Here is a 59,322-nt window from a genome sequence, read left to right as displayed (position 1 = left end):
GGGGGTGAGAGTTCAGTCCCTCGTCCAGGAACTTAGATTCCTACATGCCACAGGGTGCAGCCAAAAAAAGAATAAGTGAAAGAAACCAGCTACAAAAGAAGGCTGGGTTTCCCTGCTGGCTCAGCTGGTAAAGAATCCGCCTGCAATGCAGGAGACCTGGCTTCAATCCCTGGGTTGGGAAGATCCCCTAAAGGAGGGCGTGGCAACTTGCTGCAGTATTCTTGCCTGGAAAATCCCCATGGACAGAGCAGCCTGGTGGGCTACAGTCCTTGGGGTCTGAAAGAGTCAGAGACACGACTGGGCGACTAAGCACAGCACAAAAGAGGTCTATATGGTTCCATACATGTAAAGTCCAAAAACAGAGAAGATTACTTAACACAAACTTATCTTATACTTCTGCAGTCAGAAGCTGAAGATGGGACTTAGTGGCCTAAAATCAAGTTGCCACAAGGCTGCATTTCTTTATGGAGGCTCTCAGAATCCATTACCTCATTCATTTCAAGTTGCTGGCTGAATTCAGTCCTATAGTTGTGATTGAGGTCACTGTTTCTTTGCTGCTATTCCCAGATTCTAGAGACCACCTATATTTTTTGACCACCCCCTTCCTCCATCCTCAAAGCCAACAAGAGTAGGTCATGTGCTTCTTACACTTCAGATCTCTCCTGCCTCTTTTTTCACTGTAGCATCTTTCTCTGACCCACTCTTCTGTCTTCCTCTTCTATTTTTAAGGACTCTTGTGGTTACATTGGGCCCACCCAGGTAATCCAAAATAATCCCCTATCTCAAAGTCCCTTTTGCTATGTAACATGGTCACAGGTATGTTCATATTCACAGGTTCTGGGCATGAGGACAAGGACATCTTTCAGGGAGTTGTTATTTTGCCTGCCACACGGTTGCCTTGGGAAGACAGGGAATTGTTCCAAAAGGGCAGGGAGATCTTTTTGGAGTGGTAGAAGTGTTCTATACCTAGAGCACAGTGGTGGTTACACAGGTATATACAGGAGTCAGAATCTTAGTTATAATTTAACTTCTGTTACTGCATTTTTTTCAAGTGCTTTTATATTACTAATTTGCTAGTAATTACTCAAAGCAACTATATGATAGGCACACAATTATCCAGTTTTTTTTTTAGTACTCTAGTGTTACCATATAATAAGTTAGCTTTAACTGATCTAGTTCAATAACACAGTATAATGGACTAGATTTTTTTCCAGATACACTGTTCCTCTTTGTGGCTATATTCCTCTTGAATATAAAGGCTAAGGAGGTTTCCCCCGAAGCAAAGTACAGTACATAGATCTGTCAGTATTCACACAGTTATGGAAAGCCCATTTAAGAAATAATACAATTTAGTAGTTTATGTTTTTTTTAACATTGAATAAATCCATTCATTCTTAACAAAACTCACTGAAGTTCTTTATAGCAAGACACTGCTCTAGAAGCTAGGGGTAAAATCACCAATAAAACAGTCCTGCCCTAGAGGAACTTACTTCTAAATGTAGAAGACAGACCAACATGTAAAAATACCAGTTTGTGATAAGCAGTATGAGGAAGAGCAATAACTTACTGAACCCTTGTTATGTACTATGTGGGCACTGTTCGAAGCAATCAATATGTCTTAATTGTTATTCGCATTTTACTGATGAGGAAACTGAGGAAGCAAAAGGTTAATTGCCCCAAATCATACACCTAATAAGTTGTAAAGCCAACTTTCCAAACCAGGCAGTCTGGTTTCACTCAAGAGAGGTGCTAGAGCTAGCCAAAGAGGATCTCCATGGCAGGGAACAGAACCAGATTTGAATAAGGAACCAAACAATATTAGGATCCTAAACTGTATTCTATTAATAGCCCCTATTCTACCCTGAAAGAACATCAAATGCACGGCATTTGAGGCAGGCGGTGGTTAGCATGTGGCATCCCACTCCAGTACTCTTGCCTGGGAAATCCCATGGACAGAGGAGCCTGGTAGGCTGCAGTCTATGGGGTCGCTCAGAGTTGGACACGACTGAGCGACTTCACTTTCACTTTTCACTTGCATGCATTGGAGAAGGAAATGGCAACCCACTCCAGTGTTCTTGCCTGGAGAATCCCAGGGACAGGGGAGCCTAGTGGGCTGCCGTCTCAGGGGTCGCACAGAGTTGGACACAACTGAAGCGACTTAGCAGTAGCAGCAGTATAGTGAGGACATGGAAAATCTGTGGAGGGCTTTGAGTAAGGGGCAACTTGAGCTTATTAGTTTCAAAAGGATCAGGACAGGAAAACCAGAGTGGAATCCAGGGAACAGTGAGAAGGCCTTTGCCAAAGCCCAAATGAGAGATTTGGGCGGACTAAACAGCATGTTCATTGCCCCTTATTCATAAGCTCGCTGTTTAAGGTAAAAAATAAATCAGACACAAACCCTGCCTTCACTGTTTGTTACACAAGGAAAATAAGGTGTACATAAGGGTAATTCAAGATTTAGAGAAATTTGGTGCCATGAGGGAGTGGCAAAGTTCAGAAAATGGAAGTTACTTTTAGCTGAAGGGACAAGGGTGAGTCTTCACAAAGGAGGTGGCATTTGATAGATCAAAAGGACCAATAGGATTGGAGACAGAAGGCAAGGGGATTAATTTCCTCTGGAGTAAAGTGTATAATCCCATTAGGGGTTCCCTTTTGTGCAGTCACGGCTTGTGGGTGTGGGTGTGGGGTTAGCAGTCCTACGATTAGGAAGGTTAGGAGCATAGCATTGAGGATATCTGAAAACCAGGTTACAGCTAACCACAGACCTGTTAGGTAATCACGCATGCATGCATGATAAGTCGCTTCAATCGTGTCTGACTCTTCAACCACATGGATTGTAGCCCACCAGGCTCCTCTGTCCATGGGATTCTGCAGGCAAGAGTACTGGAGTGGGTTGTCATGCCCTCCTCCAGGATAAGGTAATCATATAGGTGTTCATCTCTAGCCCTGTAAAAAGGGCTAAGTTACAGTGACTTATGCCTTATTTCAAGTAGGGTTTTCCATTGTTGGTTGCCTTGGTTTCTCACAGGAGCAGGACAGGAATGCCTAATATGAAAGACTGCAGACTGATAGTGGGCTGGACACTGGCGGGCCTAGGAATCAGACTTTGCCCATAGCTGTGATCCAAGTGTCTGTCACTTAATCTCTGACCTAAAATGATAGGGTTTGGATCCAGTGAATATAAGGTGATCAAGCCCTTGCAGTCCTGTGCAATCAGGGTAATAGTCCTAAATTCATCTACAGGAACCATTTTTGTTAAAGGCAACAAATGCATTAAAAGCCTATAGTGTACAAAGCAGGGTGCATGATACAAAGAAGTAATACAGTCTCTGCCCTCATAGGAACAAAACAGTTTATAAAAATATAAAAATATGTAAAAGCATGAAAGAGATACATGCTGAGAGAAAGGTAAGTTTAACACTGCTCCGAGTTCAGAGGAGGAAGAGAACCCTTCCTCTTGGAAGATTGCAAAAACCGTTATGGAGGAGAGGGCATACATTTTCAATAATCAGGGAAGATCAGTGCACTTCGTTATGATTTTGAAGTTTGACTTGTCCATATCTTGGCTATGTAAAAATTTGAATCTGCGTAAACTCTGAGCCTTAGGTTCATCAGCTAGGATCACCAGTGAGTTCTGGGGTGATCAGCGGCAACTTTCACCTACTCCCACTTCTGACCTCATGAAACAGCCACTGTAAAGTATAGCTGGGCACCAACAAAAGACTATTAAAGTGTGCTTTAATTTCGCTCTGTACCGTACCCCATGTTACTCAGCCCCAGTCTTAAGAGTCTCAGGCTACTCAGCCTTCTAGAAAGACTACTCACTGTGCAAAGACTCATTACTGTGCAAACAGAGTAAGAACAGATATAGCAGGAGTGGTTTGCAGAAGAGAATCCTTTCTTCAATTTCCAGGACCAGTAGACTGTCCTCTCATTCTCCATCCGTTTTTTCTTGGGCTTCTTTTATTACTTGCCTTTCTTCTTCATTCCCTTTTATTTTCCTCCATCTCCTTGAAAGTGAAAGTTGCTCAGTCATGTCGGACTTTTTGTGACCCCATGGACTATACAGTCCATGGAATTCTCCAGGCCAGAATACTGGAGTAGGTAGCCTTTCCATTCTCCAGGGGATCTTCCCAACCCAGGGATCAAACCCAGGCCCCCCACATTGCAGATGGATTGTTTACCAGCTGAGCCACAAGGGAAGCCCAAGAATACTGGAGTGAGTAGCCTATCCCTTGTCCAGGGCATCTTGCTGACCCAGGAATCCAACCAAGGTCTCCTGCATTGCAGGTAGATTCTTTACCAACTGAGGTATGAGGGAAGTCCATCTCCTTACCACAACTTAACCTAACAAACTGAAGGTCGTACGAGGTGTGAAGTTTGACTTTACAACAGATTTCTCAAATGTGTGAGACATTTAGCTGTAAAATACTTTACCTCACTTTGCTAGCTCTTCCCTTGTAGCTCAGTTGGTAAAGAATCTGCCTGCAATGCAGGAGACTTGAGTTTGATTCCTGGGTCAGGAAGATGCCCTGAAGAAGGAAATGGCAACCCACTCCAGTATTCTTGCCTGGAGAATCCCATGGACAGAGGAGCCTGGCAGGCTACAGTTCACAGGGTCACAAGAGATGGACACAACTTAGCAACTAAACCACCACACAGGGCGTAACTTATTCCCAGAGTAATGTCTATAGGAAAAAACAAGTGTATTAATATTTCCCTTACTGGACACTGCTATAATTAATCACAAGTTTCAACAAAAATTCAATTAATAATCAAGTTGAGAAGAAAAAAGGGAATGTTATTCAAGTCAAACTAAGGATCATAACCTGGGAGATAAGATTCTCAGCTCCTAGAACTGTTTCAAAGTTAGAAGTTGAAGGCACAGTCATATACATTTTTAGGACAACAGATTATACATCAAAATGACATACAGATATTTTGCACAAAGTTCACCAAAGATACATAGACTAGATAAGCCTGTACAAGGGCTTCCCTGGAGGCTCAGTTGGTAAAGAATCTGCCCACAATACGGGAGACCTGGGTTCAATCCCTGGGTTGGGAAGACCCCCTGGAGGAGGGCATGGCAACCCACTCCAGTATTCTTGCCTGGAGAATCCCCTGACATAGGGGCCTCGTGGGCTACAGTCCATGGGGTCACAAAGAGTCAGACACGACTGAGTGACTAAGTACACACACATACAAACTTGTACAAAGTGAACAGCAAGTCACCGTGACCTCCTACAGAGTTGGGAAAGAATGCTGTTCCTTTTTGACAGTACATTGCTAGCATCAGAAGAAAGAACAAATTGATCTTCACAGTTAAGCAAACACTTCTGTATTTAAGAAGGTCTAGTTAATGTGTAATGCAGATGAACACTGGATATTAGGGAAGGGGGAAACCCAGACAGACGGGGAGGGAGACTTTTATGTTTAAGTTTTCTTTCCCTGCCTTAAAATGTAAACACTATTTCATCACAATAAATAGAGCTTCAACTGTAACATGTTTTTGCATGAGACCAATTCAAGAAATATATACAGACCATATTCTAAATATAACAAATTGTATTCTAAATAAAACGTTTAAAAACAAGTTTCTCACTTCCTTCTCAAGTACCAGTTCATTAACACCCTTACTTCTGTAAACCAATTTTTGTGTTCCCTATGGCCACACACCCACATATCCACTGTGGGATAGAAATAGGAGCAGACGTACCTTGCAGCTTTAAAATCTATGTACTTTTACATGGGGCTTATCTGATGGTCTGGGTGGTTAGGACTCTGTGTTCCCCCTGCAGAGGGCACAGGTTCAATCTCTGGTCGGAGAGCTAAGATTTCCAAAAAAAAAAACCTGTGTACTCTTATATGTGCACAGAATATTCCTGAAGGATACCCAAGAACCTTTTAATGTATTTTCCTTTGTGGAGGTGGACCAACTCTTTATTGTATAACCTCCATGACTATTAAACACAGTATCCAAAACCTAAAATAACAAATTTAAGGGACAATGGCAAGGGGTTAAAGTATACATCAGCTTTACAAATCTATGGTCAATATACAACTGAAGAAAATTATTTTATGGTGTTTTTCTGTATACTTTTTTTTTTTTTTTTGGCCACATAGCTCGTGGGATCTTAGTTCCCTGATCAGGGATTGAACCCCAGCCCTCAGCAGTGACAATGCAGAGTCCTCACCATTGGACTTCCAGGGGATTCCCTATACTGTCATCTTTTTCAACTCCTGTTTCTATCAACATTTTAGTGTGAATGTCCCCAATTTTCAGTCAATACATCAACCACCCTAACCTTAATTTTTTTTTAAGTTACACAGTGTATTGTTTTAAAAAGTCAAATAGTTCTTTAAAACTGATAACAAAATCATTACACCCCTGTCTACCATTCCTGCTCTCTAAAAACATTTTCTATTTTTGTAACTCTGTGATTTGCTATTTACAGTCATAATTCTCAATAATGTCCTTATACTGTTATTTTTTTGTAGGTTTTTTTTTTTTTACCAGTTTTAAAAATCATCCACTTCTAACAATGGAAGACAAGGGTTCGGCGCTTTTATACTATCAGCACACATACATACTCACATCTAACACTCCCCTCCCCAACCTCCCAATAGAGTTGAACCATAATTTGGGGTTAAATCAATCTTCAGTGTTTTAATTATTTTATGATTTACCAATCTGCACTAAGTCCCATATTATGATTACATTTCCAATTTTTCTTTTAACTAGCTTGTTATAGATTTAATAGTGCCTTATTTATTTTCATTTGCCTAGTTTTTCTGTACCTATTACTCATTCATCTCCAATTCCACCAGAAGTGTAAGTCTCTTCTCAGTATATTCAAATACTTCAAGTAAGGTATTGATTTAATTTTTTGCCTGGAGATGTCCCACTTAGAACCCACCATCATCCTTGTCATTCTATTCAATCATACTGCTCTCCAGGCCTACTAAGAAGAGTCAGCTGAGGGTTACCTAAAGTCTTGGGAATTCTCTTTGCCTTTGTCCTATGGTGGAACTACTGTTTTGTTTTGTTTGATCCCACACCTTCCGCTCTTATTTTGGCCTTGCCACACCACGCAGGCTCTTAGTTCCCCAAATCAGGGACCCAGGGAACTAACCCACGCCTGTGCAGTAGAAGTGCAGAGTCCTGACCACTGGCCCACCAGGGAAGTCTCCTTCACCTTTTAAAATTTTCATCCTTGTTAGAAGACTACACACTCCAATAACTTTCTACAAATGCACATGTGGAAAATAATTTTTAGACTTTGCCCATCTAAAAATGTCTTTATTCTACTTCATGACTGTTTAATGGTCTGACTGGGTACAGAATTATGGATTGAAAATAATTTTCCTACAAAATCTTGTAGCTTTCAACATTGTTATTGAAAACCTCATTCCATTCTGATTCTAGATCCTTTGTATCTGATTTTGTTTCCTTAAGGGTCTCCCCTTTGTTTTAAATGTCATATGCCAGCAGAATATGCCATGAGATGAGCCTTTGGTTCACTTATTGTGCAACTCTAAGACATGGACCCATGAAACTCATGTCCTTTAGTCCTGAGAGGTTTTCTTGTTTTCTCTCTTTAATAATTTCTTCCTTTCATTTTCTTTTGTCTTTTTTTTTTCTAGAACTCCTCCATCTGTTGTATGTCAGATCTTATGGAATGAATTTCTTATATAAATAAAATTCTTATATTTGCTATAGTTTATCTCTTTGTCTTTTTGCCCTTTCTGGGGGAAATTTTCTTGACTTTCTCTTACAAACCTGCTATTGCATTTTTAGTGTTTGTTATCATATTTTTAATTCCTTAGAGTCTTTCTAAAACTTGTTTATGGGTGCATTATTATCTTTTCTTTCTCTGATTATATAACTTTTATACTTATTTTTTTAGCTTTCTTCTCCTTGAATTTTCTGTCCACTTGGGAGTTCTTTTTTTTTTTTAATATTTATATATTTGCTGTGCCAGGTCTTAGTTGAGGCATGCAGGGTCTAGTTCCCTGACCAAGAGTGGAACCCAGGCTCCCTGCACTGGGAGTGTGAAGTCTTAGCTACTAGACCACCAGGAAAGTTCTAGGAGTTTCTTTTTATGTATTCTTGTTAGGTCTCTTTCAAGTTGGAGGACTTCCTTCAATTGTCCAGTGCTCCTTGACTGGCTGTGAATAGTTAGGAGTAAGAAATTAATATATTGATTAGAAACCCTTTGTCAGCATACAAGTAGGTCAAACGGTATCACTTTAAACATGTCCCATCCATTTCACTGATCACCCTTCCTAACCTTCTGTATTTTTAAGACTTCTGTTTCAGGCTCTTCACTTCTCAGAGAAGCACACTTTGATCTCACTTAGGAGGGCGTAAGTCCAGCTGCCTGCATTTAGGGGACTAAGTGGAAGAGGGAGCAGGAGGTCTCACTAATTGGGATGAAGAATTTCACTTCGTCCCCTTTCAGCTTGCCTGGAGTCTGAAATCCCAAGTTCCATTAGTTCAGCCTCTAATCATCTGCCAGGACCAAGAAGATGTTTCACTCTAACCATGCTCCCAAGTGCAGGAGGTGATCAAGCAATCCTGCTCTCAACTCTACCTACGTCACCAGTTTCATAGACTCCCGGTGCCTCCAATTCCCAGGACTAGCTGGAATCCACAGTATGAATCAATTTGCTTCTTTAATCTCCATTGCCAGCCTAGATTCTAATTTCCTTGGTCTGGTACTTCCATTATCACTCTTCAATGTGTTTCCTGCTTCCAAAATGATGTCATTATTGTTTCCTCACTCATCTTTGACAGTTTGTGCATTAAAAAAAAAAAATCCCTCTATTGCCTTCAGGAAGAAATATGTATATTAAATCTGCCATGTTAAACCACTACTCCTTCTGTGAAACATCACCTTCTCTTTTGTGAGAAACCACTGTTTGGTGCCCTACCTGTATGGTGTTCTTCCCCAATCTTCCTCACTTCCTGACAGAGAAGGGCTCCCCCTCTCTGTTCAGCCTTTAATATGGAGGGCCCTGGGGCTTGCTCCTGGGCATCTACTCTGCTTTACATTCTCTAGATGATCTCACCTGCATCACAGTTACAATACTATCTACAGGAAAAGAGGCTTTAGCTCCCACCCTGACCTTTGCCTAATAGACTTCTCTTGTATATCTCTAGGCATTCCAAATGTAGCAGAATTCTTGATCTCCTACCCAAAACCTGCTATTCCCTAAAAAATGTTCATCTCTTAGTCTTCTGTTTCATTTACTCAAGTCAAAACCTAAGCGTCATCCTTGACTCCTTTTCCTTCACTCCAAGCATGTAAACCATCAAGACTCAGCAAGTCTACTTCCAAAATATATCCAGAATCTCTCTCTTTCTGTCTAACACTATTAGGACCATCAAAGTCATCATCTTTTATCTGGCCTCCTACAGTAGCCTCTTAATGGCTCCCCTGCTTCTCTTCCCCTCCTCCTGCTTCCCCCTCTGTCTCCTCCCCACCTACACTGTGTAATCTCTCCACAGTCACTATCTTTCAAAAGGACAGATTATGCCACGCCTTGGCTTAAAACCCTCAAAGCCTCCCACTGTACCTATCATAGCTTGGCTTAATAAGGCCTTATATAATTTTACCCTTTCCAATTTCTTTAATCTCATCTCTACTCCTACCTCCCCCCATGCTCTAGCCATATGGGCTTTTCTTAACATGACAAGCTCATGCCTATTTAAAAAATTAATAAACAGAAACCTCAATTAAAATAGAATAGGAGGTCAGAAAGGAGACATTTCATGCCCTGTGACTTGTTATTTAGCTGCTAAGTCGTGTCCGACTCTTTTGTGACCGTTTGGACTCCTCTGTCCATGGCCAGGCTCCTCCGTCCATGGTATTTTCCAGGCAAAATACTGGAGTGGGTTGCCATTTCTTCCTCCAGGGGATCATCTGACCCAGGGACCGAACCTGAGTCTCCTACACTGGCAGGCAGATTCTTTACCGCTGAGCCACCTGGGAAGCCCAGCTATAGCAGGGCCCAACAGGAAGAAGAGGGGGAGCCCTTCTCTCCCCTCCTCCAGAGGATCTTCCCAACCCAGGGATCAAAGCCAGGTCTCCCGCATTGCAGGCAGATTCTTTACTGATTTGAGCCACCAGGAAAACCCAACTGACATTTGGGGCTGGATAATTATTTATGTGTGTGTGTGTGTGTTTAGGGGGTAAGGCTGTTTTATACATTGTAGGATGTTTAGAAACCTCTCTGATCTTCACCTACTAGATGGCAGTAGCACCTCGCCAGTTGTGACAATGAGAAATGCAAATCTCCCCCTCCCTGCAGCCTCTCCCACCCCGAGACAAAATGTTCACCAGTTAAGAACTACTGTGTTAAAAGAAGTTCCACTGTGCAATGTTCACAAAAGGGTTGTCACTTAGGTCTGCTAAAGGCCTGGCATCCTAGGATCATTCAAAGTGTATGCTTTTTTTTTTTTTTTAAATCAGCTTCAGCTAGTGGGAGAGGGCCCATGGCACTGGAACAACAGTGTCAACATTTCCTAAGCAAGTGCTGCTGCTTGGGGAGGTGAAACCTAGGGGGAAATCTGATGAAAAGCATGGTTCTAATGTGTCTTCCCATAGACACTTTATTAGTTGTAAGAAACAAACAACTAAATACAGTGGAGAAAGGAGGTAAAAGCGTAACCATGTGATCAAAATTAATCTCATTTATGGAGAACACGTGAACACCATGTGTCTGCAGAGTTGATTCCCTGAGAAGAACACGATGTCACCTACGTGGCTTAACAGCCAAGAATGCAAATCACAGGGAACCATTATACAAACACAAAAATAAGAAAGTTCTCTTTTCTAAAAAGTGGCAGGGAGTACTGTATTCTTCAAAACAATCAGTATTATAAAAGAAAAAGAAAAGCTGCAAGAATTGTTCCGGACTAAAGGAGACTACATGCAACATTGCCCCTAGCTGGGTCCTGTACTGGAGAAAAGAAAATGCTGGAAAGGACATTATTAGGCCAACTGATAAAACTAGAATACAAACTAGGTTGAATACAATGTTGTGATAAAGTAAATGTATGAAGTTGATAACTGTTAGGAAATACACACTTAAGAACTGAGGGATAAAGGGCCATGATAACTGTAACTTACCCTCAAGTATTTCAGGAAAAAAAATTTATATACAATTATATAAGGAAGAAATATCAATAACCTCAGATATGCAGATGACACCACCCTTATGGCAGAAAGTGAAGAACTAAAGAGCCTCTGGATGAAAGTGAAACAGGAGAATGAAAAAGTTGGCTTAAAACTCAACATTCAGAAAACTAAGATCATGGCATCTGGTCCCATCACATCATGGCAAATAGATGGGGAAACAGTGGAAACAGTGACAGACTTTATTTTTTCGGGCTCCAAAATCACTGCAGATGGTGATTGCAGCCATGAAATTAAAAGACGCTTACTCCTTGGAAGAAAAGTTATGACCAATTTAGACAGCATATTAAAAAACAGAGACATTACTTTGCCAACAAAGGTCCGTTTAGTCAAGGCTATGGTTTATCCAGTAGTCATGTATGGATGTGGGAGTTGGACTATAAAGAAAGCTGAGCGCCGAAGAATTGATGCTTTTGAACTGTGGTGTTGGAGAAGACTCTTGAGAGTCCCTTGGACTGCAAGGAGATCTCATTAGTCCTAAAGATCAGTCCTGGGTGTTCATTGGAAGGACAAATTTTGAAGCTGAAACTCCAATACTTTGGCCACCTGATGCCAAGAGCTGACTCATTTGAAAAGATCCTGATGCTGGGAAAGATTGAGGGCGGGAGGAGAACGGGACGACAGAGGATGAGATGATTGGATGGCATCACCGACTCAATGGACATGAGTTTGGGTAAACTCCGGGAGTTGGTGATGGACAGGGAGAGGCCTGGTGTGCTGCGGTTCATGGGGTGGTAGAGTCGGACACGACTGAGCGACAGAACTGAACTGACACATAGATGGGTAGTTACATACATAAGAAAGAGATTAAGTAAATGAGAAAGCAAATGGGATAAAAGGTTAAAGATGTTTGAATCTGGGTAAAGGGTATACGTGTGCATTCCTTGCGATATTTTTGCTTGCAACTTTTTTGTTTGAAATTATTTTCAAATCAAAAAATTGGCTTTGGGAAACAATCTGATTGAAATAATCTGGCAGGTTAAGAGGCTGGCAATATTCTTAAGAGACTATTAGTGTTGTGGAAACATCACGGATCTAAAGAAATCCATGTTTAGTCCCGTGTTACTAACTTATGATCCAGAGAAAGTCACCCAAAGCCTCTCTAAGCTGAGAAAGTCACCCAAAGCCTCTCTAAGCTTCAGTTCCTCCACCTTAGAGAGCTGTTGGGATGATCAAACGAAAGAACGCGTATATAAAATTCTTTCCTGCTACATGCCACTGCAGAAGAGGAAAGTTTGTTTAACAACAGGCAGGACTAAAGCCATAACTGTCTTTTACAGCCAGCGGCTCCACCATGTCTTTTCCAAGGCCCTGAGGCCAACAGTGTTGAACAGTCTCACCTCTTCAAGGGGGCGGTGAAGGCACCACTTCCCTCTCCAGGTGGATACAGCCGCTGCCCGAGGGCGCAGGCGCCGACTCAGACCACGTGACGGCCTGGCCCTAGCCCCGCCCCCGCCCGGACGTCTTCGCGGGATCGCCCTGGAAATGCATTCTCAGAGGAACCAGCCGCCGCCAATGGGAAGCGAGCGAGTGCCACGAACAGGCCAATAAGGAGGGAGCGGTGCGGGGTTTAAACCTCAGGCGGGGCCCGATTCCTCCCGGCGTGCTGCGGAGGAACGGCTGTTGGCCTGTGGTTGATTCAAGCTCCCGGCTGGTCGGGGGCTCCAGTGCTCTCCTCCTCACTGAGCTGCTGCCTGGTGCAGAAGAAGCCATGGCGCTCCGGATCACCAGGGTGAGCTGCGGATGGTGAACAAACGCGGCTCTCGTAACTGGCTGCGCCTCCTCTCCCTGTCTCTCCTACCGGAGTTTCCCTGGCAGGAGCGGACCGGGACCGAGATTGGGGGGAAGGATGTGGAGGATGGGCGCCGGCGAGCCCCTAAAGTGGTGGGAGAGCTTGGGGGGCGGACGGTCGGAGAGAAGATGAAAAAGGGTAGTGGATAAGCGGGGGAGGGGCAGATGGAGGGTAGACGCGAAACCTTTTGTAAAAAGGTAATGGAGCACCCCTGAGCGAGCTCCCACCAACTGCGCAACCACCCACGGGAAGGTGCCTGCAACTGAAGGCTTTTTAGATTTCCTTTCAAATGTAAATTCATGGTATTTTAGGTCCGGCAGGGACTAAGCAGGCGATCCCTCAATAGGTGAAATAAAAGGTTCCGGAAGAAAATTGGCTTGTCACAGCCTTAGCGTAGCCCCTGGAACCCTGGTTTTCCCTGGGAACCCATTTACAGTTCGCTTTCCTCCTGAAAGCTTCTGTTTTGCCCCCATTTTAACCCTTGATTACTCTAACCTGGCTGAGCCAGCTCTCAAAGTGGTCTTGATTCTTACAGAACACGAAGATTAGTGCTGAAAATAAGGCGAAGATCAGTATGGCAGGGGCCAAGCGCGTGCCTGTGGCCGCTGTTGCAACATCTAAGCCCGGGCTGAGGCCCCGAACAGCTCTTGGAGACATCGGTAACAAAGTCAGTGAACAACCGCAGGCCAAACTGCCTCTGAAAAAGGTATAACTGTCTCCCTGATTCAACTACTCTGTGAGAATGCCTTCCAGCTGTGACCCGTGATGGAGAAACATTCCATTCTCTCCTTTTCATCCACAGGAAGCAAAAACTTTAGCTTCTGGAAAAGTTACTGCTAAAAAAGTACCAAAACCTCTGGAAAAGGCTCCTGTACCTGTGCCGGAGCCCCAGCCGGAGCCAGAGCCGGAACCCGAGCATGTTAAGGAAGACAAACTTTCCCCCGAGCCTATTTTGGTAAACTTGACTCTACTATTTGAGAACCTGTTGTTTCTTTTCCTTCATTTTACTAATGGATGGCACAGTATTTGAATAAATATAAATAATAGTAATAGTTACAGAGTGCTTAGGAGGTAGGCTCTGCTAAACACTTTGCATGAATTAGCTCACAAAATCTTACTCTCAGCACTGGTATTGTCATCTCTAGCTTTGTAGATAATGGTGTAGAGAAGTATTAAGTTTGAGCAAACAATTCATAGGGTCGTAAAAGGGTCGGACAGGACTTAGCCACTGAACAACAAACTCTCTTTTCTTTTCAAACTTTCTTTTGAGTCACTTCTCATCAGTGGCACAAAATTGGGTTCAAACACAGACTATCCGGCTTCAGAATCTGTGCTTTTAATTGTCATACTGCCCCGCCTTTGTTTACTGTATTGAGCTGCCTGGACTAAAGATTTGACTGTATTTGGGTACAAGCCATCTCTGTCTGAAATTTATTGATTGAAACAGATTGTTCTCTTGAGTCCTTTTTTTTTAAAAAAAACTCCATAACGTGGCCTTCAAACAATAAGCCTGTAACTTTGGAATTTATATAAGGATGTAAAGCAGAAAACGGAGCTCTTCAGAGTAGGCAAGAAGATGAGTTAACAGCCTCAAAACCAAGAATTTTTTTATTAAATATCAGGCATGTAAATGTATCTACTTCTGTGAGGGAGACTATACCATCTTTGAAAAGGCTGCTTTCCTGAAATTGCAATGAACTCCATTCTTAAGTTTTAATTTTTAAAACTTTATTAAAGCTGGTTGGGCAAAATAGTCATTTTGCCTAGCTCTCTATATCTAAGGGAAGTGGATATGAGGCTATGGCTTTAGTATTGACCTTGTGAACATAGCACAGAAACCTGTAGCATGCACAGTCTTTAATTGGCCATACTGAGCTTTTCATCAAAATCCCATACTGATTGTTGCCTTTGCTTTCCCACCCTCTTTTAACTGATAAGCTTTTCACCCTTCAGAACAGCTCATGCATCCACATTTAAAGCTTTCCCTAATTTTCCAAATTCCACCCTAACTCTCCTCACCCCTACTTTTGTTCCTAGAATCAATTTCTTTTACTTCATTTACTTATTTCTTCTGAATCCAAATCCCCTTGAGGACACCATAAAGCCAGTACTTAACACAAAGCTTGACTTGATGGACGTGCTCAATAACTGTTTGGACAACGGGGTAACTGGAGCTTGAAGAAAATGATTCATGATAACGAAGTCAATTAATCCTTAGTAGTCCGGATAGAACTTGTGTTCTCCTGTGCAGTGGGAAGCAGTCCCTGTTTTGAAATAAAGACTGAAAGCTAACTTGTCATTCACTTGGATTAACTTTACATGACCTTGCTAAACAACGCATTACTAATCAGCTCCCTTTGGAGGAAAGTCTAGATATGAACTTGCTTCCTCTCTGTTTTACCTGTTAGCATGCTCATGATTCTAAATTGGTTCAGTCTAAGTTGGCATCTCACTTTTCATATTATTCACTTCCTGAAGACAAATGGAATAATAGATTTGAGAAGATGAAAATAAACTGCATGTCTATCCGGCAGATAGTCTCTTGAGTTGATACCAATAATCTGTCCATTCTCAGACAGTATGCTCCTTTTTGCAATTATTTCAAAAAGTCTCTCTGTTTCCAGGTCGATACTCCCTCTCCAAGCCCCATGGAAACATCTGGCTGTGCCCCTGCAGAAGAGTATCTGTGTCAGGCTTTCTCAGATGTAATTCTTGCAGTGAGTGATGTGGATGCAGAAGACGGAGCGGATCCAAACCTTTGTAGTGAATATGTAAAAGATATCTATGCTTATCTAAGACAACTTGAGGTCAGTAGTATTAAACCATTGTTTTTTTCTAAACTGCATCTAGTTTGGAGATTTTCCATTAACAGTTTTAAGCAGGATACAAGCAGCGTTTCTTAACAGTAGATTCCACTTTGAAGTTCTTTGCAAAATGTCAAAAGTGGCACCAAATGCCAAGAAGGTGGGATTTGGGGGCGGGGGGGGGGGTTTGGTGAAAGTCCTAACTGTTGGACTGCCAGGGAATTCCCAATGACAGCTTTATTTGCCATTTTGAACAGGGGAAATTCAAAGTGAAAGATATTACCATGGCTTTTCTAAAGGAAATTCCACAGATTGAAAGATATTTTATATCCATCACAATTAGGAGTGTTCAGTTCAGTTCAGTCGCTCAGTCATGTCCGACTCTTTGTGCCCCTGTGGACTGAAGCATGCCAGGCCTTCATGTCCATCACCAACTCCCGAAGTTTACCCAAACTCATGTCCATTGAGTCAGTGATGCCATCCAACCATCTCCTCCTCTGTCGTCCCCTTCTCTCGCCCTCAATCTTTCTCAGCATCAGGGTCTTTTCCAGAGAGTCAGTTCTTCGCATCAGGTGGCCAAAGTATTGGAGTTTCAGCTTCAGCATCAGTCCTTCCAATGAATATTCAGGACTGATCTCCTTTAGGATGGACTGGTTGGATCTCCTTGCAGTCCAAGGGACTCCCAAGAGTCTTCTCCAACACCACAGTTCAAAAGCATCAGTTTTCTTTATAGTCCAACTCTCACATCCATACATGACTACTGGATAAATCATAGCTTTGACTAGACAGACCTTTGTTGGCAAAGTAATGTCTCTGGTTTTTAATATGCTATCTAAGTTGGTCACAACTTTCCTTCCAAGGAGTAAATGTCTTTTAATTTCATGGCTGCAGTCACCATCTGCAGTGATTTTGGAGCCTAGAAAAATAGTCTGTCACTGTTTCCATAGTTTCCCCATCTATTTGCCATGAAGTGATGGGACCAGATGCCATGATCTTAGTTTTCTGAATGTTGAGCTTTAAGCCAGCTTTTTCACTCTCCTGTTTCACTTTCATCCAGAGGCTCTTTAATTCTTCACTTTGTGCCGAAAGAGTGGTGTCATCTGTATATCTGAGGTAATTGATATTTCTCCCCGCAATCTTGATTCCACCTTGTGCTTCCTCCAGCCCAGCGTTTCTCATGATGTACTCTGCACATAAGTTAAATAAGCAGGGTGACAATATATAGCCTTGACGTACTCCTTTTCCTATTTGGAAAAGGAGTTGTTGTTGTTCCTGTTGTTCCATGTCCAGTTCTAACTTGTTTCTTGACCTGCATACAGGTTTCTCAGGAGGCAGGTCAGGTGGTCTGGTATTCCCATCTCTTTCAGAATTTTCCACAGTTTATTGTGATCCACATAGTCAATACAGCAGAAGTTGATGTTTTTCTGGAGCTATCTTTTTCTATGATTCAGCAGATGTTGGCAATTTGATCTCTAGTTCCTCTGCCTTTCCTAAATCCAGCTTGAACATCGGGAAGTTCTCTGTTCATGTACTGGTGTAGCCTTGCTTTTGGACAATTTTTAGCATTACTTTGCTAGTGTGTGAGATGAGTGCAATTATGCAGTAGTTTGAACATTCTTTGGGATTGGAATGAAAACTGACCTTTTCCAGTCCTGTGGCCACTGCTGAGTTTTCCAAATTTGCTTGCGTATTGAGTGAAGCACTTTCACAGCATCATCTTTTAGGATTTGAAATAGCTCAACTGGAATTCCATCACCTCCACTAGTTTTGTTCATAGTGATGCTCCCTAAGACCCATTTAACTTCACATTCCAGGATGTCTGGCTCTAGGTGAGTGATCACACCATCGTGTGAAGATCTGGGTCCTGAAGATCTTTTTTGTACAGTTCTTTGTATTCTTGCCACCTCTTCTTAATATCTTCTGCTTCTGTTAGGTTCATACCATTTCTGTCCTTTATTGTGCCTATCTTTGCATGAAATGTTCCCTTGGTATCTCTAATTTTCTTGAAGAGATCTCTAGTCGTTCCCATCTGTTGTTTTCCTCTATTTCTTTGCATTGATGGCTGAGGAAAGGCTTTCTTATCTCTTCTTACTATTCTTTGGAATTCTGCATTCAAGTGGATATATCTTTCCTTTTCTCCTTTGCCTTTCGCTTCTCTTCTTTTCACAGTTATTTGTAAGGCTTCCTCAGACAACCATTTTGCGTTTTTTGCATGTCTTTTCCATGGGGATGGTCTTGATCCTTGTCTCCTGTACAATGTCACGAACCTCCGTCCATAGTTCTTCAGGCACTCTATCAAATCTAATCCCTTGAATCTATTTGTCACTTCCACTGTATAATCGTAATGAATTTGATTTAGGTCATACCTAATGGTCTAGTGGTTTTCTCTACTTTCTTCAGTTTAAGTCTGAATTTGGCAATAAGGAGTTCATGATCTGAGCCACAGTCAGCTCCCAGTTTGTTTTTGCTGACTGTATAGAGCTTCTCCATCTTTGGCTGCAAAGAATATAATCAGTCTGAATTCATTATTGACCATCTGGTGATGTTCACGTGTAGAGGAGAAGTAATGGAGAAGGCTAATTATCCTTTGCTAGTTTTGTTTTGGTTCAGATAACTAGTCTATTTTAATTTTATGGGCACAATGATAGTGTTTCTCTCAAGAAGGCAGGTCAGTAATCTTAAAAATCAAATTTGTGCACTGCCTTGAGTCAAGTGTCTGATGTTAATTTTGCATAGTCTTACTCTGGACTCCATCTTATTTATTTCATTACTCTTACTTCCCTTTCTCATAATTAATTCTTCCTTACTTTTAAATGGCTTTATTTTGTTCATACATTTATAAGCCACCATGAATCATTAAATGGCTTATAAACACACTTTGTTTTACTTTGGTATCTCATTGTAAATTCTAACAGCATTCTTTAATCGCTAGGCTCTCCAACGAAAACTGATAAGTGCTACTGGTTTGTATTAACTGGAACCTTCAGTTCACCTCTGTGCTCATATCATAGGGTTGGTTATAAATTATATGTAAATTATATATCATAGTGTTGTGTATGGAGAAGGTGGTAAAAAACCATAGCCCAAACAAGGCATTTTGGGTCAGTGTGGCTTATGAACATGTGATATCTGGGACATTGTTTTTGTCCAATAAGAATATACTCAAAACTAAAAGTTTTGGTCTTCTTCCATTTCATCTCATTTCTGAAACTTTCTATTGGTGTCCTTTGTCCTTTCCCCCAAACAAGGAGGCATTCTGTACGTTAACAACATAAGCAATACAGTTAGCAAATTTACTCAGTTGCTTGTTTATAATGCATTCTATTGTAGTGGCATCATTAATATCTTCAGCAGGCTGTTGCCTGGTTATTTTGGGTATCTCCATCTTCTACAGGATTGTCCTGTAAGACTTTCGCCAGAACCAGCCTTCTCTGAATTTTTTCTCCTTTGTTTTTGTTTTTTATTTATTTGGCTGCTGCTAAGTCGCTTCAGTCGTGTCCAACTCTGTGCAACCCCATAGACGGCAGCCCACCAGGCTTCCTTGTCCCTGGGATTCTCCAGGCAAGAACACTGGAGTGGGTTGCCATTTCCTTCTCCAATGCATGAAAGTAAAAAGTGAAAGTGAAGTCGCTCAGTCGTGTCCGACTCTCAGCGACCCCATGGACCGCAGCCAACCAGGCTCCTCCGTCCATGGATTTTCCAGGCAAGAGTACTGGAGTGGGGTGACTAGGTCTTATTTATAGTGCTCAAGACCTAGTTTCCTGACCAGGGATCAAACCCAGGCCCCCTGCATTGGAAGCAGAGTCCCACCCTTTCGACCACCATGGAAGTCCCTTCTCCCTTGTTTTTAAAGTTAGTGGTCTAACTTAGCAGATGTGTGTGCTGGATTTTGATGGTTAACTTTTCTTACCCATGCTGTTTGGGGGGTTAAACCTTGAAGCACGTGTGGTAGCATATTAGTTCCAGCTGATCTGGGAGCTGCTACTATTATTTTCTCTTAACTCCGTGAAGCTCAGGGGCTTCCCAGGTGGTGCAATGGTAAAGAATCTGCCTGCCAATGCAGGAGGCACAAGAGATGCAGGTTCGATCCCTAGGTCGGGAGGATCCCCTGCACTAGGAAATGGCAACCTGCTCCAGTATTCTTGGCTAGAAGATCCCATGGACAGAGGACCCTGGTGAGTTATAGTCCGTGGGGTTGCAAAGAGTCTGACACAACTGAGCACACACACATAAAGCTCAAGGTTCTGGGTTTGGAGTCTTAAAAAGATCTGAGGTGATAGTACGGTATCTTTATTTGTGAAGGAGGGACAGGATGTGGGCCAGTAGTAGTGATGGTGAATTGGGTATAGTAAGATTTGCCAACATGAAAACCTGTCACACTGTCCTGTTTGACATGTGCTTTCTTTGTTTCTCGGTGATGGAGCTGTTTGCAATGACCAAATGATAATAGAGCTTAGAGCTATTAAAGATTTTAAATGTTCCAGAGCTGTTCTGAGGTGACCAGTTATTTCTGGTCGAAATGTAACGTGGACTCTTACTTCTTAGGATAATCAGCATTTCTTTTGCAGGAAGAGCAAGCAGTCAAACCAAAATACCTAATGGGTCGTGAAGTCACTGGAAACATGAGAGCCATCCTCATTGACTGGCTAGTGCAAGTTCAAATAAAATTCAGATTACTGCAGGAGACCATGTACATGACTGTTTCCATAATTGATCGGTTCATGCAGGTGAGTGTAATTCAGCAGTTGAGGGTTCTTCCTCTCAGGGTCCTCTCTGAATCATAAGAAACAGACCTTTTCAGCTAAAATCTGTCTTGAGGCATGGGGTGTCTTTGAGATTTTGTTGTGGGAATGTGTCTTTCCTATCTCTCCTTCACAGTTCTGTGCTTCCTTTTTCAAATACCGATAACTTATTCATTGACTTGATATTCCCACTGTAGGATACCTATGTGCCCAAGAAGATGCTGCAGCTGGTTGGAGTCACTGCCATGTTTGTTGCAAGCAAATATGAGGAAATGTACCCTCCAGAAATCGGTGACTTTGCCTTTGTGACTGACAACACCTACACCAAGTTTCAAATCAGACAGATGGAAATGAAGATTCTAAGAGCTTTAAATTTTAGTCTGGGTCGCCCTCTACCCCTGCATTTCCTTCGGAGAGCATCTAAGATTGGAGAGGTACAGGTTTCTTGAAACGTCTGGTATGGTACATTAGGGAATACTGCTGGCCATTGAGATCTAATTCAAGTGCATTATATTTATACCTAACTGCCTGAAGAAGGCATAAAGGTAGTCTTTATTTCCAGTCGGTCTGTGTGTTAATATTATTATTAAAGCCTTTCATGGGCAATTGCATTTGAAAATTTATAGGCAAACAATTGTAGGTACAGTGATGGGCATACTAATTACTGCCAGTGCAGAATTCTCTGACAGAACCTGTGGGTTTTATTCCAGGTTGATGTTGAGCTACATACTCTGGCCAAATATTTGATGGAACTAACTATGCTGGACTACGATATGGTGCACTTTCCTCCTTCTCAGATTGCAGCGGGAGCTTTTTGCTTAGCACTGAAAGTTCTTGATAATGGTGAATGGGTAAGCTCTGTCCCACAAACTGAGATTATCCTGAGCTTTGAAATTTCACTATTTGCTCAGGATAGAGCTGTTGTCATTAAAGGACAATTCATATAGCTCCTACATATGGCATCTTCTGAAGCAATGATTAGAATATCTTGTGATATTTTCTTAGAATGCTTCCATTTCATTGCCTAATCTCATCTTGCTATACCCCTTTGAGAAAGGCAGAGCAGCTGCTGCTGTTTATAGAGAGAGTAGCTCAAGCAGGTCAAATAACATACCAGAAGTTCATTCATATTCGTTGAGTCAATGAGTATTTCTCTTATATGTCATTTGATAATACTATAGGCCCTAGCAATAGAGTTGTAAATGAGAAAGTCAGCTCCATAACTTGGTCTAGCTTTGGGGTGGAAAATTCGGCAATTACAAAAGTGTAATTAAGTTTGAGCACAGGATCCTAGAGAAGCCACAAAAGAGGAGTAATTGGGGAAGAAAGGGTCTTAAGCTTGTCTTAAATTTCAATTATAATCATATAGAGTATCTACTTCCCTACCTACTTTTGAAGAACATCTAGAAATTTTATGAAAACCCTTGGTGATGAGCATTTTCAACATTAACTTTTGTTTTCTTAGACACCAACTCTACAGCATTACCTGTCATATACTGAAGAATCCCTTCTTGTTGTTATGCAACACCTGGCAAAGAATGTGGTCATGGTGAACCGTGGGCTCACAAAGCACATGGTGAGTCAATCAGGGGTACTATAGGGTGTCGGGGAAAGTGGAAATCATTGAGACTTTATGCCTGCCTGTAAATTCATAGCCTACTTTTTTAAGGAATTGATTTTTAACTGAATATCTGTATCATTGATTCTTATGTTTTCCTCTTTTCCATCATTAACTTCTGTACTTTTCTCTTCCAGACTATCAAGAACAAGTATGCCACATCTAAGCATGCTAAGATCAGCACTCTAGCACAGCTGAATTCTGCACTAGTTCAAGATTTAGCCAAGGCTGTGGCAAAGGTGTAACTTGTGAACTTTGGAATACTACCTGCAAATAAAATTGGCACCATGTGCCATCTGTACATATTATATGTTACATTTATTTACTTTTAATAAAGTTGAAGTTCTTTTTACTTATCCTTTAACTATTTGAATGTGGCTACTTTGCGCTTGAGGATAAAAGTTGTTTTAAAGGTATGGTGGGGATTGCTTAAAAACAGTTTTCAGTTACCTGGGGACCCAACTAATACATACAATTGGTTCTTCTTGGTTTTTTTTTATATGCCTGGCTTTACTTATGATGATTTACTAAGCTCTTGAAGGCACTTAAAATCTAGATGTACTTTACATGTCATACTGTATGTAAGCCCAAGTCACCTTAAGAAATTCTGCTGCCTAGTTCTACATAAGGAAAAGTCTACCATTTCATTCCTAGTCCTCCTGATTCCTATTTACTCTGGTGGTTGCTACCATAATTCTAAGTAATCTCCTAGTACCACTTTCTTAAATTATCAACTTTAGCTAGTATCAGCATTTTCACTTGGAAAAATAAGAATTTTAATTTATATTCAAAGCCTAGTTTTTGTTCATTAGTTAAGAAAATAAAACACTCCTTAAATATGAAAGTATCTTAAAAACTTTATTTACCCACCTGTTCTTACTGTCCTGTCTCAGTCGCATGTGAAGGATATAAGGAGTTAGGAGTGTATCGATCCATGAATATGTGCATAGACCTGTGTATGTAGTATTATGGGATGTATTAAAAATGGGGTCATTTTGTATACTTGGCAATTCATTTCAACATGGACAGGCCTTACCTGTATTTGGGCATTACAGTCCATTGTATGGATATGTTATAATGTATTTAACCGTCCCTCTGTTTACATTCAGATTGCTTTTTCTCTTTGTTCCTATAGACAATTCTGTTTAAATGTCATTATATCCCATACTTTCCTTTATGTACATTGACTGAGTTCTCCAAAGAATGTGTGTTCTAAGTTCTGGCCGGTGTAGCCAGCTGACGTTCTCAATGTCATCAGCAATAAATGTACAAAAGTTCTGGTTTTCTCAGCATCTGTGCCTGAACTGAAGCTAATCATTCACTTTAGTTTCTGTGACTTTTTTTGTGGCAAAAAATACCCTATTTTGTTTACTGTCTTAACTTATACTTTTCATGACTAGTTGAATCAATTTTTGTTGTCGTTAACAATTTGTAAAAGCTTTCCCACTTTGTCATTTGCCCTGAATCTGATTATGCTGTTTTTTCCTTGCAGACAGTTTTAAACTTGGGTCTTACTAGATATATATTTTTTGTAGTTGCTTTTAGATTTTCAGTGTTAAGTTCAATTCCATCCCCAAACCATTAATATCTCTTAAATTTCTAAATTTTTCCTGTTAGGTGTGTAAGCCCTCAGTTAAACTTTTTGTATGTGGTATGAGGTAGGACTCTTAACTTGCAGATGGATACCCATTTGTGCCAGTACCATATGTTTAAACCCCCCCCTTGGACAGTTGAAACACTAGTTTATTGTTCCCTGATCTACTTTTTCCCTGTGATTAATATAGTTTTACATTAAGTTTATCTGGAAAGATGAGGCTACCACTATTTTTCAAATATTTGTGGGGAAAATTTCAAAGAGGAACTTTGCAGTTACTGATAAGCGCTTTTAAATTTTGACTGAATGTTGTATACATACATATGTGTTAGCTCTGGATAGACTGACATTGTCTTCCATTCAGAAACTTCTCCAGTAAGGCTTGTTGCATGCCCTTCACTGCAGTGTTAGAATTTAATTATGTAATTGCTACACTTTTCTTGTCAAGTTAATTGCTGGGTTTAGGCTCTGTTACCCACCCCTATTTTTTATTGCTTTGTGTATTTTTTCTTACCTAGTTGATAGTTTCCTTCATTTTAGTGGTTTTCTAGGTTTTAAATCCCCAAAATTTATTTTTTCAACTACATGGTTTTTAGGTTATTGTTTTAGAATCTCCAAAATAACATTGTGAATCGGTAGATCGCTGTCTTATTCCTGGATTGTACATCTCCTCAGTATTTTTACCATCTAATATTTTTGCTGTTAGTCTGTAAGTGGTCTTTATATTTTAGGTATTTTTCTCTTACTGTTGAGAAAGGCTGTGGAATTTTATTTACTCTTTCAGCTTTTGATAACTTTTAAAAATATTACATTAATTTGAGGTTAATGAATTCTTGCTTACGATATACAGATTTAATCTGCTAGTATTTCATTTAGGAAGTTTTGCGTTTTGTGGGTAATTGGCTCAGTTTTTGTAACCATTTTCTAATTTTTATCTCATCTACCAGCTTTAAGGTGGATTAAAGAGGTTTTCATATTCAAGTGTTATAATTTGAAATCTTTATTCATTTGTTGAAAACTAGCTAAATCAATATGTAAAGTCACCTGGCCTGTGCTTATAGTGGTAGCTTTCTATGGTTTGGTGTTTTTTAATGAATTCCCCTCCTGTATCACCACCACTTTAAAAGAAAATCATCCATTCTAGATTTTAATTATAGCTGTAGAGGTATAGGATATTAGTTAACCTCTTCTGTATTATAGTTATATCTTCTTAGTTCTGATGTTGAATACTTGTGTTTTCTAATCATGCTTGCCTAGAGGGTATTATTGGTGTTTTGAAAGAATCAGTTTTTGGTGTTATCATTTCTACCACCTCTGGTAGTTTTAGCTACCAAATGTTAATTCTCACCGTCTGCTTTTCTCAGTTATTTTCTAGTTAAATACTCAATGTATTTTTAGTAATAAAAGCCTTTGTATATACATTTTCCTCTGAGATAACTCATTTGTAAAGTTCTCTTTTTCATCAATATGGTTTTTAGAATTTCTTTTGTAATCCTTTTTGATCTGGAGATTATTTTACTGCTTATTTTCTTAAGTTTATTGTTTTTTGTCAGACACCTATATGTTGGTGTTTTCTTATTTCATTGGAGAAGTCCATGTAGTCGTGTCCAGCTCTTTGTGACCCCATGGACTGTACCCCGCCAGGCTCCTCTGTCCATGGGATTCTCCAGGCAAGAATACTGCAGTGGGTTGCATTGCCCTTCTCCAGGGGATCTTTCTGAACCAGGGATCTGAACCCATGTTTCCTGTGTCTCCTGCATTGCAGGCAGATTCTTTACCGTTGAGCCACCCAGAGATGGTCTGTAAAAAGCCTTTTGAAACTTCTATGCGGATTAAGTACATGATTAACTTATGTAGATAGTCCATGGACAAAAGAAAGGGTTTTATTTCCTAACAGACACAGTTTTAGTGATTGAGGATGATATTCCCTTAAAATACTTCCATCGTGTCTAATGTCCTAAGAATTAGGATCCTCCAGAGCTGCAATCTTTTTGTCACACTAAAAAAGTTAACTATTTGGCTGTACCTGGTCTTAGTTGCAGCATGTGGGCTCTTAGTTCCCTAACCAGGGATCAACCCTGGGCCCCTTGCATTGGGAGCAGAGTGTTAACCACTGGACCACCAGGGAATTCCCCATTTCAATTTTTTTTTTTTTTTAATTTATTGTTATAATCCACCACTGCAGTGGTTCTTAAAGTGTCATCCTCAACCAGCAACAGCAATATCACTTGGGGACATGAAGTGCAAATCAGAATCAGTAACGTGGAGAGGCACCTAGCTATCTGTTTTAACCAGTCCTTTCCATGATCCTCATGTATGCTCTTGAGGAAAAGCATTGTATAACCTTTGGCCCAAATTTGGCCTGTGGACTCCTGATGGGCAGCTGCTTAAAAGGATGAGGTTGATGTGAGATACCAGAGACATGCTGGATAAATTAGTTCTGAAACATTGTAAGACATCCCAGACAAAGTACTTAAGTGAAAAAAGAAAACAGTAACTTTCTTGTAAAAGGAAAAATGAAGCAAAATGTTCTTCCAAGGAATTTGGGAGTAGCGAAGGCAATGGCACCCCACTCCAGTACTTTTGCCTAGAAAATCCCATGGACGGAGGAGCCTGGTAGGCTGCAATCCACGGGGTCGCTAGAGTCGGGCACGACTGAGCGACTTCACTTTCACTTTTCACTTTCATGCATTGGAGAAGGAAATGGCAACCCACTCCAGTGTTCTTGCCTGGAGAATCCCAGGGACGGGAAGCCTGGTGGGCTGCCGTTTCAGGGGTCGCACAGAGTCGGACACGACTAAAGCGACGCAGCAGCAGCAGCAGCAGTGGTGAACTTAACATTTTACATCCTACTATGCCTTTTGCATCTTTTACCAGGAGCCAAATTACTTTGATAATAGGAAAAAGGGTACAGCAGCAGTATTGTGTGAACAAGTTTAACTCTGGAGAAACTAGAGACTCTCCTGTTCAAAGAGCCCCGAGCTGCTTGTGCCACAAAGATCGTGTCACTTATGGGACTGATCATAGTGAAAAACTGCAAACCAATCAGGCATTTATGCCCTGCGTTTTCTCCATTACCTGGTCACTGCTCAGCTAAGCACTGGAGCATTAAATTCAGCTGAGAAAGGTCGATTGTAATCTGTCAGATCAAAAAACTGACATTCCGGGGCACGCAAACCTGTTGCAGCATGTGGGATCTTAGTTATCTAAGCAGGGATCAACCGCCTCTCCCCACAAAAAAGTGAAATAAAAAGTTCGAATCTTAAGCTGAATTTCACACTGAGAGTCTGCACTGCCTCCTGGAGGGCAGTGGGTATCTCTAACTTGGGCCTCTGGTTTCTCTGCCAAACGAGGGGCCTGGACTTACCGAGCCCTGAACAGAACTCTCAAATGCGTTTCTCTACCAGCCTGCCCTCCACACCCATCTTACAGGGCAGCAGATGGAAGGAGAATTCTAAAATGGATCAAGAATCGCTATCCCAGCTCAAAGGCTGAAAGACCGTTGATGTTGGGGTTCTCCCCTCCAGGTCGCAGTGCCACAAGCCTGAGAGTGCCCCCAAATGGCTGCAGCATAGCGCTTAGCCCAGCTGGACAGAGCTGACGGTTAACTTTTACTAGTCGTCTGTAATTGATGCCTTCAAACTGTGGTGCTGGAGAAGACTCATGAAATCTCTTGGACAGGAAGGAGATCAAACCAGTCAACTTGAAGAGAGATCAACCCTGAATATTCACTGGAAATACTGATGCTGAAGCTGAAAGTGGAAAGTGAAAGTCGCTCAGTCGTGTCCGACACTTTGTGACCCCACGGACTAAACATTCCATGGAATTCTCCAGGCCAGAATACTGGAGTGGGTAGCCTTTGCCTTCTCCAGGGGATCTTCCCAACCCAGAGATCCAGGGAATCCCGCATTGCAGGCGGATTCTTTACCGGCTGAGCCATAAGGAAAGCCCAAGTCCATCTGATGCGAACAGAAGACTCACTGGAAAACTCCCTGATGCTGGGAAAGGCTGAGGGCAGAAGAAGAGGGCGTCAGAGGATGAGAAGGCTGGATGGCATCACCCAGGCAATGAACTTGAACTTGGGCAAACTCTGGGAGACAGTGGGGGACAGGGAGGCCTGGCGTGCTGCAGTCCACGGGGTCGCAAAGAGTCAGACACGACTGGGCGACTGAACAACAACTTTAATTACTAAAGCTGGAATAAAAGAAGGTACAGCCGCAACTATGGCAACCAGAGACGGGGGGGAGGAAAGGGCGGGGCCATCAGGCGGAAGGGGTGTGACCGCGCGCGAAGACCCTCCGGCTGGTTCCGGGTATCAATTTTGTGGCGGGAAAAACGGTCCCTTCTGTGGTAGAGTCCGCCAGTCCTGAGTAGTAACTCTTCGCGCCCGGAATGGAGACGCAGTCCGAGGAGCAAGCCGTCACCAAGCCTGCGGACTCCGGAGGGGAAGGCGGGCCGCCGCAGGTCGCCGGCGCCCAGGCGGCGCGTCCGGAGGACCGCATGACCCTGCTGCTCAGGTTGTTCCCTCTGACCGACTGGGCAGGAGCCAAGTGGGCGTCTTGGCCAAGACTCTTTGCCGAAAATGTCTAGGGTTCTAATTCAGTGTCGGTCGCTTAATGGCTGGCGACTAGAGCATTCACTTAAGCTCTTTAAGCCCCTTTCTTCGTCTTGGAAAAGAGAGGGAAAATGACAGCTTCCTAGCTAAGTTGCCGTGGGAATTAAAAGAGAGATTATGGGGTCAGCGTTTAGCAAAGGGCCTACGGAGCTACAATTAACATCGCCTTTCTTAACCACTCATGCCCTGCGGTCCTGATTTTCAAGCCCTTTATGGGTTGCATCCAAGCCCAGATTTATACTGGAGGGAGGTTTCTCTGCCCTTCTCTGTTATAGCTATGACCCTTTTCAATCCAGAAGCTGCGTGTTTTGTATTTTCTACCAGGAAGCAATGTCTGTACGTTGCTAAGGAAAAGACTTAATGAGAAAGGACATCAGTCTTCTACTCCAGTGGGCAACTATGGTCCTGGGCCTTATCCATCCTACTCTTTGTTTCTGTGTGACCCCTCAAGCTGAGATTAATTTTCATGGGTTTAAATGGTTGGGGGAAAAGTTACAAGATGTTAATAACAGGTGAAAATTATATGAAATTAAATTTCAATCTCCTTATGTAACGTTTTATTGGAACACAACTTGCAAGGAAAGAGTTGAGTAGTTACAGCAGATACCATGAGTGAGAGTGAGTAAAAGTCATTAAATTGTGTCTGATTCTTTGTAACCTTTATGGACTGTAGTCTGCCAGGCTCCTCTGTCCATGGAATTTTCCAGGCAAGAATACTGGAATGAGTAGCCATTCCCTTTTCCAGAAGTCTTCCCGACCCAGGGATTGAACCTGGGTCTCCTGCTTTGACAGGCAGATTCTTTATCATCTGAGCCACCAGGGAAGCCCACAGTAGGAAGCCTATAGGATCTACTATAGGACTCACAAAGCCTAAAATATTTACTTTCTAGTCCTTTACAGAAAAAAATTTGCAGACCTAAATTGTAACAAGGGAATTTTTTAAAAAAATAAGCTTTGTAACTGTATGTATTTCAACTTCATCACTGCTTTGAAAGGCCTCACCTAATAATAAACCTCAGAACCTCACCTTCAAAATTACCCCCCTACAAATGCACAACAGGTTCCTGCAAACGTGGAATCTTATAGCCCAGGTCTTACCCTTCCTTCCCCACTCCCACAGTTTTCCCCTTGCTCCTCACTCATGAAAGTTGCTAGGCAAATTTTTCACCTACAAGGGACTGAATATCTTCTATTAAAGACTCTGTGGGTATGGTTGGAAGTCTCCAGATAGTCATGCTTTTACATGGCTTTCCAACATCCAGCTCTGATTGGTACAAGACTTGGGTAGTTCTTCTTACCCTTAGATTTCATCAAGTGATTGCTCTTAATTTCTTTGGCTTTGGCTTCACTGACAACCAGAGCCCAGACTATTCCATTTGGGGGCAGGTCAGCTTCTTGGAGCCATTTTTGCAACCTCTGGTGCTCCAGAACCACAGGATCAACCTTTGTCTCATGATTATTGAGATATTGTTGCCCAGGAGCTGTTCTGTGGGTTCAAGTGGAATTGATCTGGCTGACTTACCATAAAGAGTCTGTCAAATGGAGTTATATTTACCAAGACTCACCATCCTTTCCTTCAAAATTTTCTCATGGAGGCATGCTGTCACCCATCCTCACGTGACTGATGAACTTCTTTGTATTCTCTCAAAGTCTCACCCTAGTCTTTGGGCCATACACCTAACCCTCTGAGAGTGAGTTGTGGGACCTGTGGGCAGAGATGGGCAACAATGATGGGGATTTAATTAACAATAGTCTCTTAAACAGTATATATAGGAAGAAGTTTAGAAGACACTGAGTGGGAGTTCTTTCCTTTTAACTATTCCCATTCATTTTATCTATGGGCCATCGGATCTGGTGAATTCCTATCCAGAGTTCTCAGAGCTATATAGGAAGTGCTCATATAGTCCAGGGTCAATTCCAAATGACCATAATAGCCACTGTTCACAGCTAGAAGATCCCATGGGTTTCTTGAAGGCATATAAGGGCTTCATCAGCTCCTGAACTGGAACGAGTAACTTTCCTGTATTACTTTCCCCTATTCCCATCTGTTGTGTATTACACTTAGGAAGAAATGCCCCAAAGAGGTCCTGGCCACCAGACACTATTCTCTCACAAAAGTCCACCTGACTCAACTGGTGAACAGCATTTAGTAAAAAAGGCAGCAGGAACTCTGGGGGTGACATAATAGCCCACTTCCCATTCCTTTGACCTTTGACCAAGTGTGTGGACTTGCCTTCATCTTTTTGTTCTCAGAAAACGCTGATGAACACTACTCACTGATGAAGAAAGACATTCTTTTGTGTAAAAGTCTTTGAAACAGTTCTAAAAAATGAATAAAAATCCCTTTCTACCTACAATATGAAATAATAAAATATTAAAGATATAACATCTCCTTTTCCATCTCAGCTAAAAATGAATTATTGTTTCAGTGCATCATAAAATGCTGTCTTAAAGTCTTAAGAAATTGCCCTTTTCATTTGGAATTTTAAAACAGGGAACTTAAGCTGCGAAGCTTTAAAATTTTGTCTAATGTTCCTTAGCTGCTTAACTAGATCTCAGAGTCACAAAACAAACTCAGAACTGGGGAATTACCAGGTAAATATGAAACATCTAATAAGTAGTTATCATTTTACCCATAGCTCTTCTACCCATTTTTTGTATGATTTTTAAGTAAGTAGAGTCATAGGATGACTAAGAAACTATATAAATTACTTATTTATCCAAGGGTTAGTATCTTTGGTATTTTTCTGTATCTCTTAAGAATGTTTCAATCTGTTTGTAACTCATTACTGTGTTTGGGAGTTTACCACTTTGATCTATTTCTTTATGTAGTCTTCTCTTTAAGCTTTATTTCAGTGTGGCCCATTAAAAATAAATTTAAAAATCAAATTTTTAACTTTTCCTTACAGATGCTGTTTTCCTACTGTATTTCATTTTGTGTATTTTTCTGAGGCATAACATCTTGTATCCCTATTTTAAATGAGGCCAACCTGGAAGATCTGTTTTTTAAATATATATTTACTTATTTAGCTGTGCCAAGTCTTAGTTGCCATGTGTGGGAGGGAGCTTTCATTGCAGCATGTGGGATCTAGTTTCCCATCCAGGGATTGAACCTGGGCCCCTTGCATTGGGAGCACTGAGTCTTAACCGCTAGACCACCAGGGAAGTCCCTGGAAGATTTTAGTGCTGTTTATTTATACTCATTTTGTTGCATCAGATTCCAAAAAAGATGAGTTGATTTATCATAGTAATGAATAAAACCTCAATAATTATATAACTCTCTTCTTATCTGTTTTCAGGCTAAGAGCACAGACCAAACAACAACTCTTGGAATATAAGTCAATGGTTGATGCAAGTAAGGATTTCCATTTTCAAATAAGGTTTTATGAGTTTGATGATGAACAGTACTCCAGGGAAAAGATCAATTTTACAATTATTTATCTAGGGAAGTGGGGGTGTTAGGACTTCAGGAAAATTGAGTTCTATTGATTGGAAATTCCTGTAGGCTTAGCTACCATCAACAACTTGAACATTAAATTAGGAGATTAGATGATTGTTGAACAAGTGATCTGAGATCTATACTTTGAGAAACACTGGGTTAATGACATGAGAGCAGAAGGGAGATAGGCATAAAAGTGTGATAGACAATTTTCAATTCTATATAAAAATTTTAATTTATCTTTTACAATTATTCATCCAAAAATCTCAGGGCCAAGAGAGTAGTTAAATGATGGGTTTAGTCATCTTAAGTAATAAGCACCACCTGATTTATTATAAGCCCTTGGGTCACAAAGATAGATTTTGGTTACTTTTTCTTTCTCTATGAAATAAGCTTATAGAATAAAACCAAATAGTACAGTGTTGAATCAAGAATTGTGGAAAAGCCTAGGCACCTCATAGATGTTTTAGTTACTTCCCTGAGTCCATGTTTGAATCACCTCGATAATTTTTGTGCTCTGTTCAAGCTCACTTTAAGGCCACAGATCAGAAGGCATTTCTGGTATGTTTTTCATCCCCATTTTAGGGTTTCTAAAGTCATCTTAGGCAAAAAACAGAACGAAAGAAAACAAAACCTTAAAAAAAGATGGGCCCCCAGCCTCTCTTCTGCTTACCATAGCTAGTAACCATAGGAGTTAGGAAGTGAATCAGACCTTACTGGCTCTAAAGTCATGTCCCTTTTGTAACATCAATAATGCCTATATAAGAATATATATTATCTATAAAGTACTTATATATATATAAGTATATATGTATTACAGTCACTTTGCTGTATACCTGAAACTAACACAACATTGTAAATCAACTATAATTCGATTAAAAAATGCTTACCTCAAAGATGATCAGTAGGTCACTGTCCTTCCCCTGGAGGAATTAATGGTGTCCTTCTTTCCAAAGCCTGTGTTCCTTGTATTAAACAAATTACATTTATCTTAGACAAGAGAAGTAGGACTTGTCTAGTCCTTTTACTGGCATGAGAGCCCACGTAATACATAAAAAAGTATAACTGATGTTAGACGATGAGGTGTAGGGGAAAAGCTATTCAAAATTTGAACCACTGAGGAATTATCTCTAGAGGTAATCATGCAATCATAGTTGAATGCATGGATGCTAGGAATGGAGATATGGTTTGAACAAGGCTGACTTTATCCTCATGGAGCTTAAATTCTATGTAGCAAAACAGGTAAGCAAAGAGACTTGAGATAATTATGAGGTGAAGTAAATGTGAGATGAAGGAAATAATGATATGATAAGAGGGAAGGGCTACTTTAGATACAGTAATCAGAGATGGATTCTTCAAGAAGATGACCTTAGAGCTAAAATCCAAGTGATAAGAATCTGCCTCCTCTTGCAGTTCTTGTTTGCCCTGTATAGCTAATTTTAAAGGAGTTGTGACATCTGAAAACTTGAGTAGATTTAATAGTCTGCACTCTAGAATTTCTACAGCTAAAGGAGAGGACTGATTGCTATGGCTTCCTGGTGGCTCAGATGGTAAAGAATCTGCCTGCAGTGCAGGAGACCTGGGTTCGAACCCTAGGTTGGGAAGATCCCATGGAGAAAGGAATGGCAACCCACTTCAGTGTTCTTGACTGGAGCATTCCATGGACAGAGGGCTTAGTCCATGGGGTCAAAAAGAATGGGACGTGACTGAGCCCCTAACACACACATAAGAAGTTAGGTTTTAGTTTTGAAGAGAAGATATGTATCTAAAATTGATTAGTTTTTACCATTAAAAAATACTGAGACTTTATTGCTTGAAAGCTTTTTTTTTTTAATTTACAATAAGTGCATCGATTTTGAGGGTATAATTGGATGAGTTTTTTGTTGTGATGTTGTTTTAAAGATTTGTTTATTTTTTGGCTGTGGTGAGTCTTCATTGCACACTGGCTTTCTCAAGTTGTGGCAAGTGGAGGCTCATCTCTAGTTGTGGTGTGCAAGCTTCTCATTGCAGCAGCTTTTCTTGTTTCAAAGCATGGATTCTAGGTGCATGGGCTTCAGGAGTTGCAGCGCATGGGCTCAGTTAGTTGTGGCTCCTGGGCTCTAGGGCATAGGCTCAATAATTGTCACACAGGTTTAGTTGCTCCACATGTGGGATCCTCTCAAACCAGGGTTCAGACTGGTATCCCTTAGCTTACAAGGAGGATTCTTAACCACTGGATCACCAGGGAAGCCCAGTTTGATGAGTTTTGACAAATGTATACATCTGTTTTGGAGAAGGCAATGGCACCCCACTCCAGTACTCCTGCCTGGAAAATCCCATGGATGGAGGAGCCTGGTGGGCTGCAGTCCATGGGGTCACTGAGAATCGGACATGACTAAGCGACTTCACTTTGACTTTTCACTTTCATGCATTGGAGAAGGAAATGGCAACCCACTCCAGTATTCTTGCCTGGAGAATCCCAGGGATGGGGGAGCCTGGTGGGCTGCCGTCTATGGGGTCTCACAGAGTCGGACACGACTGAAGTGACTTGGCATACATCTCTTTAATCAAGATCACCACTAAAATCAAAGATGTAAACAGAAAGAGACTCACAGACTTAGAAGATGAACTTACTTGATGTGTGACTAGTACAACTAATTTCACTTTAGTTTTACTTTAGTTGTACTACTCATATATCAAATGCTTCAGCCACCATGTGGCTGGTGGCTACCGTATTGGACAGTGCAGATATTAAGCATTTCATTTATCACAGAACAGTGCTTTTGGAGAGCACTGTTCTAGAATTTGATGTAAATGTATTTATATGGTGGTTTTGTTTTTTTCCCAACATCTTTGTTTTGTGACTTAATTCACGCAACAAAATTCACCATTTTAAAATGCACAATTCAGTAACTTTTAGTATTATTTACAATGTTGTGTAACCATTACCACTATCTAATTGCAGAACATTTGCATTACTCTATAGATCAGATCAGATCAGATCAGTCGCTCAGTCGTGTGCGACTCTTTGCGACCCCATGAATCGCAGTACGCCAGGCCTCCCTGTCCATCACCAACTCCCTGAGTTCACTCAGACTCACGTCCATCGAGTCAGTGATGCCATCCAGTCATCTCATCCTCTGTCGTCCCCTTCTCCTCTTGCCCCCAATCCCTCCCAGCATCAGGGTCTTTTCCAATGAGTTGACTCTTTGCATGAGGTGGCCAAAGTACTGGAGTTGCAGCTTCCGCATCATTCCTTCCAAAGAAATCCCAGGGCTGATCTCCTTCAGAATGGACTGGTTGGATCTCCTTGCAGTCCAAGGGACTCTCAAGAGTCTTCTCCAACACCACAGTTCAAAAGCATCAATTCTTCGGTGCTCAGCCTTCTTCACAGTCCAACTCTCACATCCATACATGACCACAGGAAAAACCATAGCCTTGACTAGATGAACCTTTGTTGGCAAAGTAATGTCTCTGCTTTTGAGTATGCTATCTAGGTTGGTCATAGCTTTCCTTCCAAGGAGTAAGCGTCTTTTAATTTCATGGCTGCAGTCACCATGTACAGTGATTTTGGAGCCCAGAAAAATAAAGTCTGACGCTGTTTCCACTGTTTCCCCATCTATTTCCCATGAAGTGATGGGACCGGATGCCATGATCTTCGTTTTCTGAATGTTGAGCTTTAAGCCAACTTTTTCACTCTCCTCTTTCACTTTCATCCAGAGCCTTTTTAGTTCCTCTTCACTTTCTGCCATAAGGGTGGTGTCATCTGCATATCTGAGGTTATTGATATTTCTCCCGGCAATCTTGACTCCAGCTTGAGTTTCTTCCAGTCCAGCGTTTCTTATGATGTACTCTGCATATAAGTTAAATAAACAGGGTGACAATATACAGCCTTGACGTACTCCTTTTCCTATTCAGAACCAGTCTGTTGTTCCATGTCCAGTTCTAACTGTTGCTTCCTAACCTGCATACAAATTTCTCAAGAGGCAGATCAGGCCCCAAACCTGTCAGTAGTCACTCCCAAAGGGTCTGGCTACTTTTTGCACAGTGTAGCATTTTTGTGATTCATCCATGCTCTTTTGTTTCAGTAATACATTCCTTTTTATGGTGAAGTACATTTTATGATGACTGCACCACGATTTGTTAATCCATTTACCTGTTGATGAACATTTGAATTGTTTCCAGTGTTTGCCCCTCATAAATAAAGCTGCTATGGACAGTTGTCATTTGTATATATTTTTGTGGACATTTGCTTTCATTTCTCTTGGTTAAATACCTAAAAGTGAAATTTCAAGGTGATATGGTAAGTGTATGTTTAACTTTTTAAGAAACTACCAAACTGCTAAAATAATTATACCATTATGGCAGATTCCTCCCCATCAGTGTATGAGATTTCCAGTTACTCAATATCTTCTCCAAAACTTTGTACTGTCAGTCTTTTTAAATTTTAGCCACTCTAGTAAGTATGTAGTGATATATTTATGTGGTTTTAATTTATATTTTCCTAATAACTAATGTTGTTGATCATCTTTTCATGTCTTATTGGTAGTTTACTTTTTTGAAGTGTCCTTTCAAATCTTTGCCCATTTTTGGTTAGATTGTTAGTCTTACTGAGTTTGAGTTTCAATTAAAGGTGAAAATATTATATATTCTCTTTAACATTCACTTCAAAAAATAAATACAGTCCTGTTTCAGATGAATAAATATATATATGTGTGTGTGTGTGTGTGTGTGTGTATATATATGTATATATATATGGTAGAAATTTTCTCCTAGTTTTTTGCTTTTTTATTTTCTTAACAGTGTCTTTTCAGGAGCAGAAGGCATTAATTTTTATGAAGTGTTGTTTTTTTACTGTTTTTCTTTTGTGATTTGTGGTTTTTGAGTTCTAAGAAACTGACTACTTCAAGGCTGCAGAGATTTTCTCCTATGTATGTTCTAGAAGTCTTAAAGTTTTAAGTTCACCATTCAGTGCTGTGATTCATCTTGGGTTAAGTTTTGTGTATATAGTGTGAGCTAAGTAAGGGTCAAGACTCATTTTTTCCGTGTGTGACCCATTGTATATGTGTAGGTCTATTTCTGGACTTGTTCTTCTGTTGCTTTGAGTCATTTGTTTGCCTTTACAATGGTCCCACACTGTTCGGATTACTGTAGCTTTATAGTAAGTCTAGATTATCAGCCACTATAAGTCCTTCAAGTTCATTCTTTGTCAAAATTGTTTTTACTGTTCTCGGTCCTTTATTTTTCTATATGCATTTTAAAATCAGCTTGTCAATTTCTGGGATTTTGAGTGGGACTATGGTAGCTCAGCTGGTAAAGAATCCACCTGCACTGCAGGAGACCCCGGTTCGATCCCTGGGTCAGGAAGATCCCCTGGAGGAGGACATGGCAACACACACTAGTATTTTTGCCTGGAGAATCCCCATGGAGGAGCCTGTTGGGCTACGGTCCAGGGGGTCACAAAGAGTCAGACCCGACTGAGCCACTAAGCACAACACAGCACATAGATCAGTATGGGTGAGTTCGTTATATTAGCAGTTGTTATATTAGCCATGATTCTCCCAGTACGTATAGGTAGTATATCTTTCCATTTTACTGTTTGATGGTGTTTAGTGTAGAGGTCATACATACATGTGTTTTGTTAAATTTATCCTTAATTATTTTGTGTTTTTGGATGTAACTTTACATATATTTAAAAATTTTTATATATAGACATAGTTTCTATATTTTTACATTGATCTTGATTTTTTTACTCTCTTTTTGTATCATTCTAATCTGTGCTGTCTAATATGTTAGTCACTAGCTCCATGTGACCACTGAACACTTGAAATATGGTCATTCCTCATTGAGAAGGACTAAATGTAAAATATGAACAGGAGGAGAGATTGTGAACTATTTCAACAGTAATTCTAAATAGCTTACATGTTAAAGTGACAATATTTTGGATCTACTGGGTTAAATAAGCTATATTAAAATTAATTTCACTTGTTTCTTTACTTTTGTAATGTGGAAACTAGAAATTTTAAATTACATATTTGGTTTGCATTTGTGGCTCACATTATATTTTTGTTGGACAATGCTTTTCTGAAATATTACTAACTTCAAAAATTTATTTATTTGTAGATGAAGAAAAGACTCCAGAACAAATCATGCAGGAAAAGCAAATTGAAGCGTATGTCTTAATTTTAAATTTTTAGTTGTGGTTTTTACAGATTTAATAATGTTATCCATCTTATAATATTGTCTTTCTGTTTCCTTTCTTTGTTTTTCCACGTAATTTGTCATGCACATGTTGAGAAGTTACTGATGTGGGATGTCGACTTAGATGCACATGAGTGAGCTACCACTAACAAGATATTTATCAAAGTAACTCAGTGGGAGTCAGGTTACCAAATCCGGAAATGTGTCAGTATGGGATCCTGTAGAATACTATTATTTAGATAACAGGCATTTTACTTTCTTCAAAGATTTACTTTAAACCTTTATTCCAGTAGTTACTTTATCTGACATTGCTGACATTCTTTGGTTCATGCTTCTTTGGCAGTAAAATTGAAGAACTAGAAAATGAAGTTGAAGAGGCAAAAACTGCTTTTGAAATGAAAAAGCTTGCATTAGACAGGTAATTATTACATTTTAAGTATGCAAGATGGGTATGGCTCAGGGTGGGGTGTGTGTGTGCTAAGTCGGTTCAGTCATGTCCAGCTCTTTGCTACCCTATGGAGCCCACTAGGCTCCTCTGTCCATGGGATTCTCTAGGCAAGAATACTGGAGCAGGTTGCCATGCCCTCCTTCAGGGGATCTTCTCGAGCCAGGGATTGAACTGGAATCTCTTATGTCTCCTGCTTTGGCAGGTGGGTTCTTTATCACTAGTCTGAATTAATCAAAATGATGATTAGTTGATGGTCCCACAAATTTTGAGCCCTGAGAGAAAAGTTACATCATTAATGTTTTCATTTGAAGAAGTTACGTAAGACAGTGTTAATAAGAAAATGTCAATCAAGACAATAGAAGTGTGAGGTTAAATCACATTCGGTGTTTGAAAGGATTATACGATTTATTTTTGGTTGTGCTAGGTCTTAGTCGTGGGACGAAGAATCTTTAGTTGCAGCATGTGGGATTTAGTTCCCCAGCCAGGAATTGAACCCAGGCCCCTGCATTGGGAGCTTGGAGTCTTAGCTACTGGGCTACCAGGGAAGTCTCATATTTATTCCAGTAACTCTTAATGGAGTAAGGGAATTGTCATTGAGTTTAAATGTATTTTTAATTTTAGACTTTGGATCTATATTTTAGAATTCATTCACCAAATATTTGAGTGCTTACTGTGTCAGAGCTTTGTGCTGGACGCTGGTATACAGCTGTCAGTAAGACAAACGTAGTCTCTATTATAGACTTGTGATCTGAATTAATAATCTCAATTCAATGAATGACTCTAATTGTCTTTCCCCCTTGTATTTCTGACCTTCCCAGATACATTTACTTATATTTAATTGAAAATAGTTAAAGTCCTTTTAATTACTTCTAGCAGTGAACTTTTTCCCCTCATTTAATGTGCTGGCTCATTATATAGATGATATTTTTTGACTAAGATCAGAGCTATTAAGATATCCTCTTTAATGAAATGACTAATATTGCTGAGCTTATTGCCTTTTTATTATTATTTATTTACTAGCTGTTGAATTTAAAAACAAATTATAGTGCTTGCTTATACATAGACATATTTTAAAGTTTATAGTCGAGTATGGCTTTGTATTCCCTAACTCTACCTAATTTGAGCCTGCTGATCTGTATGCCTTTTTTCCTTCTTCCAGTTTTATTGAGATATAACTGACATACAGCAGTGTATAAGTTTGGGCTTCCCTTGGCAGCTCAGTGGCAAAGAATCCACCAGCCAATGCAGAAGGCATGGATTCAATCCCTGGGTCAGGAATATCCCCTGGAGAAAGGAAGTAGTAACCCACTCCAGTATTCTTGCCTGGAAAATCTCATAGACAGAGGAGCCTGGCAGGCTACAGTCCATGGGGTCACAAAAGAGTCGGACACAACTTAGCGGCTAAACAATAACTGTATAAGTTTAAGGTGTAGAACATGTTTTGACTTACATGCATCCTGAAATGATCATCACAGTAGGTTTAGTGAACATCAACCATCTCATATAGATACAAAATTTAAAAAATAGAAAAAAAAATTTTTTCTTGTGAGAATTTTTAGATTTATTCTAACTTTCATATGTAACTTATAGCAATGTTAATTGTATTTTATCATATTGTGCATTACATTTTGTAGTGCCTTATTGCTTCCTCCCAGCCCTGCACCTAGGTTGATGGTTTAGAGAGCAAGTTCAGGCAGGGTGTCAGGTCAGCTCAGCCCCTCTGCCTGCCCATGCACAGCCACATGTAACAGCCCCCTCCCTCTTGGTGCTACTTCATGTTTCTATGACTGACTTATCAAATTATTTCCCATATAATACTGTTTAAAAACCTACTTTTGTTTTATGTTACATTTAAATAGAAATCAATCCATGTTGTATTTTTAAATATTCTTTTCACTGTACCATAAATGTTACCCATGTTTTATAATGGATTTTTTTCCTCTATAGGATGCAACTTTCAACTGCACTTAAAAAACACCTGGAGAAGGTTGACATTAAGACTAGGTATGTTTTTTTGTTTGTTTTATGTTTTCTGGATTTGGTAAGGATGGCAGTAAGGGAGATCACATAATGATTAGTTCCATGAATTTTTTTTTTTAATTGTCTGTCACTGTTGACCACCTTTATCTGGGAAATAAGAAAAGTAGGCTCGTCTCATCATTACAAACTTTATAGTCCTACTGACATCCTGTTCCAAATGGATGGGACCCTGAGAATCAATGGAGGTTTTACCCAGATGATCTATAATTTTGAAGGAAGCTTTTGAAAGTTAACTTTTGTTTGGTACTTACTGTAAGACAAGAACAATGCTATCTCATTTAAGCCAACAATAACCCAATGAGATAGGAAATATACTCCTCATTTTTCATGGGCAGAAATGAGCAACTTATATAATTTGCCAAGGAATATAAAATAAAGACTCTGGCATTCAAGGTCATCTGTGATCCGATCCTAAGACGGGAAGCTGGCAACCCACATATAACAAGCCTCCCAAAGGATGGTGGCACTAGGAAATATGAGAACCGCTCTTCTTGCCCAGTCTTATTTCTGCCCTTTTACTCCAGCTGTACCAAACTGCTTGTTAGGTAGTCTTCGTAATTACACTTGACCCTTGGACAGCATGGGTTTGAACTGCTTGAGTCCACTTCTATGCAGGTGTTTTGTGTTTGTTTGTTTTCAATAAATATAGTACCTGTATTTTCATTTTACAGATCTTTAAGTATGGGGGAAAGTTTGTATTTATTTAGAGGTCACGGTATGTGGAATCAGTGAACTGGGGTTTAATCCAGACTGTTTCAGCTTTCTGTCCTCGGGTGAGCCATTTAATTCCTGTGTTTTTGAGGCAGAGGTAGCAGTGCTGTGCACTGTGTGGACAGTTGGTAACTAACCACCCACTCTACCTGCATTGTTCAAGGATCAACTGTACTTTTCCATCCTTTAAGACTCAGGGTTTCCTTGTTCTACCCTTTCCACAACTCTTACACAATCCATTACTGATTCTAATGAAGTCATAACGATGGTTGTGGATTTATTTTTTTCCCCCATAAGATTCTTTCCTCTTTGAAAACAGGTACTGTGTTTTATTCTATTTTATAATCTTGGTGCCTGGCACAATCTTGACATGAAGTAGTCTCTCAGAAATACTTGTTGAAGAAATGGGGAATAAAAGCAGTTGATTTAGTGAAACTGTTCTGTCTGATATAGTTAGATACATGTCATTATACATTTGTCAGAATGCATAGAATGTACAACATCAAGAGTGAACCCTAGTGTAAACTCTGGACTTTGGATGATAATGATGTGTCAGTGTAGGTTCATCATTTATAACAGATGGGCTACTCTGGTGGGGGAGGCTGTGCAACTGTGGGGCCAGAGGGTATACGGGTTTCCCTCCACTTGGTTTTTCCCTGAACCTAAAACTGGTCTAAAAACTAACATCCAGGGACTTCCCTAGTGGAACTGCTGCTGCTAAGTCACTTCAGTCGCGTCCGACTCTGTGCAACCCCATAGACGGCAGCCCACAAGGCTCCCCCGTCCCTGGGATTCTCCAGGGAAGAACATTGGAGTGGGTTGCCATTTCCTTCTCCAATGCATGAAAGTGAAAAGTGAAAGTCAAGTCGCTCAGTCATATCCGACTCTTAGCGACCCCATGGACTGCAGCTTACCAGGCTTCTCCGTCCATAGGATTTTCCAGGAAAAAGTACTGGAATGGGGTGCCATTGCCTTCTCTGTCCCTAGTGGAACAGAGACTAAGAATTTGCACTCCCTATGCAGGGGGCCTGGGTTTGATCCTTGGTCAGGGATCTAGATCCCATGTGCCTCAACTAAAGGTCCCACATGCTACAATGAGGATGGAAGATCCTGTGTACCGAAACTAAGACCCAGCACAGCCAAATTAATTGATTTTTAAAAAATCCTAAAGTCCGTTTCCAAAAAAAACATTATGTATTAGCAAGTTATTAGGGTTTTTTTCTCCCTAAGTATGAGATTTTTAGAAATGTTCCTGGGGACTTCCTTTGCAGTCCAGTAGTTAAGACTCTATGTTTTCACTGCAGAAGACACTGGTTCAATCCTTGGTCAGGGAACTAAGATCCTGCATGCTATGGGGTATGGCCAAGAAAAAAAAAAAAAGAAATGTTCCTACATGCTTAAATTTTATATTCTTTGTTGTCTATGAGCAAAAATTTTTCTAGGGAAATGCATCAGAAATTTAGTTTACACCAAACTTTTCTAGACTTATTTTGTTAAACAATGACTATATTGAAGTGTACATTGGATATAATGAAAGTATATATATACTGATTTGTTAATTAATGAAAATTTTTAAACTTAGTAAATCATATTTTTTATTCCTTTTCAGTGTGCTCATGGATAACATGAAACAAATACTAAATCTGAATAAATTAATAATGAAATCACAGCAGGTAATTTTGAACATAAAGCTGCTTATGCATTCTCATGATTTCAGTAACACATTCTTGCTGGTAACTGTATGTGACTAAATAGGATTGCCCAAAGACTGGTATGTTTGGAATTCAGTATCCTTAAGTTTTCTGTCTTTTCATAGTTCCATTATTTCTAATTATCTACTTATCATTTAAGCTACTCTTTCTTTCCCTTTTGTTGTGTAAAAATAGAGGAACTGAAAACTGAAGCTCAGAAAATATGAATAGATAAAATTCAATGATTTAAATATTATAGGTGTATTCTTAGGTTATGTGCCTTAATCTTTTTATTTCTAATAACAGGAAACTTGGGATTTGGAGGAAAAATTGCTTGATGTTAGAAAGAAGAGATTGCGTATGTAGAACACTTTTTGGCTCTTTTTTTCGAGAACACATTTTTCACTTAATACGAAGATCTCCCAATCACTGAAAATTTTAATTTTCAAATTTTCTTAAAACTTTGGACATGGCAATTTAAAGAGTAGTATACAGAGTGCAATTTGCTTGATCCATTGTTTTAGAACTTTAAATCACAAAAATTAATACTTTCTCAGTGGGGGTAAAATATCAAGTGATACAGAAAAGTATAATGTGAAAGCCATATCTCCTTGTGTGAGCACCATTAGATATACATCATTTCAGGCCTTTTTCCACATCCACGTTAACATTTATAATTTCTTTTAATTATTTATTTATTTTATTTTTTGCGAGGAGTTTTCACTGACTGTGGTGAGCAGAGGCTATATTCTTTGTTGCAGTACTTCACTTCTTACTGTGGTGGCTTCTGTTGTCGTGGAGCACAGGCTCTAGGTGTGAACGCTTCAGTAGCTGCAGCACACAGGCTCAGTACTTGTGGTGCTAGGGCGTAGTTACCCCACGACATGTGGAATCCTCCCAGACTTGGGATTGAACCCATGTCCCCTGCATGGCAAGCAGATTCCTGGGGAAGTCCATACATAATTTTATTTTTTTGGTACATAATTTTTAAATGATCACTTGATACATATGGTTCTATAGTTTAACTTAACATGAGATGGCTTTTTGCATTGAAATTATTGAAATGTTTTATTGAAATCTATTTCAGAGAGAACTAAGGCTAGTTCTACATATTCTCTATAAAGAATTTGAAAACAAACATATACCTAAGAAAAATTTTTTATTTTATCAAGAGATAATCGATCTTCAGTGCTTTTTATTTATAAAATTGGCATAATTTTATTCTGTAGTACTCTTTTCATTTAACAGTTATAGGCATGATTTATTATTTTAAAATACTATGTATATTTCCCTTTTAAAAATTATTGATTTATTTTTATTATTTTTGGCTGTGCTGGGTCTTCACTGCTGCACGGACTTTTCTCTAGCTGTGGCAAGCGAGGGCTACTCTTAGTTGCCGTGCTGGGCTTCTCATTGCAGTGGCTTCTTTTGTGGAGCAAAAGGCACAGGGCACACTCTAGGGCACAGGGGCTTCAGTAGTTTGGGCACATGGGCTCAGTAGTTGCAGTGCCTGGGCTCTAGAGCACAGATTCAATATTTGTGGCACATGGACTTATTTTCTTCCACGGCACGTGGGATCTTCCTGGATCAGGGATCAAACTCTTGTCTCCTGCATTGGCAGGTGGATTCTTTACCACTGAGCCACCAGGGAAGCCCCTAGATTTGCCTTTTGTAAGTAATCTCAGGGTCAGAAGTAGTCCTGTCACCTGTCTAATCACTCTTTGCTTTTTTTTCCATTGTATTCCAACCTACTTTTGATACATCAGTGTCAAGGAACTGAGCTCCTGAGATATACCCATTCATATTTTTAAATACTGTCTGTCCCCAACTTATGATGTTTCAACTTACAGTTTTTTTACTTTATGATGATATGCATTCAGTAGAAACTGAATTCAGATTTTGAATTTTGCTTTTTTCCTGGGCTCATTATAGTCTCTCATGTGATGCCAGGCAGCAGCAGCCAAGTGATCATGAGAATAAACCACAAATACATTTACAACTATTTTTCACTTTTAGTATTCAATAAATTACATGAGATATTTAATATATTGTTATAAAGCAGGCTTTGTGTTAAGTGGTTTTGCCCAATTGCAGGCTAATGGAAGTGTTCCAAGCATGTTTAAGGCAGGCTAGACTAAGCTGTGATGTTTGGTGGATTAGCTACATTTTTGCCTTAGGATATTTTCAACTGAGGATGAAAGGAAGATCTCTAGTGTAATTCTTAGAATATTTCAGGAACAACAAAAAAAATGGTTGATGATATTTATCCCTGGAGAAGGGGATCTTACCTTTCCTTGAAAATTTATTAATATGTAATTTTTGTAAATTAAGGGGGGGGAGTATTTCCTTACATATATCACCTATTTTTTGGCAACCCAGAGGAAGTCCTCTGACATGATGCCATGGCAGACATTTGTAGACAGTATCATTGTCATGCATGCACAATTGAACATCTCAAAGAGGGCATTGCCAAGTATGAAATTAAAATATTGGTGTTTTGCACCAGAGAAATCATTTTCATGTCAGAATGGAACTGCAACCTAAAATGCATATTAAAATTTTTCCCTTGACTGAAATAATCAGGAACTGTTCTGCTTCATAAGCTTTCAAGATTCTTGTTTATAGGAGTTGTCATATATAGTATATTGCTTTATTTTTAACCCAACAGAATTAAAACAAGCTTCAGAAAGAAAGCTTTTAGAAATACAGACTGAAAAGAACAAACAGAAAGATGATTTGGATAGTATGGAAAATTCAGACAAAATAAAGGCCATACAACAAAACCTGGAGACAGAGATACAGATTACTACAGTTATTCAACATGTGTTCCAGGTAATGTTTATATAAAGTGGGAAGAGGGGTAAAGAACTTTTAAAAAGCGATTAATTCTATTATTTTCAGGCTTCATATTTTTATATATAACTGAATTAACTCAGTATCATTGAGCTGTAGTTTCTCAAAGAATAATGACCAGAATTTTCATTAATTATAACCCTAATCAGTCCTCCATTGCCTACCACAAAAATAATCTTCACCTTTGTCAAAGTCTTGGAACTTTGCAAGAGCTGAGAATTAAGCTCTTTAACCTCTTGTCAAAATAATGCATGTTACTTACAATTTAATTGTTTTTCACTGTAGAAATGCAAAATGAACTCTGAACCATAACTATAATCTTTTTCCTCTAGGAAACACTGCAAATATTCTTCCTTAAGAGGTAAAAACTATCTACAAAAACTGGCAAAGCAGAAAAGTTGTTATAAACATTGTAAATATTTCCCTAGCATTATGGCGATCAAAGTTGAAGCCTTACTGAAAATAGAAATAAAGATACAAGAATGTATTTACTATTTTTTCCCATCATCACAGAGTAAATGTTCACACCTAGTTCTGTAAATATTTGATAAATGAAAGATGATTTTTAAAAAATACTGCCGAGAACTTTAATTTTAAAACAATTTTTTTTTTTTTTTTTAATTACAGAACCTCATTTTGGGGAGTAAAGTCAACTGGGCAGAGGATCCTGCCCTTAAGGAAACTGTTCTGCAGCTTGAGAAGAATCTCACAATGATCTAACAGGAATTCTAGTTTGATATTTTTTGTTTTGTTTTTAATGTCATTTAAAAAGAAATTTCAAGTGAAATGCTTTTCAGTGTTTTGGGAACGATTCTAATACTGCAGTTAATTTTTTTTAGCTTGAGTTAAGTGTTACATGGAATCTATTGTTTTAAATATAATAAAGTGACTGGCATAGTCTAAATCTGAAAATCTTAGCCTTGGAAGGGTCCCAAAAGACATCTAGTCCAGCCTCCTACTGAATATGGACATTTTTTCTACAGCATTCCTGGAAATCTCAGCTCCCATTTGTAATACTTCTGTGTATTTGTTTATCAACAAAATATTAGAAAGTTAGAAAAGCATATCCACACACATCTTTGTTTTTTTTTTCAACTGTCAACTGTATTTTATTCAGATAAATCTCATTTTGGTTCAACTCACTACAGATTTTTTTTTTTTGCCTTTTTTAAAAAATCGAGGGGACTTCCTTGGTGTTCCAATGGCTGAGACTCCATGCTCCCAGTGCAGGGGGCCAAGGTTCAGTTCCTGGTCAGGGAACTACATCCCACATGGCTGCAGTGAAGAGTGTGCATGCCACAGCTGAAGATCCGGCATGTGGCAGCTACGACCAGGTGCAGCCAAATAAGCAGTTTTTGTAAAAAAATTTAAAAACTGAGATATAATTGATACCTAACACTGTGTAAGTTTAAGATGTACAACATTGTTGATCTGACCACCATTAGCTAACATCTTCATCGTGTCACATAAGTATTATTTCTTTATCATGGTGAGAATATTTAAGATTATCCTCCTAGTAACTTTGAAGTGTGTAATGCATTAATTTGGAGCTGTTGATAATTTTTATAGACACTGTAGTCTTTTCAACATTATTTTAAGAAAGACTTTAAATTTGAAAAGATGTACTGCAATGGACAACAGTATTAGAAATCTGTTCTTTAGATCAGTAACAAAAATGATATTTGCCTAAATTTGAATTCTGAAAGCTTTTCTTTGGAATATTTATAGTTTGGCTTCATTTGTTTTGATAAATCATAATTTATGTGTAGCTTTTTATACGTGGTTACTCTTTTCTCCACAGTGTATTCTTGGAAATGGTCCATGTGAATTATAAAACAAGTTATATTTTTCTCATAGAAAAACTTTCTGGAAAATACTTTCCTGATCCAAAGACATGGCATTAAATGTTATCATAGATGCACACTTTATTAGTGCATCCCAACTCAAAGGATTATCACCATCCTCAGAAAAACTTCCTGCATTTTCCTAAGAGTTTATTGTCCTGTAGTGTGCTCCCTCTTAAATCCCAGCTCTGAGAAAGAAATTGTATTAGTTATCTTTCTTGGAAATCATGCTGAATAACAACCTCAAATCTCAGTGACTTACAAGAAATACATTCTCTGTTGGATCCATGGTTTGGCTCATTATCCTAGGACTCAGGCTGAGGGAGCAGCCACTATCTGAAACACATGCTCATGGCTTATGAGGCCAAGTCAAATTATGCAAGCACATTTGATTTCTACTGAGAGCAAGTGTACATATCCACCCAGGTTCCATTGACCAAGCTCAACACTCAACCTCTCTCACAGCAGGAAGTGCTGAGTTTCAGAGTAGGGGAAAGCAAATGGATATTTGCTGAAAAGAATATAGTCTACCACAGCCTGCTACCTTGGTCTTAAATATTAATTTCCCTTCTGCATGTAAAAGATGCGCCTTTCCCCAAAGATGGTAAGCCAACAATGTCACCCAGGCATACCAGTTTCAAAGAGTCTCCAGTTATGTTCAGATGGATTCTTCCTGATCTGGAGACCCTATGACCTGAAAAGACAAATGATGTTGCTTCACACAGTCAGCAAATAATGGTGACTGGGGCAATTCTGAAATACTGCTTGGCAAAGGAAGAGCCCTTCTAAGGGGACAGGGAACACCTTTGGGTTTGGCTCTTGTTCTTCTGTCAAGAAGCAGTTCTTTATCTGTGGTCCTTCACTCTGCCCTTTGGGAGGTTCTCCCTGTCCATTACTAACTTGGACCATATCTGAAGAGGGCATCAGAGATTATGCCCATCTGAAGAGCTTTCTCAATTGGGGACCGAAATATTTTACATCTCAAACACAGTCTAAAAATCCAGGCTAGTGGTGTCTTTGCTAATACACTTTTTCTCAAAAATGTGGGAGTGATGGTTGTTTTGGTTGGCTATTTCCTCATATCAAACTGATTTACCAGCTGCCTGAGTTTGTAAATAAAGTTTTATTGGAACAAAGCCACACCCACACGTTTACATATTATCTATGGCTGCCTTTCTTCTACAATAGCATATGTTGGTCCCCTGCTTATGATGGTTCAACTTAGGATTTTTCAACTCTACGATGGTGTAAAAGCTATATGCATTCGGTAGAGACCATACTTCAAATTTTGATCTTTTCCTGGGCTAACACTCTCAGGATCTATAGTAATGGGGGCAGTAGCAGCAAGCCACATCTGTCAGCCACACAGTCACAGAGGCGAACACCGATATACTTACAACCATTCTGGTTTTCACTTTCAGTACAGTAGTCAGTAAGTTACATGACATACGCAGTACTTTAGTATAAAATAGGCTGCGTTAGGTGATTTTGCCTAACTGTAGGTTAATGTAAATGTTCTGAGCACATTTAAGATTAGGTATATTAAATGCTTTTTGACTTAGGATATTTTCAACTTAGGATGGGTTTATTAGGATGTAACCCCCTCATAAGGAAGATCTGTAGTTGAACTGAACTGAGTAGCTGCAACAGATTATAGCCTCCTTCCCCCCAGCCACCCCCTACAAGTTCTTTTTTTTTTTTTTTTTTAATTTTATTTATTTATGTGGCTGCTCTGGGTCTTAGTTGTAGCATGTGGGATCTAGCTCCCCGACCAGGGATCGAACCTGGGCCCCCTGCACTGGGAGCTCAGAGTCTTAGCCACTGGACCACCAGGGAAGTCCCACCCTACAAGTTCTTAACAGTCATTGTCAGAGGAAGCGATTGCCCTGTAGAAAGGTCTCTTCTGACTTGTCCAATTGCTTCCTAGTAGTTTACATAGCTTGTTTCACCTCTGTTTTCTGGCAAACCAGAAGTTAGATCTAAGTGCTTTATTAAATGTAGTTTCAGATTTTTTTTAATCAAAAAAATCCACAAGTTGTTCTGGGCACTTTGTATTCGATCACATCAGGAAGCTGTCATGCATACTGAGTTCTGCCCCACAGATGTACGGCCAGTGTCAGGAACAAGGTACATGGGACAAGGAAGGAGTCAAAGGCTAGGTAAGATAAGGATATTAAGAAGACACAATAGATGAGGTAGAACTGGGTGCTGTGCTCCACAGGTCCATGAAAACAGCCAAAAAACAGCAGTCAGTGTATAGACTGTTGACTAAAGAAGGATGTACAGTGTAACAGCTGAGAGTTGAGTTTTAGTCAGTGTCTTAACTGAGCACTAATAGCCTCTCAGATAGCTCTGAGGAAGTGCTCTGAAGAGGTAGGGAGGAAGAGGCCAGTATATATGAAATTTTGGCTACAAAGTATGTGCAATCCAGCATATATCTTAGCAGAAGTTTAGTTAAGGGAAACAGATACATCAGTTAATGATATTTTAGTGCTTTTCTAAGTATCGGAGGATGCAAGAATCCAGATTCATAAAACACGTCCTAAAGTATATCTAAGGGCCGTTTTTGTTTGCCTTTTCTCCCAAAGCACTGAGTGCTCCTGTTCTTTGTCCTGAGTTCTTACACAGTGTCCTAGAGGTTAGCAATCAATGACTTGATCCTTGTAGAACTGGAGGGTAGACAACATTCATTGTTTCATTAATACAAGACAAAAATCACGGGACCTGGACCTCTCTGGTGGCATAGTGTGTAAGAATCCGCCTGCCAATGCAGGGGACACTGGTTCCATCCCTGATCGGAGACGATTCCACATGCCACAGAGCAACTGAGCCCATGCACCGCAACTACTGAAGTCTGCATGCTCTAGAGCCCGTGAGCCACAACTAATGAGCTTCTGTGCCACAACTACCAAAGCCCAAGTGCCCAGAGCCTGCCAGTCGCAACTACTGAAACCTATGCACCTACAGCCTGTGCCCCACAACAAGAGAAACCACCACACTGAGAAGCCCTCCACTCGCCACGACTAGAGAGAGGAAGACTGCACACAGCGAGGAAGACCCAGTGCAGCCAAAAATAGATACAGCAGTGTATACGTGTCAAAAAAAAAGAAGAATGAGTAATCAAATGGTATGATGACAGGAGGGTGATTAAAATTGAGCAGGAAAATAAAATAGAATTTGGGAATCGAGGCAGTTTGCTGTCTCAGGTTCAGCTCCTATTGTCATTTCCATCCTGCTGCTGCTGCTAAGTCGCTTCAGTCGTGTCCAACTCTGTGCGACCCCATAGACGGCAGCCCACCAGGCTCCCCCGTCCCTGGGATTCTCCAGGCAAGAACACTGGAGTGGGTTGCCATTTCCTTCTCCAATGCATGAAAGTGAAAAGTGAAAGTGAAGTCGATGAGTCTTGTCTGACTCTAAGCGACCCCATGGACTGCGGCCCACCAGGCTCCTCCGTCCATTGGATTTTCCAGGCAAGAAAAGTGGGGTGCCATTGCCTTCTCCGCATTTCCATCCTAGAAAGAACTAATTAAGAAGGGGCCTGGATGAGAACTCTGTGGAGTATGAATGCCAACACTTATTAAAAAAATCCACAAGTAGAGAAAAGTCAGAGCATTTTCCTGGTAGTCCTCCCCAAACAAAATTCATACCAATATGACCAGTAATTTATCCTGCATTTGACGTTTTCTAATCTCATCATCAGGTATTCTGGTGAAACTTCTTGGAATTAGAGGACTTGGAAAGTTTATATTTTGGTAAAATCTCTAAACCATGGGAATTCTTTTTCCATTTTCTTCATTTCTTTCTTAAATATAATCATAAAGGAAAATGAAAAATATTAGTAGAAAAGTAGCCAAAAAGGCTACCTGTGTCTCTCGAATGACTTCAGAATGAGAATCTAGCATTGTAGATTTTCACACAGAAAGTTGCTGTTTCTCTAAATGTAAATGAAGTATCTGTGTACTAGAAATCTAAGCTGCTGTTGCTTTTGAGCTTTCTTCCCCGCCAGCTTTACTGAAGATACGGGTGGCAGACTCTTTGCGACCTCATGGACTGTGGCTTGCCAGGCTCCTCTGACCAAGTGGTTCTCCAGGCAAGAATACTGAAGTGGGTTGCTGTTTGTCACTGACAAATAAAATGCAAAATATTTAAAGCTTACATTGTGATGACTTGATGTATGTGTATACTGTGAAAGGATTCCCACAATCTAGTTAACACATCCAGCACCTCAAATATTTACTTTTCCTTTTCTTGGTGAGAACACTTAAGTTCTATTCTCTTAGTAAATTTCAACTGTACAATGCAATGTCATCAACTCTAGTCACCATTTTTTTAAAAAAGGAGTTTTATTTTTTTTTTCAACTAATTTAACTGGAGAATAATTACAGTATTGTGATGGTTTTTGCCATACATCAACATGCATCGGCCACAGGTATACATGTGTGCCCCCATCCTGAACCAACCTCCCCACCTGATCCCTCTGGGTTGTCAAAACCCAGGGGCTTTGGGTGCCCTGCTTCACGCATTGAACTTGCACTGGTCCTCTATTTTATGCCTGGTTATATGCATGTTTCAGTGCTATTCTCAAATCATCCCACCCTCTCCTTCTCCCATTGAATCTAAAAGTCTGTTCTTTACATCTATGTCTCCTTTGCTGCCCTGCATGTAAGGTCATCGTTATTGTCTTTCTAAATTTCATATATATGCATTAATATACAGTATTTGACTTTCTCTTCCTGACTTACTCCACTCTGTATAGTAGACTCCAGGTTAGTCACCATTTTTGAACTTCAAGAACACATTAGTTTTTCTGCTTACAGCAATGGGGCCTTTAAAAATTTTTTTAATATACTTTATTTTTTTAAAGCAGTTTTAGGTTCACAGCAAAATGGAGCAGAAAGTTCAGAGAGTTCCCATATACCTACTGCTCGGACACATGTACAACCTCCCCCACTGTCGTCCCCCACTACAGCGGTACGTTTGCTACAACCGAACCTTAACATTAACGTGTCGCTATCATCCAAAGGTTGCATATTCTATGAATTTTGATAAATATAATGACATGTACCCATCATTATATTGATACTATCATACAGAATAGTTTCGCTGTCCTAAAAATTCCCTGTGCTCTGCCTGTTTGTCCCTCCCTCCCCCCAACCCCTGACCACCACCCTTATTTTTATTGTCTTCATAGTTTTGCCTTTTGCAGAATGTCATATAATTGGAGTCACTCAGTATGTAGTTTTGTGGGGTTTTTTTGAGTACCATCTTTTACTCCCACTGTTGATGAAAATTCAATGAATTACTGAATAGTTAAGGTCTGTGGGGGTAGGGGGGAAGGAATTTTATATAAACCAAACTGAAGATTATAATCAGGAAGCAGATTCTCAGAAAGCTCTGAGGACTGTTCTGCCTGTTAGAAGTCAAAGGCACAATCATGTACCTTTTTGAGACAAAGGACTGTATATCTAAATGACAAACTGATACTTCACATGAAGTCCACAAAGCATGCTTAGTCCAGGTAAGCAGGTACAAACTGAGCGACAAGTCACTGTGACCCCTTACAGAACTGGAAAAGAACCCTATTGTTTGAAGAAGTTACATTGCCAGCCTCAGAAGAAAGAAAGAAAAGGATCTTTATGGTTGAGCAGGTGCTTCCATCTTCGAGGAGCTGTGGTTAATGTGTAATGGAGACGCACACTGCATATTAACCCACAGAGAGAATTTTGTTTAATTTTTCTTGTCCTGCCTTAAACTAAAATTTAAATGATATACATCAGTGCCTCTTTCCCCACAGCCTCCCCAGATCATATGTCCAAACTATGGCTATTGGCCAATTTGATGGATTAAAAAAATAGTGTTTCAATGTAGTTTAAATTTTTCTTACAATAAGGAAGGTTGAATGTCTTTTAATATTTTTAAGGGAAATTTGTTTTTCTTTTTTTTTAATTTGCCAGTTCATGTGGTTTGCCCACCTAACCACTTGATCAATCTGATTTTAGAATATGCTGCTGCTGCTGCTAAATCGCTTTAGTCGTGCGACCCCATAGACGGCAGCCCATCAGGCTCCCCCGTCCCTGGGATTCTCCAGGCAAGAACACTGGAGTGGGGTGCCATTTCCTTCTCCAATGCAGTTAAGTGAAAAGTGAAAGTGAAGTTGCTCAGTCGAGTCTGACTCCTCGCGACTCCATGGACTGCAGCCCACCAGGCTCCTCTGCCCATGGGATTCTCCAGGCAAGAGTACTAGAGTGGGGTGCCATTGCCTTCTCCATAGAATATGCTATGTGCTGCTAAAAGAAGCTTTGAAAGCATTAAAAAAAAAAAAAAGATTCCTGGTCTCCAGAAATTCTGAATCAGAAGGGCCCATATTTAGGTTAAATAACTCCTAGATTTAGAAAACACTGACTTAGATCATCAAAACATTTGTTGCTCTAAACATTTACAATAATGTAAGGTGTTACATTACCTACAAAATGGCTGCAACATATTGTACTGTGTATTAAATTTTTAACATTGTAAACACTAATATTTACCATAGAATTTAACATTAATACAACTTGGAATGATGGATGGCTCATGTTTCAAAAAAAAAAAAAAACTAGAACTTCTGAGTTTTCTCAAACCCGAAGCAGGCAGCAGTTTAATATCAGGAGTAATGGTAGAGAAAGGAATCAGAAAACCAAATCAAGCAATGTTAATAAGCAACGGGAATGAACACATTGTAAAACAACTATACTTCAGTAAAAAAAAAAAATTAACAAATTTCTAAAAACCAACGGAATATGAGACCCATAGAACCTATAGAGTCGGAATTGGCCACCACTCTTTGAGTTTGCTTCTTACTCCCCAAATTTTAACAAGATTGTTCATTTTAGGTAGCCAAAAGAATTTATATTACTTATTTGGTTTCATATTACATTTTGGACTACGCTGAAATTAAAAACTTTTCCGGGGAAGAAATGGTCCTAGGTCACTCATAGGCTGATGAACAAAATAAATCCAACATCACAAATCTTTACCTGCAAAACGAAAACAACGGGAAACACGTGGGTCAGCACCCCAGCGGGAAGAGAGGCGGGGCGGAGTCAGGCACAAGGGGGTGGGGCTAGCTCCACAGTGGAGGAGGGTCCTGCCCGGGCACCCGCCCCTCCTCCGTGACGTCACAGGCAGGGCCCGCCCCCAGTCGCGCCGGACGCCTGTTAAAACCGCGGCTCGCCAGCGCCCCGGAAGCTGCCCCTTCTCGGGGGTCATGATGGGCAGCAAGATGGCGTCTGCCAGCAGGGTCGTTCAGGTAAGGAGACTCGGTCGCCTTTCTGCGCCGTGGGCTATAGGGAAGGTGCTGACTGTAGCACCCGCGCTGGGGAGGAAAGGCGGTGGTGGAGGCTGCGCGATGACCGCGGCCCTGCCTAGGGCCAGCAGCTGCTTCCCCGGGTGTATGTGAGAATTGGACCTTGCGCTTGTTGGGACGGGCAGTGAAGCCTGGGACGGAGCTGACGATTCGAGCCAAGCCGAGGGAGTGCATCTCCGCAGGTAGGCACTTAGCTGTTGCAAAGTCCCTGGACTGCCCTCCACCGAGACCTCCTTAGCCTCTTAGCAGGCTGCAGGCTTGGCTGCCCTGGCAATATCCTGGCCAATCAGCGACCGGTATTGTCTAGGTTGTCGCGAATCAGCCAATCGGAAGGAAGGCGGTAGAGGAGTGAAAGGAAGCGAACCTTCGCTCTGACCCAGTGTCCCTTCAAGGTCTTGGGAATGGCCAGAGAACTGGCCCCGCGAGCTGCGTCCTCGCCGGATACTCTCCTCCACCAACCAGCGTCTGGTTATAGGCCTGATGGGGGAGAATGGAAAAAATATATATTTGATTTTTTCTGTAATGTTTTTTCCCTGCGTTTAGATTGGCGCTAGAGGGACTTTATCAATCCACTTATCAGTTACTAACTCCTGACAGCTTTTGTTTTTGCTTCTCCAACTGTGGTCTTTAGCTTAAGTAGGAAAATTAAACTTGGTCTATAAAGGGCTACAACCTCCACTTTTGTGGTTGTTTTACTCGAGTTTTTTTCCAACTCAAATTGCATTATTGTATAATTAACTTTTAACTTTGATATGAGAAGTGCATTTCCCTTTCCACAAGTACGTCTCTTGAAAGACTTTTTCTTACAGTTATTTCACTCTGGAATAAATCTTAGATCCCAGTCTTTGCTCCTATTGCAATGAATGATCCTCACTTATTCATTCAGTGTGTAGTTATTAAGCCTTAATTAAAGATTTTGTGAAGACAGGAGAACACCTGACAAAGGACTGGTATCCTTAATAGATAATTATATATATCAATAATATATAGCCCAGTTTTTTAAATGGGTAAAAAAACTTGATATTGCACAAAGCAAGATATTTGAATGAGCACTAAGCCAGTGAAAGGATGTTCAACATGATTACTTTCCAGGGAAATGCAAATTAAAACCAGGAAACCACCAAAATTATTAAAAAGACTGACACTGCCAAGTGGTGATGAGAAAACAAAGCACCCGAAACTCTCATACATTACTGGTGGGAATATAAAAAGGTATAGCCACTTTGGAAAACTGTTTTGTGGGCCTTTACTACTAGTTAGACATACCTACCCTATGTCCCAGCAGTCTTACTCATAGGTTTATACCCCAGAGAAATGAGTGCATATACCTATTTAAAAAACAAAATAAAAATGTTCATAGTTGCTTTATTCATAGTAACACCTAAACCAGAAAATATCCAAATATCCATTAGCAATATAAAGTGTGGTAGACTTGTTAAAGTGGAACAGCACACAGCAATAATAAAGTACTATTAATACATGCAACAAAAAAGATGCTGTGAGATACAGAATAAGGAATGGCCTGTCCACTTCTAACAGAGCTGCGAAGACTTATATTCACATTCATAATACAAAGCAGTACGTGCTGACAACATGTTAACATTAGCAAAATGTGTTGGGTACCTCTGTGCCAGGCCTGTGCTCAGTGCTGGGACCACAGTGCCAACAGGATAATACATGGTGCTTCCACAGAGCTTAGAACTTGATTGGTATCTGAAGAGAGAGTAGTATTTCAGCAGACTGGCACAAACTGATAGGAATTCACAAAGCATGGTGTCACCATTAAGTAGAGGAATTTGGCTGGATGCAGGGTATTTAAAAATAATTTTAGAAGAGTAAGTTATAAATGCTTGCTGAATGCCAAGCAGTGTATATTTGATACGTTTGGGATGATGCAGTAGTAGAGAGGAGATAATCATGTAGGAAATCATTTAACTGTATAAGACAGGGGAAGAAGGTAGGTAGTTGGGTTAATTCAGGGTTTGAGATTCACAGCAAGGCAGTTGAGAGTGCTAGGAGGTTGCTCAGTGGACTGTGGGTCTAGGCTAGATGAAAAAGGAAGTAAAGTCAAGATGGAACCAGTTGACTGGGAGAAAAGGGAGAGATCAAGGAAATGAAGGGCTGGCTGAAACTGATAGTGGGAAATAACAAAGAAGAGAGTTAAAAGGCTGTAGTTGAGTTTGGCTTTTAGGTTAAGATTTTAGGGATGCTATAGCTCTGAACTCAGTAAAGAATTAAGAATAAAAGAAAAGAACCTTTCAGGAATAGACGCTAAACTGGAAAGAACACAAAGGTCAATGGGCAACTTAGAAGTTTTCCTGAAGTAAATAGTAGAGGAAGGAGAAAAAGGATTAAAAACACCCAGATAATGATTGAGGCCTGCGCAGGTCCCAACCTGTCCGTGGTTTGGAGTTGCTATCTGCCTCATAAAGCAAAGTAAGTAGAGGCTTGGTCTTCTGAGAAGGCAAGAGTTGTCTTCTCCTCTGAAAAAGCCTCTAACATAGTCGACTTTGGCATCTTCCAAGAATCGTAGGGCAGGGATTGAGGCGGCATGAGGCTGGGTTTTCAGTTGAGGTAGAGAGAGAAGACAGTAGTTCTAACCAGAAGGTCCAGAGTGGAGTGTCGTTTCCTCCAGAACGCGTCACTTTTAACTTAGCCTGGGCTTCATGAATCATAGAAGTGGATTCTTTCATAAAATAAGTTTCCCCAAAAAATCAAAGATCATGAAAAAAGATTAAAGGGATTCAGAGAATGCCATAGAAGTAGATAAAGACAAGATGAAGCAACTTTTGTATAGTAAGTCTCTGAAAAAGTGAAAATAGAGTTGACCAAGTCTCAATACCTATAATTTAATAGAACTTTCCTGATACAAAAAGAGACTTAAAGTTATACCTTGTAGTTGAGAGATTTGACCTAGTTTGTTGACCAACGGGTATATTCTAGTAAAATCATTGACTTATAAAGAAAAGAATTATTTGGTGATCCAAGCAATAAGACCAAGCACTTACTAAGTTATCAAAGTTTTCAACAATAATACTTCTTAAAGGAAAACATGTGGATACCACATTTAAGGTAGTTAAGGAAAGAAAATGTAAACCTAAGCTTTATCTAGCTGCACTAACCTTCAAGTATAAAGGCCACAAACTCTTCTAAACCTTTAATAACTCAGGGAATACTGTTCCCCAAAGCTCTTCCTACTAGCTCTCCCAGGGAATGAGCATCAGACAACTAAGGAGTACTTAGTTCTACTTGTAGCTGTTTTAACGCAGGAACTGGATATAATCACTGAGTGTATTTAACTGTAGAATTAAGGCTAGATAATGCAGAGAAGGGAGAAAGACTTGTTGGTAGTATTTGCTCTGACAGTATATATCTAGTAAGACTTTTTAAACGGAGGAATAAGAGGAAGAGTATACAGAAAGTAGAATAAACTTGTAATTGCCTCTAGTTATTAACTGGTAGTAAAAGATGGGGAGGGGTGGCAGAGACGAGATTACCATCAATTACCTTCATTCTTTCTAGTGATAATGAACCAATAGATAGTATCTCAGAAACAGGCAATTAAGAATATTATCTAAAGGTAACAGCATAATATAAACATTATACAAAAGTACAGCTCTTTCTAAATACCAAAAAACCACCAACCAGCCTACCAACCACCCCCACAAATGAAAGCAAAGAAAAAGATCATAGGACAAAGAATGTTAAATAATGATATGACAGAAAATATACCAAGTTTATGAGTTATAAATGTAAGTGGTCTCACTCCCCTTTTAAAAGTGTTCTCAGGTTGGCCAGCAAATGAATAGGCAGTGTTATATGAGGCACAGCTGAAACTAAGAGACTTAGAAAGGTACAAATAAAGGGAGAGCCAACTGATCTGTAAAAGCATATTACTATGCTTTTAAGTGTACAAAAACTGTTGAAATGGACTCTTTCTCTCTGGTATATGTATATACATTTAAGTGTGTGTATACATATTCACTTGCCTGTAGAGTTAACCCTGACTGACAAATGGTCTGTTCGCTCATTTGTCTGATGGTTGCTGAGCATGTACTGGGTACTGGGTGCTGCTGCAGAAGTACTTCATTTTCCATCTCTGCCCTTCCAGGAACTTTGCTGTCCTGTAGTCATTGGCTCATTAAGGTGTCCTCTACACAGTATTCTTAAGATGTTCAGGTTGCTGTGGAAACATAGGAGTCTTTTTTAAATCGAATTTAGGGATGGGGAATCTTCTTAAGAGTGACAGTTGAGCTGTTTTACAAGATAGTCAGGTAAAAGCAGAGACATGGCCTTAGGGTGGAACCAGGGAGAGATTTCCTGCCAGAGCACATGAGCTCTCAGTTGAATGAGGGTGGAAATGGTCTGATGAATTAGGGAAATAAAAAGTACTTCAGAGTACCTG

The 59,322-nt window shown here is 40.1% G+C and overlaps 3 protein-coding genes and 1 pseudogene across 3 annotated transcripts in view; all 4 read left to right on the top strand.

The window, feature by feature from the left end:
* The first annotated feature begins 12,838 nt into the window (after positions 1 to 12,838).
* CCNB1 (cyclin B1) lies at positions 12,839 to 22,513 on the top strand. The gene is given in 9 exon segments (NM_001045872.1): positions 12,839 to 12,933; positions 13,529 to 13,699; positions 13,796 to 13,948; positions 15,618 to 15,800; positions 20,366 to 20,524; positions 20,737 to 20,973; positions 21,250 to 21,390; positions 22,005 to 22,115; positions 22,295 to 22,513. Coding segments are annotated over 9 exon segments (1,284 nt in total). The 5' UTR covers positions 12,839 to 12,912; the 3' UTR covers positions 22,403 to 22,513.
* A 5,538-nt stretch (positions 22,514 to 28,051) lies between these two features.
* On the top strand, positions 28,052 to 46,866 carry CENPH (centromere protein H). The gene is given in 9 exon segments (NM_001034236.2): positions 28,052 to 28,268; positions 31,666 to 31,721; positions 37,908 to 37,956; positions 38,329 to 38,403; positions 40,381 to 40,437; positions 42,794 to 42,857; positions 43,182 to 43,233; positions 45,544 to 45,707; positions 46,356 to 46,866. Coding segments are annotated over 9 exon segments (735 nt in total). The 5' UTR covers positions 28,052 to 28,143; the 3' UTR covers positions 46,449 to 46,866.
* On the top strand, positions 28,975 to 31,721 carry LOC101902547 (mesoderm-specific transcript homolog protein-like; annotated as a pseudogene).
* Positions 46,867 to 54,818: 7,952 nt separating the features above from the next.
* MRPS36 (mitochondrial ribosomal protein S36) overlaps positions 54,819 to 59,322 on the top strand; it is an 8,161-nt gene continuing 3,657 nt past the window's right edge. Inside the window, exon 1 of the mRNA NM_001035438.1 lies at positions 54,819 to 54,860. Coding sequence (NP_001030515.1) covers positions 54,819 to 54,860 — 42 coding nt within the window. The remainder of the gene's footprint in view (positions 54,861 to 59,322) is intronic.

This window comes from Bos taurus, chromosome 20 (assembly GCF_002263795.3).
Source record: "Bos taurus isolate L1 Dominette 01449 registration number 42190680 breed Hereford chromosome 20, ARS-UCD2.0, whole genome shotgun sequence".
NCBI classification, from domain to species: domain Eukaryota; kingdom Metazoa; phylum Chordata; class Mammalia; order Artiodactyla; family Bovidae; genus Bos; species Bos taurus.
Note: the sequence above shows the minus strand (reverse complement) of the source record. Positions and strands in the feature narration are given on the sequence as shown.